Raw genomic sequence first — 61,371 nt, forward strand, 5'->3', positions numbered from 1 at the left:
CCCCTAGATTCTTGGGTGCACGTTTGTATGGTTACTTACGTTAACAGCAGTTGGGCCGTATCCGCTGAATGGGACAGCAGACTTGTGCATGTGTGGAATTGGCCTTAGTGATGAAATTGATAAAGTGATGAACTGATGAACTGACTGAAGATGTAATTTTCGTTTTTAAAATCGGCTCATGTTTAGGTAAATCAAATTCATAATTCACTTTGCATTGTCATTTTATGGTGAAATGAAGTAAAGGGGACATGGCGTGAGGTGGGCAAGCCCACTTATAGTTAGTTCAAGGTTTTTGCTGTTGGGTGCAATAAAAACACCCGTAAATGACTAAATGCAAGATACAGTAGATAGAAGAAAAAGTTAATTTAACAGACACTGACTTTTCACCTTCTTAATTGCTCTTTGCCACGCATTTGGATGTGCTGTTCCCGGTGACTAACAGGATCAAGTTTGATGTCCTGGGACTTGTCATAGTTTGTTATGGCCGTAATGCTTAATCCTGGGCGAGTGAAAATCACACCAGATGGAAGGACCTGCTCCCATCACAGTGTTGAACTCCTCACCTCATCACACTGACAGGAAGAGGGAAACCGCCACAACATACAGTAACTTTAAACAGTCAAGCTCCAGGACATAATTTTAATTCTTTGATATTAAGTGCTTGTATTTTTTTCAAAGCTGCTCCAATATCTGTTTGCTAATGTGTCAATGATAATCTTATATTCCAGATGCATAGATGTTGATTAGCCTAACAATCATTTCTATTGCACATTGAAACTTTCAAAATAAATTATCAACCAAATAAAGGTTGAAATATTGTGACTGAAGGCTTTTTTCTTTTCTTTTTTTTACATTTGAAAGTGTTTTTATCTTTTTGGCTGTACAGTCCAGATAATGATCATGATTATTTTCTATAGTAAACTAGTCACAATTAATCAATTAATACTTAATCAAATGCATTTATTGAAACAAAAGTGAAAAGTTCATTTGTGAGTGGACTTTATAATAGATTTTAAAATGTTGAAAACCAAAAATGTATCAGTTATTGTGAACAACAAGACAATAATTATATATCGTCTGAACCCATTTATGCTGATCTCAAACAAAGCAGATTTTTCCACAGGAAAAACAATAAACCCGTACTGATTTTATTATTGAAGCAATGTATAATTTTGTTCATTCTTCGGAGCATTGTTCTCATGTTCTTGATTAGGTGAGGTTTTCTCTGCTCTTCTGCTCAGACCCATTGTTCATTAAATCATAGGCAAGGCAAGTTTATTTGCATCACACAACAGGAAAAAAATGCATTCAAATAACAAAGACGTGACAGAAATCACTTCATTTCAAGAAGAACATTAGTCTACCTCATTGATCTCACACAACATTAAAGGTTGATTCTATAGTACTGGTCTATGGGACTTTCCTGTTTAAATAATGCTAAAATGAAAAATAAAAAGCAGTCAATATGGGGCAGGGGATTGTACAACTGTTCCCCTTTCAAATTTAATATGACCGCAAACACTAGTGCAAACATGAATGAATGAGGCTCTGTATCTTTATTGTGTTTTACTGCCAAACAAACAGGTTTATTAGCTGCTGTTTCATCTCCTACGATATTTACCACTTGTTGCTATGAACCGCTTGTCAAAATTAAATTATTTTGTCAGGGTTATTGACCTGTCATGGCAGAGGATTTTAATAAAGCTCCAGCAATAGATAAACATTATACCAAGTGTCAGTAAGCACATGATAACGCTGTCGTATTCATTCCGTCCTTAATTAGGTCTAAGAGATTGAGTCACAGCCTTCTGCCTTTCAGAAATTTAATTCCAGATTATCAGTTGGTATTCCAAGCTGACATGTCTGTTTCCCATCAAAGCGACAGTTAGTGGCCCTCCTGTAGCTGTAGGCAAAGGTCACCGGGGCCCCCTTAGAGACTTTGTTGGTTACATCAACAAAATCACTGTAGCCCTGATTGTTGTCCTTGTGTCAGCGCATGCTGAGATTTGCCTTGAAAATCCAGAATGATATCTGAATGAATTGATAAGATAAGATAAGATATTCCTTTATTGTCCCACATGGGGAAATTTCATTGGTGCAACGCAGGAAGATACAGAGGTAGATCCACAAGAACAGATCACTTATAGGAAGTCTGAAAAACACTTTCAGTAGAAGATCTCCTATAAATAAATAAAAACTACCATAGACAAATAAATAAATACCATTGCATGTGATCCCGACAGTAATTGCACATGAATATGTGTCACGACAGCACATAGATTGCACATGAATTTCACAGTAATTGCACATATGACAGAATTGCACATCAGTCTTAGGTTAGGTCAGTATTGCGCCGGGATAACGTGACGATCTCCGGGTAAGACGACTGTTCTCCGCAGTTTCATGAGTTCCTCCTTTGTGGAAACGCGGTACGGCGCCGGCCGGGGGGCGGGGCCGGAGCCGGGGGGCGGGGCCGGAGCCAAGACACATCGCAACGACACGACGAAAACACTCAATCCAGCCGAATAAAGTCAAAACAAGTTAATTTAAAGCGATTCCAGTGCGTGTCCCGATCGTTCGTGAAGTTCCTCTTTCATATAAACGTGTATATAAACGTGTACCGACGACACGCCGTACTTTAGCGCGGCCGGAGGGCGCGGGCTGGTGGGCTCGCTCGGAGCTAGCTCACGTCACAACAACACGACGAAAAACGCTCAAATCCAGCCGGAAAAAAGTCAAAAACAGTTGAATTAAAAAAACTATTCCAGCGCGTGTCCCTATCGTACAGTAAAATAGAAAAATATACTAACTATATTTACAAAATATAGGAGATAAAGCACAATAAGTGTGAGAAAAAAGAGAGAGCGTTTACACCGGGCTGCCAGCTGTACCAGCGCCTTATGACGTAATGAGGGTTGAAGTAATGAAGGAGTGTAAAACTAGATCCCAGGCAGTGCTTGGATGTCCAAGGATCACTTTCAGGGCCATAAAAAGCTAAAGAGATTGGGTTAATTAACTTGTATTGTTTCAAGGAAGGACACTATTTGTTTTATCTGCTAAGCTGTAAAAGAAAATGTATAAGTAAAACTGATTAGAGTAGTAATAACAATCCAAAGTGCTCCTTCATATTACCAGGGCAGATAGAGATCATTTTTAAAACTTCATTCAGAAACGACTCCAGTTTATTTACAACAATGTGTGCATAAAAATATCACATACAGTAAATCACCAGTAGATTGTTATGACTTTGCAGAGTTCATTTCCATACTTCACACTTCTTAGACTGTGAGCAGATGGTAGCCCTGCAGGGACATGCCGATGTCTTGTATCCAACAGACTTTCAAAAATCAAACTTTACTCATATGCTAGTCAAGCCTTTGTCCTAACTAGATATGTCAACCGTACAGCTGTAGCTATATTTGAATGAACAAGCAGCTGTGTATTTGTTAAACACTTAAATACAAATGTTCATCCACAGCAATCTACCTCATTATAGATAACAGAATGTAAATAGAGTTCACACTGAAAAGAGTCTACGCAACTTACTAGTGCTATCATCCTTAGTGTTCTAAAATGTTGGGGTATTGTCAGTCTCCACTCTTACAACTTCAGGACAGCCCGCCTTTCCTTACCATCCTTCTGCTTGGACACGCCTCTGTGCTGCCCTTGTCTCTCACACTTGGCCTTGTGCCTGCAGTCAGAACTCTCAGTAAATGGCTGTTTTGTGCTCGTGCCCAGGAGAACGCCCGCTGATGCGACGATGTGTCATCTCCATCCCAGCCCAGTGACTCACCCAGGCCCGGGCGCCCCAGCCTGTCACCCTCTCCTGCCCGGGACGCTCAGTTTGGCAGCTCACAGCCTCCTCCTCCTCTGAGCACCAGTCATACCTTATCTCCACAAGGAACAACTTTATAGACAAGTCCAGCAAACTCATTTTGTTCGCTGTTCTTCCATTCAGTGTTACACAACTGAAGGCATGACGTGTCACTATGTTTACTACAGTGATGTGGTGTGGCAGCTGCTTGGAGGCACTGACCTGCTCTAGTGTAGAGAACAGATAAACTTACATATATGGGTTAAGAATAAGATGCAAGTGGAGTGATGTGTCTCTGATAGTGTTTGCCTTGAGGTCTTATGCATTATTCAGATTCTATTCATATAATAATCTTTAGAATCCAGTCCAAATACCTTCTACGTGTATGTGATTAATCTTGAGCTATTATATCGTGCTGCCTTTATAGAGCATGCGGTATATTGACGTATTTTGAGTCATGACGTGCGAGTAAGGCTACAAGACATTAACATTCAGAGTTGTTCGCTGGTGTGTGCAGCCTTCATCTGCCTTAAACTTCATCACTCACGGGTCTGATTCTATATATTCAGTCAAAAGTATATCAAGAGAAAGACATATTTGGGTATGCTTGTGTAATTAATTAATATGCGTGACAGTGTTATCCTAATGTTTCCATATTATTATTTTTTTAACCCTAGCTACAAAGGAAAGCACAATAAATGTAAACGTATTAATGTTATTTTCAAACAGACAAAGTGGTTACAATGGTGTTTTCTCATTATTATTATTATTGGCTCGAGCCATTCCATGGAATGTAATGCGACAAGTCTTTGTTCTTGCCAGGTTTTTCTCCTTCTTATTGGCTCGAAACATGGAGTTCCAACAGAACGGAATGCATTTTGCCACAACTCGGGCATTTTTGACCCCCTAACATTGATGAATGTCACACATGGGGACATAGACACGATCGGCTCAGCCCGAACGTGAATAAAATGGAGGTTGCGAGAACGCCTGTCGCAACAGTGCCGACTAGTTCAAAAAAGAAACATGAAACTCTTAATCTTTGGCCTAGGCACATGAAACTTGGGACAGTGATAGAGCTACCTTTGACCTCTGACCTTTGACGAGTAAAACACACCTGGCAGTATCGCTCTATGATAAACAGGAAGTCAGCCATGTTGAATCAAAGTGGCGCCGCCACGTTTGACTTTTCTTTTCTTCAAAATCTTAATTGTCCTAGGTTTTTTGTCCGATCGAGCTCAAAACATCTAAAGACATTGAAATTGAATAAATATTCCAAAAAATGTTGATATTCTTTACGGTCTCCGCGTAGCACACCCTTAAAAAAGGCTTAATTTCCTGTTTTTTCAAGGACCAGTCACGCCTAATTGAATTGATCTACGCAGCTCATATTTCACTCACTAATGTGTTTTTATGATCTGATTGGAAATAAATACCATGTAACAAATTTACTCTATAGCGCCCCCTACCCATTGTGTGAAAAACTCAACATTGTCTGATTTGTTTGAAACTCATGGATTATATTCTCCTCGAGACGCCAAGAGAATTGCAGCTATTGTGTATTTTCACAATTGGCCAGCAGGGGCGCAATGAATGCTTTCACTTCCTCTTTTATTTTGATGGAACATTACCTCTTGTGCCGTGGTCTTAGCATTAGCGTTAGCATCAGCATTAGCGGCGGGTGTCTGTTGCTAGGTGACGGAGGTACAGGGAGGAGGGGATACAGTGTAAAGTTGTTGTTGTTGTTGTTGTTGTTGTTTTATGGCGGTTGGCATCCAAGTGTTGCATTACCGCCAGACTTTATTCCTCAGACTTTGTCGTAGTCCTCAGACTCTGTCGTAGTCCGTAAAAGTACTCCTTCCATTGCTTTGGTGTTACAAAGCCCATGAGGTCATGATATGTCTTTGTGACTAGAATAGTTGTTGTTGTTTCAGAGACCAACCGGCTTGGGGGGCAGAGTGAGGCTGGCGGTATGGTTTTCAGCCAGGTAGGAAATGCGAAGGCGCGGCTTGCGGGGGTTGGTGATCTGCGTGTGAGCCCGTCGGTGGCTTTGTCTGCTATAGCTCCGTGGAAGTTTGTCCCGGCTCCTGTTGATGTTAGCTTGCATGGCAAGCTTAGAGGAGTCGCTGGGAGGGCACCGCAGTTTGCCGTTCAAGCGATCATCGATAAGCACTCAGGTGATGTGTGTGTTTATACCGACGGGTCTAGGGATCCTGAGAGTGGGCGTACTGGCGCCGCTTATTTTGTGCCTGACCTGGGGCTAGCGGTCAAGAAGAGGTTGACAGATCGCCTTTCTGTTTTCACGTCGGAACTTATAGCGATACGGTTGGCGTTGGAATGGGCGGAATCTGCTTTGCAGTGCTGCGGCATTGTGGTGGCCTCTGACAGCCTTTCTGCATTGCAAAGCATTAAATCTGGGAAATCGGATTGCAGACAGGATGTGTTGAATGGCATCTTCTGTCTGATGCTCTCCCTGTCCAGGAAGGATGTGAGGGTTTCCTTCATTTGGGTCCCTGCGCATGTGGGGGTGGATGGTAACGAAATGGCTGATGCACTGGCTAAACGTTCCCTTCGGCGGCCATCAATTGATGTAGCGGTTGAGTTGGGCAAGTCTGAAATCAAGCCCGTTATCAAGAGTCATGTGGTCGGCCTTTGGCAGGAATTTTGGAGCCACTGTGTTACTGGACGGCATCTCTATCACATACAGGGTAGTGTGGGTCCTTGCGGGTCTATGGGCAGGAACGCGTGGGAGGAAAGGGCCTTCGCCCGCATGAGGATTGGCCATACTGGACTCAATTGGTCACTGAGTAGGATAGGCAAACATCCGACCGGTCTGTGTGGTCACTGTCGGGTGCCAGAGACTGTCGAGCATGTGCTGATTTGCTGTGAGGCTTATGATAGGGAAAGGACCGGGTTGGCCTTGTGGTTTCGGAATAATGGGCGGGAGTTCAATCTGCGGAACGTTCTGGCGATCCAGTCACAGGGTTTGTGTCAGGCTGTGGTTGCTTACTTATGTAGCACAGGGCTGGGTAAACGTTTATAGAGGTGGGGGGTGTTGGAGACTGAGCCGAGGATGAGGAGCAAGAGGATGTTCTAACGCGCTTGGACTTCGTGGGCCTAGAAACGCCAAAGTGATGGAAGAAGGACTTCTAACCGAACGTCAAAGAGGGCGAGGAAGGTGAAGAAGAGTCTCCCTGGAATAAAGCCGGTTGGTCTCTGACACAACAACTATTCTAGTCACAAAAACACATCATGACCTCATGGGCTTTGTACGCCAAAGCAATGGGAGGAGTACTTTTACGGACTACGACAGAGTCTGAGGACTACGAAACGTCTGAGGATTAAAGTCTGGCGGTAATGCAACACTCGGATGCCAACCGCCATAAAACAACAACAACAACAACAACAACCGGCTTTATTCCAGGGAGACTCTTCTTCATCTTCCTCTCCTTCTTTGACGTTCGGTGCTTCCACCGTACAGCTTTATTCTTTAGGCTTCATTCTATAGGCTTTAATATTTCCACTGATGTCGCTGCTTGGTAGCCGTGCGTCTACGAGACTGGACGAGGACAGGGGACCACCCCCACCCCCATCTCATCACTCTGATCACTCTGACTCCCCACAAGCAGACCCCCATCACTCCGACTCCCATTTAGCGCCTTTAGCCTGTTTTCTATATCTGCCCAATCAAGCTCCTTTGTTCCAAGGAATCTCCCTGCAGCTTTAGCAATGATCCTGATCCTTTCAGTTCTGCTTTGAGTCTGAGCAGCACAGTTTACAACATCCACCATAAAGAGTACAAAATCCTCTCTATCCACAACCAGGGTATTCTCATTAATTCTGGAACCTGCACACTTGGGACCTCCACTCTTGAAACCTTCACACTTCTTGGGAGCCACGCTGGCCTTTCTCATTTCGCCCTGGCTGGGAGCAGCGCTGGCTCTCCTCTCTGTATTTACTCTAAACTCGTTAGCTAAAGTCTAAAGAATTAAGTCTAAAGAATAAAGTCTAAGAGAAATCAGTGTTGGCGATCAAAACACGGTCGCGCGGGTGGCGAGAGCCATCATCGCCGCTACCGCGGCTTTAATTATTATTATTATTCAGTGTTTTATGGCAGTTGGTATCCAAGTGTTACATTACCACCACCTACTGTAGTTATAGATCTTAGACTTAAGACTGTATTCTTTAGACAATAAAGAACAAAGTCTAAATAAAGTCACAATGGTGTTTTATATTAAGCTTTTGAAATTTGTAATTGTAATTCTTATTGACCAACTAATAACATTACATAAACCAAAAAGACCCACAAACAGCACCAATATACTTAAGAATCAGATCGTTATACAATCCATACTGCAGCATGTTTAAAAATAATGCACTGCTTTTCCATCGAACTGTTACAGAATATGTGAACCCAGATGCAGTTGGAACTACAAAGATATGCATTTATTCATAGAAGCCACAGGTAACATGCCAGAGGTGTCATGTACTTGCCCACATGTTTCTGTGAGGTCACTGGAGAGGAGAGGGAGTTTGTTTAGCGCCGCAGCAGAGGAGGGTGGTCAGGCCGAGACACATCACTGAGGCTGTGATGGATGGTGCGCCCCTGGATGACTGTGCAGCGGCCTTTTACTGGCAGCGATCTAGCACCAGAGCCTCATCAACCCACTCACGCTCTCGCTCTATACGCACATACGCTATGGTTTTCCCGTGATAGAGGCCACACTTCGCAGCTTGTACCTCTCATCTGCATGGCTCAGTTCAACACTGTCATAAAACTTGAGTCACTGATGTTTTAAACAGTGTATTGTTATTCACAGAGTTGTATCAAAGTTATGGTCAAATAATGTGGTAGTTGTGTTGTTATAAAAAGTCAAAGGTTCTTTTAACGATACACTTTCAATAAATACGACTTTAAATTTGTAGTTTTATCAGAAAGAAAGGAATTCAGATTTTTCACAGTGCGACTCAGCGTGTGTTTTCCCTAACTGGCTCTGTGAGGTAAATGATCGCGGCACATTCAAATCACCTATAATCATCCGATGGCACTATTCCACTTTTTCCTGGGACTCCCTTGATTGAAAATGGCTGTGAAATACCACCAAAGATAGAATCCTTTTTTTTTTTTTTTTTTGCAAGTGTCACGGTGAGAGGAAGAATGGCCCGATGTCATTTCCAGTGTCAAGGTGACATCACTGACCTTTTGCGATGCGCTGGATAGATTGGTGTTCGTCAGCTGAAGCTCGACTTCTCTTATTCAACCAAACAATGAATCATGACCGGAGTGGCACGCAGCCCTCCAGGACAGACCCACACGTTCTGCTCTGTACTCTGCAACAGGAAGAGCAACGGCATCAGGAAGATCTAACATGACATGATGTGATGGTTTCAGACGGCACTTAAACCAAATCTTATGTAAAACAAGTTTGCATGTTCAAAGATCTCCACAATGAGGTAAGACGGAAATAATTTAACCCTCCTCTGTTTGCTAAGATTTCAAACTTTAGCTTTATCTTTGAAAAAAACTCAAAAGCTCAAAACTTAAAAGCTCTTATTCTAGCTTGATTTGAGCACAGGCTGTATTTCAGATCTATTTACTTGAACCGGTCGCTAATCTTGTTAGTTGGTGTATATTTACTGAAACACTTGGTGGCGACTCGATCTCTCATTTGGACAGAGAAAGCTGTCATAAGTCTGTTAAATAAAGTGAAGAGTGATTTCCTGCCCGCTGCCCGGCACAGGTCATCCCTTTTGACACCTATGCTGTTAAAACCTCTCAATTTATGTCCTTCAGTGACTATTGTGGAGCAACTCATGTTCAGATCTTCAAATAAGAGGTTTCTTGCTCGCTGACACCCTTTTTATTGACTGGCCGGCACACGCTACGCTGCTGACAGACAGACAGAGCCGAGGTATCCTGTGAATGCATATGTGTGGTAGTCCGACTGTCCATCTGTCATTCAGACACTGTGCTGACAGTGAGTGGGAGCTGGCAAGAATGAGGAAAATTAACTAGATCTGAATTGGAGCCGGGATATTATCCAGAGAGCGAGGACACGCAGCCGGCCTGAAGCCAAACTTCAACCACTCTCCAATGAGCGGGGTAGTGCGACAAGTGAAAGAGTGGCTGGGAGCTCTGTGTCAACACGTCGAGGAGGAGTGACAAATCGAGCAGATGGGAAAAGAGGGTCGGGTATTTGGGAAGAAAACTACTTTTCTTTACTCAACCACATGGTCCACTCAAGACACACATCATCTGACTCAGGACAAAAGCCAATGCCACGTTAAATTTTGTGCACGTTGTGTGATAAGGAAATGAAGGAAATTTGACATTCTCACTGATGTTCAATTACCGTTACACAGACCATCTGCAGGTTTAGTGCTGTGGAGTGGAAATGAGGGAACTCACGTTTTAACTAAGGGTGCGTTCACATTTGCTATATTTAGTTCCAGGTCTTTGTGACCAATAATACAACATGATCAACATAGAATACAAGACATACAAGACAGCCATCTGAAATTGTACAAATGGCAAATAGGTTTGTTCTGCCAGATTTTCACAAAGTAACCCCATAACTGTCTGTGCCTTTAAAGTGTAAAAAATTGAATATTTTGCAAGGTTTAAGAAGAAAAAAAAAGGGAAACTATATTTGGTGCATGATCAAGTAATAAAATTGTAATACACTAACGAATGCATTTACATACCATATGAGCATGAAGCTTTAACTATGTAGGTAGTTACATTCTGTAAAAAACACAACATTATGAAAGTATAAGCCGCCCTCTCTCCTGTTCAACAGACAGATATATATATATACACTTTAATACTGTGGCTACAGCTCATAAATAAGCCATTCAGTGAAACTATTCTTCAAATCTCCAACTTTCTCGATGGAATTATCATTTAAATGTAAATTAAATATGACCATAAGGAATTGCACATTGAATAATAGTGTGCAGTTTGATGAGGACAGAAATAAAACCCATCACGTTTCACTTTCCATTAGATATGCTGGAGCGTAAACATCAGGTTGTTATAATGCATGCCTTGGGAATGAGCAAACCGTTACCATGCATTTTACATTCTCTGTGAAGAAGCAGCCTGAACAAGGCCCTGACAAAACTGCCTCCCTGTAGCACATCCGTCATAGTTTAGCACAAGTTGCTAAGTGTCTTGACATCTAAACAAACGGACAAAAACAGCAACATAAATCCTCTTCTCATCTCAACCTCTGCGTCTCGTGGGAGCTGGTGCCAGCCGTGGCTGTTGCCAATATTGCAGCTGAATCCAAAAGGTTTTGTTTTCCCCACAGCGAGCAAAGATGTAGACAAAGCTTGTGACTGTTTACACCACAACATACGGTAGTCTCCAAGCCCTGAATAAGCAGGCAAATGTGAGAAATGAAGCCTGCGTAAATTCAGCCTGGAAGACCTAACTCCATCCATCTACGTCAAGTCCACCATGGAAGGACCCCTCTCCCAGCGCCATCATCACACTCAAGCGGGCGCCCGCCTGTCCGTCTGTGAGAGTCAGATCCCTCACTTCACCATGGACTCTCCCAGGTTTCTGCGCTTATCCCAAAGAGGTTATGCAGTTTTTCCTGGCCAAAGAAGTAGGGTGAAAGGTCAGGGGGCGTCTGCACCATGGCCCTCGCACCTGCTCCTCATCCCCAATCAACGCTCTCAAGTGACTCCTCCCCTGCTCCCAATCAGCACCAGGCGGTCACATTTAAGCCCTCAGGCAGATGGCTCGACCGCTCAAACCGTACTGCGACTGATATTCTGTCAGAGTTCATATCAGATGACCCTCCGTGTTCCTCTCACGGGGGCTCCGGCTCCTCCCGCGGTCCTCCGGCTTCGGAAGAGCGCACCCACCTGACCCGGAAGAGCTGAGCGGCTCGCCGCGCTCTCTCATTACGAGAACTCCTCACTTTCGCTCGAAACGCCTCCCATCCACCAGCCGCGCGCCCCGCAGCAGGAACCAGGAAATCATCAGCCGCTCCGCGCACGCCGCGGTGTCGCGGCGCCTCTTCTCCGCATTGAGCGTCGGGACGTGTCCTTCACGTGGCTCCTCCCGCGCCACAGCGTCTCTCCACCGGATCACACTGACACCCGGGTCCAGCTTCATCGCGCAGCAGCTCCAGAACACGCTCCTCTCCACGTCAGGCTCCAACACGCGTCAGCGCTCTCCATCCTCGACTCCAGGGGGCCGCTGGCCATACGGGGCCCCTAGGCCGAACGCCCAGCGATGTCCCCAGTCGAAATTAAGCATTTTTACATTGTCTTCATCTCGCGAATATTGCTGAATCACAATCTTTAGGAAGATTTCAAGGTCCTCAACTACGGTGTCTCCAACAATCTAACTTACCTTTCGTTTTTCATTCCTAACGTCCTTGCCCCGCCCTCTCACCTCACGCAGGCTGCTCCTCTGTGGAGCAGATCGAGGCAGCTCCATGCATTGTACATATCGTGCCATTCAGTCCTTTTAGGGCTCTTATTCAGCTCTGTCCAATCTCATTCATTGGAAAAGGTATCTGCTCCTCAGCTTTCCTAAACACTCTGTGGGTTTATTAATAAATAACATAAATAAACAATAAAATTAAATAAAATGTGCAGCACATCTCCCTCATATTCACGAGAAATGGGTCCATGTGCCCAGTCCGCAGGCACACCACAATCCCCCGGTCCAAAAGACAACTGTTACGTTGCATCATGTACTATTATTCACGTTTAAAATATCCCACGTTACACCGTGGGCTCATGACGGCGCGGCCAGCTATGTACAAACTTCCCAAATTTCATGGCAGCTTCCCTTCTGGAGCACCCTTCTATAGCCCGAAAGTACGGTAATTCTAGTCATGCTACACTCACTGTTATATTGCTAAGCGACCAGCGCAAGCGCCGCACAAAAAAGCCACGCCATTCAATTCAAACTGCCTGTCAAGCCGGCTTACTCCCGCATGCGCATATCAGGAGTTGCAGCACCGTTCCAGTCTGTCCAGCCCCACAGACTGTTCCTTAACTGTCCCTCTCCCTGGAATCTGCCCGCTCCGGGCCCCTCTGGTTGTTTTCATGGGCCAAATCTGTTCCTCCAAGGCCATCTTGCTTCAGAGTTCATTCCACACTGCGTGACCTGGCTAGCTTCGCCCCCTCCCCTCTCTACTCATCTGTTTGGCGACTGCGTCGGTCCCACCTCACTTCCGGTTTCGCCTCCTCCACGAGTGGAATGGTATTTAATTTTTCCATGACAAATCATTCTGACTCCCGGCGCTTTTACACGGCCTCATCTGGTTGGGGGGGTATTAAAACTCTTTTATAATCTAAGGCCTGCCGGCACCTGCCGTCTACCGGCACTCTCAGCCCACGTTCTGCCGTCTACCGGCACTCTCAGCCCACGTTCTGCCGTCTACCGGCACTCTCAGCCCACGTTCTGCCGTCTACCGGCACTCTCAGCCCACGTTCTGCCGTCTACCGGCACTCTCAGCCCACGTTCTGCAGTCTACCGGCTCTCTCAGCCCACGTTCTGCCGTCTACCGGCTCTCTCAGCCCACGTTCTGCCGTCTACCGGCTCTCTCAGCCCACGTTCTGCCGTCTACCGGCTCTCTCAGCCCACGTTCTGCCGTCTACCGGCTCTCTCAGCCCACGTTCTGCCGTCTACCGGCTCTCTCAGCCCACGTTCTGCCGTCTACCGGCTCTCTCAGCCCACGTTCTGCCGTCTACCGGCTCTCTCAGCCCACGTTCTGCCGTCTACCGGCTCTCTCAGCCCACGTTCTGCCGTCTACCGGCTCTCTCAGCCCACGTTCTGCCGTCTACCGGCTCTCTCAGCCCACGTTCTGCCGTCTACCGGCTCTCTCAGCCCACGTTCTGCCGTCTACCGGCTCTCTCAGCCCACGTTCTGCCGTCTACCGGCTCTCTCAGCCCACGTTCTGCCGTCTACCGGCTCTCTCAGCCCACGTTCTGCCGTCTACCGGCGTGCATGCTCTGCCGTTCGCCGGCGCTTCCAGGTCTACATTCTGCCGTTCTTGCCAGGTTTCCGTTCTGCCGGCGCTTCCAGGTCTACGTTCTGCTGTCCTGCCGGCGTTTCCAGGTCCACGTTCTGCCGGCGTTTCCAGGTTTACGTTCTGCCGGCGTTTACGTTCTGCCGGCGCTTCCAGGTTTACGTTCTGCCGTCTGCCGGCGCTATCCTGTCCACGCTCCGCCGTCTGCCAACACCTCCACTTCCTGTCGTCTGCCGCCTCCTTTGTTTTTGGGGGGTATTAGAAGTCTATCATGTAACTTTCAAATCCCTAAAGGCAAAACCCCTGCATCTCATAGCCGCACACGTGGCTCATTCTGCCTCTTAGAGCTTCGGCTAAACTCGCGATCGGGTCAAACTACGGCAAACCTCATCCCCGGTGCTCCTGACTCCAGGAGGCCAGCCCATGACTGCAGCACCCTGGTTTCGGAAATATCCGAGGGTAACATCGATCCCATGCAATCTGCCCTCTCGTCTTCACACCGGGCACTGGTTTAGAATAGGAGCCGCTACATCCGCGGCCACTCAGGGCATATCCTCCTCAGCCCGCTAACAACTCGGGCCCTTCTGCTCGTATGTTCGTTCCTACCTGCCTCCGATCTTGGTGGCTCAACGCTCCTCGCATCTCCAGTAAGTCTCGTCTTGCTACAAATACTGGTGGTGGTTCATATCCCTCATTACCTGTTCCTTAGCGGCATCCTCTTGCTCCCCCCGTGTCTACGTCATTTCTCATCTACTCCCAGGTGCTTCATATTCCTGTCCTTCACCACATGTCCGTGAATAGAGGCCTCCATTTCAGACGCTTCGAGTTTTCAGGGCATCGCCCCCTACTCTCCCTGTCACTACGCATCCGCCCCTCTCGGGCCACCACGTGATCAATGGCGGCCTCGTGGCCTGACCAGTCTACTCTATATTAAGTATCTGCTGTTACGTTCTTGCTGAGTATCAGTAATAACCTTGGCACACAGCTGCTCAGACCCCGGGTTTTTTGGGGGGAGACATCTAATACAAATAGATCATGGAGTGCCCATGATTGCAACGTCTTCCGCCGGGGTCTGAGCGCCAAATAACTCTCGAATAAAGCTTGCTCAACAGTCCATTCTCGTGGTTTCTTTGTCTCTCCAGGGTGAAATATGTTTGGCTGTTTATTGTTGGCTGTAACGGAGGGACTGTCATACTATGAGTGTAGTGTTTCTTTCTTTGCAAAAAATGACTTTAAGTGAAGCATTACGGGGCATATCATGTCAAATTGAGGTTGTAAAGATGTTACAAATGTGTTCCCTCATAAACAAAATGTGTTTTCATTCATGTTTGAGAAATCCTGTATTTTCCTGTAACCTTCCCTCTAACATAATTAATTCAAGTATCATTAAAACTATTATTACTTCAGTACATCCAATTATTCCAAACCAAATGCTTATCATTGTCATTTTGTATCCACATTCCAATTTGAGGTTATAAAAGTTATTCTCAGGAGTGTTCATTTCATTTCAACTATTTGTTCTATCTTGACAAATACTGAAATATTTAATAGAAGCTTCTCTTCTAAACAGACCGCAAAAGGCCTAATGAATATGTGCAGTTTACTATGTGAGTGTAATGTGCTTGGTGGAGGAGTCTTACTGAGAGAGCCACGATGGTCAGGTTCTGGTACTTTATCACGTCCTGGACAGATCACTCTCCTCCCCTGGCGCCTGCGGAGAGGCCTTGATGACCGCAGTGACATCATCCTGTGGGGGGCCACAAGCTTTTTAAGGGCCATTGTGTGGACTCATTTGTGATGAGCTAAAAGGCTCGGGAAAGAAAATCGAGAAATTCAAGAAGACCACAAAAATAAGTTTTATTACAGTTTTTGCCAATTCATACTCTACAGAATGTTTATTGAAATGTAAAAAAGTAGGCTACAGAGGACTTAAATGTCAATGATCAAAACTGTACATTCAGATTGTGAAACTCACAAACAATAGGGGCATTTAGATTTGGCCGTTGTCTCTGGTTATAATAAGCCTGTCAGTTTAAATACAGAGCCGAGCCTAAATTGTTTTAAATTAAACATTGGTTTTAAATTGAATCTGGAACAGTTCATGTAGTCTAGTCTCATCTCCACGCAGCACCAACTTTAAAATGTCTTTACAAACAGCTTACCTGCACTTAAAAACACAAGAAAACAAAATTAGGCCATGACTAGAGAGCTTCATTCATAAAACAATAAAAACATTTTTTACCAGAACTCACTTAAAATTCTGCTCCACGTCAGTATTAAAAATAGTGGTACTTTGATCATCTTTAAGACACATATTGTGCCAAGGATTACTCCAAAGGAATAAAGCGAAATGTTGTTTATCTGACTACAGTGGGAAAGTTGGGTTCAAAACACATGCACAATATATGCGCTTTCATCTTCAGCATGTACCTTAGGAATGTATGCCGAGCAGAAACAGAAATCAAAGGGCCCATTCGGAGAAGTGCCCATCAAAAAGAATCCGTGTAGAGACGTGTGCGGTCGTTTCTTATTAAAACAGGTTAAAAGATGCAGGAGAGGCTAATCATCGCGGCTAGTTGGTATCGTCCTCTGCAGGCGTCATGGTGAAATAACTCGCATGCTGAAATTTGAGCACCTCATTTCCCCAGCTGGTCCATCCCGGGAGAAGATTTCGGGCAAAGAGCTCCAAGCACTTAGCGTTGGGTCTGATGTAGGGCTTCAGCGCCTCTGCAGAACAATGCACAAAAGAATGTGATCAAATCTTCTGATTGGCAGACACACACAGACACTTTTACACTGGCTTTGTTTTGCTTCATTGCTCGCCAGTTCTTATTTAAAAACAGCCAACCATGTCATTGTCAAAGCGTTTCACTATTTTCCAGATGAGCTGAAGCTTCCGGGAGTGAAAAAGCAACAATAATGCAACACCTGGTGCAAAACTTAAAACACTGACCAACTTTATCTGAGCTTTCATGGTTTACCAAACTGTAGATGTTCAAATTCATTTCTGACTTTGATCTAAAGCAATTCCGTTAATTGATCTAAAGCAATTCATGCAATAAAAAAAATAATTGAACTGTCACATTCATTTTATCATTCAATAAGGTTGATTTCATGAAGCTGGTTACATACTTAAGAAATGTATTGTTATCAAACTATGTGAAGTAAAGAAAATTAAAGATGTCATTGTTGTTTGGTAAAGAAATAATCTAACCACAAATTCAGCAATTATGTATTTAAACTCAATGATCATACCCCAACTAAATTACTGTTGGACTTCTCTTAATTCAGTTGAAACCATTTATTTTTTTAAAAAAGCCCTTAATGTATTGAACAAAAAACCCAGCAGTTATCAGCGCTGCAGAATCTTTAACACATTTCTGAATTAGGACATGATTGAATGTGCTGATTTAATACTGGAGAACATAATTTCAAATTATCTCATTCCACCTCCTTTAAAAGAATATGTCTAATGAAAACTCAGACAAGAGTAGGTTCTATTGTTTCCTTAGCGAGCGTGTCAGGTCTGGGACATAGTGCCTGCTCATGTAAAAGTGTCAACACTGGCAGCATTTTCCAACGCTCAATAAAATGTTTTTGGTGTGTAGAATATGTCGCCACGGTTAAAACTTTTTAGTATTGAGGGGATGTTGTTGAACTGTTCTTTTATTTGATGTGTGACTGTTGTTTATACTGTAGAAGCTTTTAAATCAACCTCCCAGGGAACTGATGATGGAAATTAGTCATGTTGGCTATAATCTTTACATAACGGTACTTAAATGCATAATGTTCATTAATATGTGTTGTCTCTTCACAAATAAATAAAATACAAATCATGAATAATCTTATATTAATATTGCAAGTTCATTGTACTATATTTAGTAAAACTCTATTGCAGATCAACCATTACACGGGCAATATTTAGTTTCTTTAAAAAAAACGTAATATGGCTCTACATATACATAAACATACTTTTTAAAAAAAATAATTCAATTTTTAATATTTGGCATTTGTTGCATAGAATCATCTGTCTTTTACCAAGCGAGGGAGACAGTATAGTTCATTCTGTACACTGCTTACATTTCGTAGAGCATATAGTGCTGTGACAGGGAGAGAAATGCATGCGTTAGCTCCTTCTCCCCATGACACACACAGACACACAGGCACACAGACACACACAGACACAGACACACAGCTCATCTGTGGACAGACTCGTGACCTTGTAGAGTTGTCGTTCCTCTCTCGTGCCCCTCTGCCGCCCCAATCGTGTCTCACTCTCACTGCAGGGAAGTCACCGAGCTCCAGATCAAATCCACTATTTAAACTAATTAATCAGTTTCAACCAAACATTTGAATTGTTCAACTTATGATAATGCTCACTCAAGGTTGTTGGGAAAATAACACTGATTGTGACATCCGGCAAGACCAACTATAGGGAATTCAAAGCAGGATTATAACTACAATTCCAATTATTAAAGTTTATTCCAGATGTTTTAGTGAATTAATTGTGGCTGAGTATTAACAGCAAGCAGTTAATGGTAGTGTTTTGATGTTTTAATGTAATTTCAGCTAAGTACATTTCTTATTAATATTACCCATTAATGAAAATAGAAATAGAGCCACCAAAAGTGTTAATTGTTCAATTTAGTAATGATTAAGTTGTCTTAGGACTCTGACTTGGGCCACCCCTCCTTCTAATACTTCTAGCTCCAGCGCAATTATCACGTTGCAAGCGTACAGTGGCAGATGTGCACAACACCCGCCGTCCGAGTTTCCTGCCTGCTAAAAATAATAAGAGGTCAAAAAGACAAGCTGGCGTCACATAACCACACAAATAGTGATTTTCAAATTATGCAGCTTAACAAGTCCATAGTGTAAAATAGAGTTGTGCCATGCATAGTCAAACAAAACTAGGAACGAACATGACTCTTTATTAATGCAGCTGGAGAAACAAAGGCATAAACACAAACTGTACGCTAATCTGCTTAATCTCTATGGTACCAAAGCCCTACATCTGGCATCATTATGGATCCAATCAAGGCATTTTGAACAATATCCGTCCACCTCCAAAAGGTGGATACTTCCTGTGCAGCTGAAAGGGCACGGACACTGGCTGTGTTTGGCTCTCTATACTGCACAATAAACTGCATCCCCCGAGAGTGAGAGGAATGACGTCAAAGCCTCGCCTTCATCAAAGTAAGTGCATATTCATGGTCTATGTCTGTATATAATGCCCGATGCTCCTGCGATTGGTTAACACATTTGTAAAATATTAATGGGTCAAGTTTTCTATTATATATATATATATTTTTTTATCATAACAGGATAAAGGAATAGAAATCACCACATCAAAGTGCACAATCACGTGTGCATAAAATTGCTCTTAATAAAGTCAATTCAGACATACAACAATCGTTTAATGTTTAATGTAATTTAAAGTATGAGAAGCGCACTTGTATTGTATAGGGCACTAACTACAAACCTGGTACAGCACTGCCCTCTGGTGGCGTATAATTTAATAAACCATCTCTGAGAAAAGTAGTTAATTATACAAATACTCTACCTGAAAGTGGGGGCTTTTGGGAGTGAAGAGTTGATGGCACACTGACTATTAAACGGTGATCTTCTATTGATACTGATTCACTCCAGCAACTAAAAAAATTAAAATAAATGTTTATTTCCTGTTTACTAAAGCAATACCTGTTCAAACCAAATACTTGATTTACCCTTCTGTTCCATTTACAGTAGAGGAGAATCGTCCAAGAACTAACACTTCATATGGCTTCTTATGCTCCGAATCCAATGGGAAAACAAACTGTCCTGAAGTGGTGACCTGGGAAGCACAAGTCAAAAAGTAACACTATGTAAACATGTTTTCTCTTTAGATTCAAAAGTCCAATTATTCACACCTTGACCCACAACCATTCAGCCACGACCTCTACCCCCCAGTGTGGATAGAGGTCATCACGGACGAATCGCAGATGGCTTGGCCGATTAGTTACCCATGTGACTACTAGACAGTTGGAAGATGCCAGAAGTGGAATAGGCAGCTTTTTCAACTGAGATGACGGCAAAGCACTGTACCTAAGAGAAATCAGCAATACATCAGATTAAACTATTTATTCAATTTATTTTTTCCAATTACCTGCGACTTCTTTTAACAGACTTGTTTTCCCATGGAGGATCAATAACTACTAAATCAAACTTTAGTCCATCTAAAATGAAAAACAGAACAAAATAGAATGTTAAACTACTATTAAAAAGTCATTATTGTCATTAAAGCAACATTGTATATTCTTTGGCAAATGGCAAACATCAATCTATGCTCACAGTTCACGAGTGGTTGAACTCTGGTGAAGTCAGAGAGCAGAAAAGCGGACTTGGCTGGTATCACGTATTCCTCTCCCAACAGAGTCACCACTGCAGCCGAGTCTGACTTGTTCTCTGTTACTCTAGAAAACAAATCCAGATTTAACGTAGGGCTGTCTTCAAGAGCCTGAGCGCCAGTTTCCTGCTCCTCGGCGTCAACAAGAGGGAGCTGTTTAGCCATTTCACAAAGACCACTCAGGCCACATTCAGGGAACATAACAGGATCTTCTGTGGATTCTTCAGTGGAGTTCAGATTTCCACATGCTTTGGCCGACTCCACCAAAGCCAGGGTGCCTTCCAGTATTACTGATTGAACCTGCAAATATAACATGTGTTAAATAGATTATAATGCATTGCGTTTTGCCCACAGTAACTATATCTCACCTTATCGTGAAAAGCTTTGATATCAATTTCCCCCTGGTTAAGATCTGTGTGTTTCCGCTTCCTTTTCTAAAAACAAAATTAATACAATTATTTTTACTATTATCAATGATTTAACCTTTCTTACTTTTTCTTATGGTTGGAAAATGAATCCAGGCACTTCAAATCATTTATGATACGGTTCAGGCTTTTGAATCAAGATGTCTGCATCCAATCTTCTGCCATAATGGTTGGTTTAGAGCAGTTCAGACTTTGAGGAAAGACATTTTTTTAATGTGATAAATAGCAGTGTCTGTTGTTTTTTTTAAATGAGGAAGACAAAATAATATTTTTTTTTTGTCACATCTCCCAGCCCTGCTATTTCTTATTAAATTAAATTAGTAATGAATAAATGAAAAGGCTGTTTTCTAGTCTATTTCTTAATTTTATTCAAATTATGTTATTAGTATGCTACCAACGCTAATAATTTCCATTAATCCAATAACTTTATATTCTGATACTATATACTATGCTGTTGCAACACTGTTATCTTGTTAAGTGGTGTTGTTTAAAAATAAAAATAAAAAAACATCATATGGACATGATAATCAATGCTTCTCTTAATTGTGTACAAGTCCTAGCACCAAAGTACATTGGACATGTTAGTGCCAAAAGAACCATCTCGGACTCTGAGAAACTCCTGCTGGTGCCAGAGTCAGGACTAAACATGGACCGGCCTCCTGCTGGTGCCAGAGTCAGGACTAAACATGGACCAGCCTCCTGCTGGTGCCCAGAGTCAGGACTAAACATGGACCAGCCTCCTGCTGGTGCCCAGAGTCAGGACTAAACATGGACCGGCCTCCTGCTGGTGCCAGAGTCAGGACTAAACATGGACCAGCCTCCTGCTGGTGCCCAGAGTCAGGACTAAACATGGACCGGCCTCCTGCTGGTGCCAGGGTCAGGACTAAACATGGACCGGCCTCCTGCTGGTGCCAGAGTCAGGACTAAACATGGACCGGCCTCCTGCTGGTGCCAGGGTCAGGACTAAACATGGACCGGCCTCCTGCTGGTGCCAGAGTCAGGACTAAACATGGACCGGCCTCCTGCTGGTGCCAGAGTCAGGACTAAACATGGGCCGGCCTCCAGCTGGTGCCAGAGTCAGGACTAAACATGGATCGGCCTCCTGCTGGTGCCAGAGTCAGGACTAAACATGGACCGGCCTCCTGCTGGTGCCAGAGTCAGGACTAAACATGGACCGGCCTCCAGCTGGTGCCAGAGTCAGGACTAAACATGGACCGGCCTCCTGCTGGTGCCAGAGTCTGGACTAAACATGGACCGGCCTCCTGCTGGTGCCAGAGTCAGGACTAAACATGGACCGGCCTCCAGCTGGTGCCAGAGTCAGGACTAAACATGGACCGGCCTCCTGCTGGTGCCAGAGTCTGGACTAAACATGGGGAATCATGGGGAATGCGTTTCAGTTTTATGCAGTTAAAATCTGGAACAGTCTTCTTTAAGATGTGACAGGTTCTACTCTGACAATGTTCAAATCTAAGCAAAAAACAGTTTTGTTTAGCTGTACATGACTGAAATGATTTTATTTGCACTCTTGTCTTCAGCTCTTTTGTGATTTCTGTAATTTCATTGTGATTTGAATGCATTTTTTTCCAGTTGTGTGAAGCACTTTGAATTACCTCGTGTATGAATTGTGCTCTACAAATAAACTTGCCTTGCCATCATTAAATTAAGGCCTCTAATGTAGCTGTAATAGCACCGCGGTGTGTCGGGACTCTTTCCTTACATTCATGCGTGTACCCATGGATGTATTATATTATCGTGTACCTTATTCACTTTAGTAGAGATTGGGGCATTTCCCGCGCTCACAGCCCCACCCTTCTCGCTAATATGTCTGCACACAGTTTGAAGACTTTTAAAGCTACAGTGGACGCGTGTCTTGTCTGTCCGTGTCCAGCGGATGCAGCGGGAGTAGCTCTGGTCCAGGAGCGAGCGTGTGTCTAACACGCAGCCCCGAGCGTCCTGAGCCACCACGGACATCTCTGCAGCACCACCGGTATTTCACCCGCAGATCTGGGACGAGGTCAGCGCATGGGTCAGCCTCCGATCAGCCTGGGAGTCAAACTACTCCACATCAACCATGACATCAACTTACAGGGAAAACACTGGTATTCTTCTATGTCTGGGATTGGGCAGTAGCTGACGTGAGGATGAGCGTTACTGCCACCTTCTGGAGAGGAGTGACTATTGCACACAAGAAACAACTAAAAACCTGTTGAAGCGCTCCAAAATACTGGGAATATGTGAATTCCTTTACAAAATCTCATAATTATAAAAAGCCCATGTAACGCTTTACCTATTCTATTTCAAATTGTTGTTTTTCTTTTTTGACATAAGTTCATATTAACAGCTGGCTGTGATAATAGTGACACTAGAATGAAAATGGTATTTGTATAGACATACATGCTCTATTACAGTTTTTATTTAATGTTTGGGACTCCATGTTTGTCAATGTGATCATACTCTCAAGATTGATAACAAGGCTAGGCCTGCAAATTAGCCTTTGGCTAGTGTTGAGATAATTATATTGTTTGATGTATTTGTATTGCACCACACACACACACACACACACACGCACACACACACGCACACGCACGCGGACACCCCACATTTAGGTCTTGAAACAAATGGTTGTAAAACAGATAGGTCTGACGAGTGTCGGATTACACACACATAGACTGATTGATCCACATAGGGGGAGCCCTGCCCCTTGGGGGACTCGGCCAAGAATAGGATGTGACTTGTAATGTAAAGTGCAGAGGTGAGATTGCGGAGGTGAAGGACAGACGCGATTGCATCTCTCCCTTGATTTCATCTTGTAAACTACCTGGATTATTGAACTTTATTAAATACAGAAAAATATCTAAGTTCAGTCATCCTTTCAGAACAGCCACCACAGGAACCAAAAGAATCGGGAAGAGAGGAGACCAAGAGACTGGGTGATAAAAGGTCAAGCGAGGCCTCCTCTGGAGAACAAAGGAGAATCTCCCAACACTAGATGGAATCAGTTACTATTGTATATGTGACAATGCTCTCTGTTCTTTTAAATAAACAACAACTACTACTACTACTACTACTAACAAACTATGGCAGAAGAGCATTATGTGGTTTTGGGAGATGGTGTATCCAGGTCTTTGAGAGGATTGGTATATCTCATTGGAAGTAGAGGCACCCTGGTGCTCGACAATACACCTGTTTCTCAAATCCACATACAATTCATAATAGAATAAACTGATTTTTTTTTTTTTTATCTTCTATGAAGATAGATTTACAAAAATCATTGAAGTGGACATTGGCATAATAGTGATCGCGCCCCTATTTACATCAGGCCTACTGGAGATTTGGAGGAAATAAAATAAAATGACCATATCCAGGGTGAGAAGAGTCAGCTGTGATCCGACCTGTTTGTCCCAGAGTCCTGGAGACGTACAGATTCTGCAGAGATGGAAGTCTGCAGCTGATCGCCTTCCCCACAATGCACTGTAGTCTCTGTTTGTCCCTGGCTGTGGCTCCAGCGTACCACACGGTGATGGAGGAGGTGAGGATGGACTCAATGATGGCCGTGTAGAACTGCACCATCATCTCCGCTGGCTGCTTGGCTTTCTTTCCTCAGCTACTACAGGAGGTACATCCTCTGCTGGACCTTCTTGATGAGGGAGCTGATGGTGGGCTCCCACTTGAGGTCCTGGGTGATGGTGTGTTACAGTTAAGCTTAAACATCCCAAAAAATAAGAACGACACAGGAGGCAGTATTATACTCGCACAGGAGAAACTGCAGGAGGTCTCACTAACAGGACGTCGCTAACATTCCTGATTTCTCCCTCCACATCTTATCAGTTTTATTGGTTGTGAATTTAGCAGTCCAGGCTCAAAAGTTCACAAGACACTCCACATGTGGTCAATGGCCCCAAGATAAACCCACACAATGTAAGTCCTTATCTAGACATTAACATCGGCTTCTTATCATGGCAAGATTTAAACAGCATATATCTACTTCCCAAACTTGATTTAATGTCTAAACAGATGAATCTGTTCTTACCGCAATGATCAATACAAAAACACTTATATGAGGTTATACTTTCATGGTTATATATCAATACAAATGATCAAACCTATGCTTTCTTCACATTTTATTCCATCATGGTGGTGCAGAGGAAGCAGAAGGAGTCTACAATGATCATGATGATAATAACAATAGTGTGTGTCAATAACATGTTTGTGTGGCAGGGTGGTGTGTCTGGTTGTGTAGGAGATGGCTCACAGTATCTGGGTTGTTGTAGCTGTTTTTGTCATTTTTTAGCGATCAGAGAACTCTGTAGCTCTGACTTTTTATATTTGACTCAGACTCTGAAGTCGCTCTGAGACAAAACAAGGAAACAGTCCTAAAAGAGTTCTTGTCAGTCAGAGGCATTATAGGGCCATGTCAGAGGCATTATAGGGCCATGTACCAGGGGGTGCCGTCCAAGGCCAGTAAACATCAAAAACGTTAAAAACTCCTGCCAAGTGAAAAAAGTTTGGCAAACATTTCCACAAATCTCTTATATCCATAGCTTTATTTATTTATATTTTATGAACGATCCAATGCGGTTTGGTTTGTGGGCTGGGGAAAAGGGGAGGAGCTAAGGAAAGTAAACAGAAATAATAAAGGGGGGGCCCATAGATCACAAGAGCCACGCCCCCAGCCACAAAACAAACATTACCCACAGTTCCTGATAAACGAAACTAAAAACTCAAGCCCAGGACAGTGTTGTTTTTTTTCACGCGGCATTTTTAAGTTTAGTTTAGTTCGGGCGCAAACCTTCCCGCAGAGTTAGCTTGTCGGTCGTTATCTCCGCGCGCGGCTACAGCGAAGTCGTCGTGCTCTCGGCAGACGCAAGTTCAGGAAAAACACTGCTTTTCTTCAGACTATGCGACGACATTGACGCGAAGATGCTGCCCGCCGTATCTCGTCGTTTAGAGGAAAGAAGAAGGAACTTGTGCGTCTATGACCGTCGATTTCCGAACAGCAAGAGAAAAGAAGAATGGCTTGTCACGAGAGGGATGGACTTTCTGAAATTTCTCCGCATCTTGTCCGAGGCATGCTTTGTTTTGGTTGACTTGTGTATTGAATATTCTAGGGTCATTATGTTCTAAAGTGTTTAGCCACCTATTTTATTTTAGCCAAATTTATGACCGGAAGCACTCTGTAGTCTGTGCCTCTGCCCTGATTTGGCACTAGAACTTTTTATTACTTTTAATACCATTTATTTTATTTTTTTCATTGCAAGAAATCAGTTTGGAGATTGGAAATAGATTTGTTTATTGCAGCCAATGTTGCTGCTCTTTGTTATAGTAGTCAGGCCTGTAATTAGTGGTATATAAAAATATATTGTCTAGGCTAATTGATTTCCACTGTCTACAATTGCTGTATGATTGTTTTTTTCTTCTTCTTTGCAAACAGACATTTTCAGTTGCAGACCACGAAACGTTTCTTTTGGTCACAACAGAGAGGACGCCCCTGGATGCAGAGAGATTCAGTGAGTAATGAATGAAACATGCACACTGTCATGATTATTATCAGTGAGGAAAAGCCATCATCTTTATGGGATATTATGTTTTGGACCCTGTGGCGCTGCCTTCATGTGCCCTGGGAAAGTGGTAATTTTGAGTGCGCTCAGTTCAAGTCGTCCTGGTTCTGGCATAATTAAAAAATGTAAAGTAAATTCAAGTAGAGACAATATCCTGACAAAACCCGCAAAGGGGGGAAAAAGCATATATTTCAACATTGTGTAAATTTAAATAGAGTTCAATGTGTGTATGCCGCATAATTATGTAGCATCAAAATGCCTAAAACAGGTGGAAACATTTATAGTATTTTTAAACTGTGATTCTTTTGCTGCAGTTTGCCATAGTGAGAGGTCAAAGGTTACCTCATCTGGGCAACTCAACACAATTTATAACACAATTTATACATTTCGATATGGGGCGTCATATGAAGGTTGACGCCTCTCTGGTCTCCTCCTTTGTACCTCTCCAGTTTCACGCAGAGATGTCCTTGAGCTTGTCTGCCGCTTATCAGAGTGTGATAGAGGAACAATGGAATCTGTGTTCGCGTGTGCGTACTTCTGCTCAAAAGTGCTTAAAGTGCACTTCTCCCTCGGCAGCTCACAGCAGTGCAGCAGAGCCCCGTGGGGGAGGGGCATTGTGGGATGCGTAGTTTTAGCGATAAAAACGGTTACGGATGTAACTACGGTTCTATGAATCGATTAAAAAGAAGAAAAAAAAAATATATTTTTTTTTTAAATATAAATTTGAAATGTTTGGTGGGCCAGATTAAAACCTCTGGCAGGCCAGATTTGGCAGAGTTTGACACCTATGGTGTAAGGAGTAAACCCTTCATAGTTTCAGCGTATATCAAAATATAGTTTAATACAGTCTCGTAAAAGGAATGTAGTTGGTAATACATTCTTAATAAAGTTAATATATTTAGTATTCCCTTCAGAATACATATCTGTACACATGTAATGGAAGGCAGTTTACAATTGGTTAAATATTGGGATGTGAATGAAAATGTAATGAGCTTCCCCTGTTTGAAAGACTAGCAGCCTGTTGTTTTATTATTTTGGTGTATGACTGAATACTGAATGCTATTTTGATAATGATTTCTTCAAATGTATAACTAGAGAACTTCTAGAATTAAGTGCTAACTATGTATTCTTAATCCTGTTCTTCTTCTCAGTGCGACTAGACGATGGTGCCACTCTGTACATGTTGCAGAGAGAAGACCAAGTGCTAGAGGTGCCCGCAGAAGAGTGGATTTTGTTCACTCCTCATCATGATACTGTGGTGGAGAGTGGCACCTTCAAATACTACGACAGCGAGGGCAAGAAATCGCTCCGTAAGTATTCAAATGTTGTCGTCAGAATATGCAAAAGTGATTTGTTTTTGCATAACTTTGTTTTGTTTTTTAGCATATGCCCTGGCGGATCTGGTTGACAACGCACTTTCAGCCACAGTCAATAACACTGGAGTGCGAAAAATAGAAATACGAATGGTAGGCTTAATTCATTTATAAAGGTAAAGTTTAGGATTTATCCACTGGGCTAAAACAAACAGTTTGTTGTTGTTGTTTTTAGCTTTTTGACGAAAGCTACGGAAAACCATCCGTCATCGTGTGGGACAATGGTTGTGGTATGACTTCTAAACAACTCAACAACTGGGCAGTGTACAAACTCTCCAAATTTAAAAGGGAAAATGGCAGGTGTGCACTTTTTGTATTACATGGCATTATTACTATTATTATTATGACATGTTTATTTCCCTTCAATTCTAAAAGTGTACTGACATTTTACAGGGATCAAGGCAGTTATGATCGTCCTGGCCATGTTTCTCGAAGTTTGAACAGCGACATATCCTACTTTGGAGTAGGAGGAAAACAGGCCGCTTTCTACATTGGAAAGACAACCAGGGTAAATGAGACGTATTAAGATTTACATCAAATATTTAATGTGGGACTAAAAAATCTAAACTTCACCAATGGGAGAACTTCTAATGATGGCTGTACGCTGGCGTAGCGTAATGTTGCCCCCTCTGATTAGTATAATCACTTTACTGACACAATCTGTTGTGGTTTTTACCAATTATTTTTAAATGAGCTACTTGCCCACAATGTCCCAGTCTCATTTGTACTATTTTTACTTGATTAATTCTGGTAGATGACAACACAATGTTTAATTAAGGGCCTCCCAAAACAAAACTTGCCCAGGAATCCATGTAGCAATGACACTGTAGCTAATCTGTTTTTATTCAGGGCAGCGGATCAACATTTCCAGTATGTTGTCCGTTCTGTCTCCAGGTAGTCACCAGAAACATGTGCAATAGATAAAATCCTCTAGCTACTGTAGCCTAGCACAAAGATCTGGAGATGGGTCCTCGAGCACTGCTCAGCAGCATTGAAGGATGAATCAAATGCAGAGAACAAATCTCCCTACGGGGATAATAAAGTGCGCCCTAACCTTCGATGGCCAGTAGCTCAGTGTAATACACAGATAAATGATCAGTCATGCATACTTTTCTCAACTTCATTATCATAATATGTGCTCCAGACCCAGCTTTTCCAGAGCTTTGCTCCTTGGATCCATCCATAAAAATGTGGCAATTTGTTTCTCTATTGAGAGAAATGAACTCATTAACTTGTTACTTGTAACGCACTTGTTCTGTCCCAGAATGGGGATCTGGAGAACGTCATGGGATTGTAAAGGGTTAAGGAGGGGGGGGTCTGGACCAACGAGAAACAATGTGAATTGCTGCAGGCATAGACATAAAACCTTTAATGCTGCAAAAAGTCTTGTACATTACTAGTTGTTCCCTCCTCCTTGCTGTTCAAAGTGTCTAGATCAGGGCTCACCAAGCTGGTGTTCAGACCTGTGTGAGTCCTGGTTCAGACCTGTGTGAGTCCTGGTTTGGGTAAGTCCTGGTTCAGTCCTGTGTGAGTCCTGGTTTGGGTTAGTCCTATGTGAGTCCTGGTTTGGGTTGGTCCTGGTTCAGTCCTATGTGAGTCCTGGTTTGGGTTACTCCTGTGTGAGTCCTGGTTTGGGTTAGTCCTGGTTCAGTCCTATGTGAGTCCTGGTTTGGGTTAGTCCTGTGTGAGTCCTGGTTTGGGTTGGTCCTGGTTCAGTCCTGTGTGAGTCCTGGTTTGGGTTGGTCCTGGTTCAGTCCTGTGTGAGTCCTGGTTTGGGTTGGTCCTGGTTCAGTCCTGTGTGAGTCCTGGTTTGGGTTGGTCCTGGTTCAGTCCTGTGTGAGTCCTGGTTTGGGTTGGTCCTGGTTCAGTCCTGTGTGAGTCCTGGTTTGGGTTAGTCCTGGTTTAGTCCTGTGTGAGTCCTGGTTTGGGTTAGTCATGGTTCAGTTCTGTGTGAGTCCTGGTTTGGGTTGGTCCTGGTTCAGTCCTGTGTGAGTCCTGGTTTGGGTTTGTCCTGGTTCAGTCCTGTGTGAGTCCTGGTTTGGGTTTGTCCTGGTTCAGTCCTGTGTGAGTCCTGGTTTGGGTTAGACCTGGTTCAGTCCTGTGTGTAGAGCTGGGTTTCTATTCAAATTTCAAGAATCGATTCGATTCCGATTTTTACATTTCAAAATCGATTTTTTTCTGATTTTCTCAGATTCCATCCGATTTCGATCTGATTTTCGATTCGATTCGATCCGGGGGTTAATGTTATTAAAAATGAAAAATGTATTTGAACCGTTTCCTTCACTTCATGACTGTGTAGAGAAGCAACATATTAAAACTAGTATTATATCAATATTAAACAGCAAATCTTACAAGTATTGGTAGTTACTGATGGCTGGAAGACTGATGAAAAGGTTAAGGGTCAATCTACCTTCAAGAAAGATAATTCAGGACAATAAATGGAGCACATCATTGAGGTGACTACATCTGCAACAGTGGATTCCTACTGGGACACTAACCAGTGCATTATTATTATGCTTGAAAATAATTAAGAATTCACCCAAAAGCGGTTGCTTACCAAAAGCATTTTTATTTTAAAACTGCTCACACACTGCCAGTACTGAAACTGGAAGTATAAAATGTAAACGTTGAGCATTTTTCAAAAAAAAATTAAAACATTTGTAAAAAAAAAAAAAAATCTATCTTTGGACGTACGAATCAATAATCGGTCATTTTATGCAAATCAATTTAAAAATCGGAAAATCGATTTTTTTCAACCCAGCTCAACCTGTGTGAGTCCTGGTTCGGGTCAGACCTGTGTCCAACATGTTTGGATTGGATGGTTGGTCTCTGTTCTGTCACTCCTGACATTCTCAAAGGTATTGCACATATTTGTCTAGTTTTTGCTTGTCTTTAAATGAAAACATTGCTGACACGATCTAAACACAACGCACTTTCCCGCACGTGACAGATCCAGCGGTGTCTGCGCGAACATGTAGAATGCGTGTAGAATGCACGTAGAATCTCTACATGTGCAGGTCTCATAGTAAGCAAGCCTACCTACGCTTTTGGCAAAACGAGATCTACACGGGCGAATGAGGGAGGCCCAAAGGGCGCCCAGGTGCCCATGGGCACAGCGTTGGTGACCCTTGAAGTAAAGTTTTAGATCAATATTATGTTTAATTTACTACTACACAATTTTTATTTACATTTTGTTAAGTATTAATAATCTGAAAAAGCATCATATGTATGCAACATTTTACTTAATATTTAACTTAATTATACATATTTTCAGGTCATCAGCAAATCGTCAGGTTCTCCCGATGTGCACGAGCTTGTTTTGTCCAAAGCCTTATTCGAGAAAAAGGAAAAAAACAAAGAGGACACTTATAGCACGACCATCTACAATCGTAAAGTAAGTTGTGTTGTATGTATAATTCTTGTCTGATTTAAAGGTGCACAAAGTCCACAAAGTAACTTTTTCTGGTGGAGGGTGTTTTGTTTTGTTTTTGCCATAAAACATGCTGGATGCTAGATCAGGGGTGGGCAATTACTTTTCTCTGAGGGCCATATTCAAATCCAGGCAAGTAGCGGAGGGCTGGCCCGCGATCATTGGAGTGAAAAATAAATAAATCTATATCTACATCTATATCTCAAATATTAAATAAAATATCACTTTTCTGTCAAATATAGGCTATTGAATATATTATGAATTAATTTAATGTTATTTTTATACAAGCAGTGTTGGGAAAGTTCACTTTCTACATGAACTAGTTCACTTCATAGTTCACACATTTTAAAATGTACTAGTTTTAAACTAGTTATAGTTCATAATTCATAATAGTTCATAATTCAATTTTTTTTAACTGAGTTCACAGCTCCAAAAAATGAACTAGTTCAGTTCTTTTTTTCAATATTATGCTATAATGTTTCTAAATTATTTCCACAGCCCACATACAACCACAGGCAGCAATTATTTTATTAGTTTAATGCTGAAACTATGTCAGATTTCATCTTCATATCCAATTTTGAATCCTTACCTAACCAGGATTTACATTGAAGGGACAGCCTTCCCCAGAGGCACAATTGCACAGAAATGCAGATGACCTTATCATAAAACTCACGTAACTGGTCGTAGGGCGACTCTTGCTGCTCTGTTGCTGTCGCGTCCATCCTGCTTTTTGTTTTGATGCGCATGCGCAGCGCGGTGTGACACACGAAATCTCTGTCTGCAATAGCGCTATCGGCCTCTGCAACTTTGAAGCTCTCACACTTGCCAGGCATAGGCTCTTTTTGGGTGATTTTTGCCTGGAAGTCTCTAGAAATCTGACACCTTAATGAACGAAATTAAAAAGAACGAATGTGCCGTTCACAGACACCAGAATGAACGCGTTCACAGTTTCGTTCGTCGGCAGTAATACAGTACGTTCAGTTCACGTTCACCAAAATTATGAACGAGAGCCACATCTTGCCCCTGGAGCCAAGGTCAAAAAAGAAATATTACTTGGCATGTTTGGCGGGCCGGATTATAAAGACAAACGAGCCGTATGCGGGCTGTAGTTTTCCCACCCCTGTGCTAGATGGATATGTTTAATTATTTGCTGAAGAAACGGGTGGCGGACCTCCTGCCAGAAGGTTACATAGTGCACATGTACATTTTTGTTTAAAATGTTTATATTTGTATGTTTGGCTGTACGTGTAGCCGGGTGTGTCCACGCACTATAAACCGGAGGACAGTTTTCTGCATGACCTCATCGCAGAGGAATGTAAGAATGAGAGTTTCACTGCTGTTGTTATTACTGATGTCCTGCAAGACCACATACCATTTCTCAAGGAGGACTATGAAGTGTGGACCAGGCAGCTTGCGTGAGTTTTATTGCAGAGAAGTGTTTTGGTTTTGTTTTTTTTAAAGCTCCAAGCTCATTTTTGACATACTCTTGGCGTTGTTGCAGACACATCTATCACTATTATATACACGGGGCCAATGGGAACGTTCAAGGAGCAGTACCAAAATCAAGCATTACAGATTCAGAGCAGATCTCAAAAGTTGACATCCAGGTAAGTTGCTTTCAGTATTCCGTAGTCCTGTTTTTATTTTTGTGTCTTTTACACTTGCCGTTTTTTTAATAGATCACGATCCAAAAAAAAAAGAGTCCTTATGTAGTTAATCTCCGAGACATTGAGACGGACTTGCAGAGTTTGTACGTAAAGGCTGCCGTCTCTACATTTGAGTTCAAAGCCTGTACTAACCCAGAGGCAGGTGTTGTAGAGGGCATAATACGGTACCACCCCTTCCTGTATGACCGGGAGACGTACCCCGAAGACCCTGATGCCCCTAATGGTAAACGCAAAAGAGATTAGAAGCCCAAAATGTGATCAAAGCGGAATCATATGTAATTTTTATGTTCCCAGAATATGTTGAAGATGATGAAGATGACAGTAATCCTGACGGCCAAGCAAAAAAGCTAAGGAGGCCGGTGTTTGAATGCTATTGGAATGGACGTCTTATTCCATATACAGCAGTACAAGAGTAAATATAGTATGATTTACCCTAAAGACATTCCTGAAACTCTGTAAGTAAATGGTTTGTTTTACAGATTCGATTGGTGTAGCCAGCCTCATAAAGGATCGAAGGTGCCGGCTGAATGCTACAATCGCTTTTCCGGTGTGCTCTTCACAGATGACACGTTTAAAGTCACTGAAAACAAACTTACATTCATAGACCTGGAGCAGAAACTGAAAAACAAAGACACAATATTCACGTTTGTTATGAAGGGGCAGGTCAGTGAAGTTTTTTTTTTTTTCCCACTTTGTTGAAACGTACCGTTAACATTATGTTCCAACTCATCGTCCACAGAAACAAAGAATTAATCTCCAGAAGGAGTTTGTTCAGTGGCTACAAAAATGTCATGAAGAGTTCGACAAACAAGTGAAGTTTATGAACTACCAGGGCACAATCACACGGACTGACATACCAACCAAGAGGAACCAACATCCTTGGGCCACATTTTCATCCATGGAATGGGAAGGCAGACTTTACAAGACAGGCGATTATGTGAGCATATATATGTACATGTGTGTGTATTTTACTCTATTCTGTACACTCAGAGTTTAATATCAATTTGTAACAACAGGTGAAGTCTATAAAAACAAGCCCCATTTACAACGGTAAAGTGCATCGCTTCCTGTTGTTCGGAACTCATGATGATGATGGAGACGTGTATGGATGTGGAGGTCAGGTGGAAATTTGTTTGGTGAGTTGAGTTACTCTCATGTCAAAACGAGCCAAGGGTGAGTTAGTAAAGATTGAACTGTAAATACTAAATGTGACTGATTTTGCAGGAACCCAAAGGACTTTATGAAAAGACAAAAATCATACATGTAGCCAAACTTGACGGAAGTGCTACTGTTGAAGAAATCAAGAAGAGCATTAAGAATGACTCTGCAAAGTAAGTGATAGATGGTATAGTTTTATGCTGCAGTTGTCCTTGGAGGTCGGAACTTGGATTTTTTGCATTCCAGCATCAAGTTGGAAAAAAGATAAGCAATAGATCAGTGTATAGACTGTAACAACTAAAATCAAACAATTAAACCAGACTGTGTTATTACATTATCTGTAAGTTATCGATCAACATTTAAATCTGAATTTAGCTTTTGTTATCATTAGCTCTGTGTAGATGTTTGCAACATTAGCACAATAATGCATTTCTAACTGCAGAGGCTCAACAGCAGCACAGGAACAGCTTCACTGTCACTTCTCTTGATTGAGAACTATTAACATTATGTCAGATGAAAAACTGGCTTCAAACGCAGCCATGTTGGATTGGCTATCTCTGATAAACTCTGATATGTGTAAATGTACCAGTGTGAATTTACACGTTGGAACTCAGAAAATCTGAGCTCTGAGGACGACTATATATATATATATATTTATTTATTTATTTATTTATTTATTTATTTATTTATTTATTTATTTATTTATTTATTTATATATAATCTGTTGGTCTCATGTCTACCAGGCTTCCAGACAAACTTCATGTGCATTGGCCACACAAAAACCCATGGTCTGATAACACTTCTTGGCCAGCTGGAACTGTGTTAGGTAAATCCCATTTGGACCAAAAGTCAAACTTTATGCGAGTGTGCTGTTAACATTTGCTCTGAATCCTTCTCCTCAAAGGACCTATACAAGTAAAGATTCTGAATAAGAAGGGGGAGACTAGTGGTATGTCCAGGCTGCCATCTGTAGGACAAGGAGCGGGCAAAAGGATGTCAGTTGTGCTCAGATTAGTGCATCATGGTAAAATATCATTACACCTCTGGTTTTATCATCCTGGTTGATTTCTGAAAATGATCTTGAATCTTCTCAACAGTTCCTGATGGAGATCAAGAAATGTCCTCTCTGGAAGCTCAGCATTCATCCAAGTGGGATTTTTGGTTCAAAGGGATTGGTATACTGTCTTTCTTTCTTTCTTTCTTTCTTTCTTTCTTGTTTCTGTTCAACAAGAAAACATGGCACCTAAAAAGCCTTTTTTTTTTTCAAATAGAAAATATTGTGGCACTTGGAAAATATACATTGCATTTGATCACAATTCAAACTGAGACCAAGGCCATTGAATTTGGAGAAAGACTTCTTCCTCAATTTAAACTTGAATTTACCATCAAAGGCAAGTGAAAATATATTATAATACACTTAAAGGTGCCATAACATGCTTTTTTTCATGTTTCGTAGTCTAAGTCCTAAGTGTTTAATTGATAATAATAAGGGTTGTGCAACACCCTTAACATAATAGTTAAGAAATATCACCCAGACCTTGGACCCCCTCACCAACCCGGAAATGCAGACGGCTTGGTTTGATATTCGCCCCCACCCTTGCGAAGAGCGATCTGGCTCCCCCGCCCAACCCGTGACGTAGTCTCAGAGCGCGTGTGTGCCCCGCCCACCCGTGACGTAGGCCCCACAGCTGTGTGCTGTAAGCTCCGTGGAGCAGCGCGGAGTGAGTGAGAAAGAGTCTACTTTGAGACTGAATAAAAACTTGTTGATTCTACAGCGTGCGCAGAACAGATATATATATATATATATATATATATATGCTCTTATTTCCTGTTTTTTCGGTATCGGATAGAACTTCTCCCCGTTTATTTTCCCGGTTGCTGCCACATAAACCTTCACCATTGTGATAATAGTAAAGAGTGCGATATCATTAATGAAGTTTTGGGCCTCTTTGAGCCGTGTTTCCTCGTAAATCGAAGCAGAAAAACTCCGGAATGGCCTTGAAGGGAGACAGCAGCGCTGAGCTGGGGGGAAGGGGGCGGGAGGGGGGGGGGGGGGGGGGGTGAGGGGGGATGATGACGCGTGCTTGCCCTTATGACACGGTCTTGCCCCACCGCCCGTCAGTTTGGAGATTCGAGGAAAGGAGATAGTCTGTACTATAGCTAAACACTGCGGGAATCAATCAAAAAAACACTCTGGGTACATATATGAAGCACAAATAGCAATGTAAGAAGGTTAAAAGCTCTGAAAAGTCGATTTTGCATGTTATGGGACCTTTAAACTTAAATTTCAGGATATTCATCTTTTACCCCATTGATTGTTCTCTCCCACATTTTGCAGAGGGTGTGGCAGATCAGTTTGATGTGGCCAAAATGGACTCAACAGTTCGTATTGGAGTTCCTTTTGATATTTCGTTGCAGATTAAGGACAAACATGGCCATGCCACTGAACCTCCCCCGGATCTGAAACCCACGCTTAAGTGCAGGTCAGATTTTATATTATTAATTTGTATTTATACATATATTTCTCATTAATTTTGTTGTTATTGTTGTTTTTAAATAGCGGTTTAGATGTTGCATATGAACACGAGACATGTGGTAGCGACATAATTATCAAAAAAGTCAAAGCAACAGGAAAACTCAAGTATCATGTCGAACCAAATGTGAGTGAAAAATATCTGTTCAATTTCTTCATGCTTGTTTCATGCGTTTATTATTGTACTCTTTAATTGTGGTTTTAGCCGTTTGACCTAACGTTGACTCTAAATTTTGGCCTCGGAGACCACTCAAAAACATTGAAGATGAATGTACTTCCTGGTAAATGTTTTTTACCTTCATTTTTCTCTTCGAATGTGTCAGACTTGGAGAGACTTGACTTAGTTGTATATTTTAGGTTGCCCACACTCCATCCATGTAATTCCTGAAGACAAACCAATCGAGGTGGAAAACGGCAACACAGTTAAATTCAATGTTATGATTCAAGATGAGGCTGGAAACATCACTACAACACCAAAGATGACCGTTCGATGCTTGGTATGAATAGTTTTTTTCAAGCCTGTGTTCTGTCAGTCGATAAATACATTTAATTTTTTCTCTTTTGTTCTTTTTAGGTATCAGCATATCCACCAGCAAACATAAACTGCATGGCCGGAGTCGGTGAACATGTGACAAAACCGATCAACCTGTCACTTACCAAGGGCATGAAACAAATCCTTAAAGTTCGATTCAGCGTTCCTGTGAGTAATGAAACATCTTTTTAAGATTGACATTATTAAAGATTTTGAGTTTTAAAATTGTGCCGTCTTTCAGAGTCGAAGTGGAATAGAAGAAGTTGCACGCGAGCTGCTTGTGTTGCCCAGCAAAAGAGTTAATCGCATGACGGTTTATAAAAAGGATGTGGATCTTGAGCTAAAAAACAACGAGAGGATCGAATGGATGGCTGGGTCTGTGTTGGAAAATCTGTGCTTTATGCTCTACGATGAGGGCGATAGAAAGGTTCCCATCACGGCTGAGGTGGCTTCAAAAGTTAAGGTGAATAGGATATGATTAATAGTATAACAAATATAAAATAGTAGTCGGCAAATTAAAAATAACAATTGTTCAAGGTTAACTGGACTGGGAAGATGAATCTGGAAGAGTTGAAGGAAGGCAAGCTCCCTAATGTCACAGTACCAACCAAAGTTCAAGATAATCATTTTTACCAAGTGTCGTATCAGGACCAGAGTGTCTCGGTCTCCTTTACCATTGTGTAAGTTATTCATTCAAGCATCTGTTACCGGGCCCATGCATTCTAAGTTGCCACCCTAGGGCACTAGAACACTAGAACACTAGTACTTTATATGGAGGGTGTGTGCTCATTTCTTCTGCACTTCTTCCAGGCCTATTCCAGATGTGCCTGCAGGATTAAAACCTATTCTACCAAAATTCACACCAAGGCTTGGAGAAATTCTGCCTGAGCACATAGGTAAGCATGACTTGTGTCTTACCTAGGTTGATTAAAAGTGTTTGAGTGAACATTTGATAATCAGTCAGTTTTGCTAATAGTTCTAGCGCTTGTGGACCGATATGAAAATGTCACAAAGACAATGACACCCTCCAGTGTGAATGAAATAACAGTTGAGGCCGAGGGCCTGGACAAACAAGCTTTAACCTTAAATTTTGAGGTGAGTGCACAAATCTGTTCAAAGTTCATGTAAATGTTGCCCTTCATCATAATGGTGAGTGCGTCTTTGCTGTGTCAATCAGGAGAGTAGCGGTTCAGTTCTGGTGACTGGAGTGTGCTTCAGCTCTGGGACGCCTGGGTTCAGGGAGATGACTTTTACCTTTAGAAAGTTTACTGGCCATGTCAGATTTGAAGTGACAGCAGGAGTTCCTGCAAAGCTTGCACTTGTCAATGAGCATACCCAGGTCAGCACCAGCTGTTACTATATAAAAATATTTATTTTAGGCAATATTATGGTGCCCAATAATGTCACTTAATATTTTTTTTTTCCTCCCCTAGCTTATGCATGTCTTGAACGGCCATGGCATTCCCACACCATTTGTAATCCAGCTGTGTGACCTGTGGGGTAATCCCTCTCCAGATAAGAGGGTGGTGGTGAAAATTTCAGCCTCATCAGAATTAAAGGTGCGTTTCTCAGTTATGCAAGGTACACTAATTATCCCATGTGGTCCTTAACCTTTTTTGGGTTTATGATATGGCAGGTGAAAACGGATGTATTGTCCCGGCCAGTGGATGCAGAAGGGCGGGCTTCCTTCACTGTGACTGATGTGAGCGGACCAAAGTAAGAAGAAAAAGACCACAAGGGGGCGCTGGTTCATTAAATAATGGGAGTGTCTGCAGAGCCGCGGCGCGGCCGAAAAAGCCATGTTATTTTTGTGCCAGCCGCGCGCTGCGGCTCCTGAAACTGCGCCGCTATTTGACCGAGTTTTAGCGCCGTTTTAGACCGCGCCAGGTTAAGGTTAAGGTTAAGGTTAGGGTTAGGGTTAAGGTTGAGGTTAGGGTTAGGGTTAAGGTTGAGGTTAGGGTTAGGGTTAGGGTTAGCCATGAGGCTATAACGGGCTACAAGGGAAATGCCGCGGTCCCTGAAACTGCGCGGCCATTTGACCTTAAATAATACTGTTTGCTTCTTCTTCTTTTTTAAATCTATTTGACTAAAATTGGAACAAGCCTTACTACTGTAAGTAATGTGAAGACAAGTGTATAGTTTTAAATTCTTGCCTTTGTTTGAAGGGGATTGTATGAGCTGAACTTTAGAGGAAACTTTTTGAAAAGGCCAATCCCTGGACCATCTGTAAAGCTGACTGTCCTGCCTGATCCCAATAAACCCGTCAGCTTAGATGTCCAGTATGATGCAACTGCCACTTTTGTTGCTGGGGAATCCTTCCCTGGTATGTGACTGCTTACATTTCTACATGTGTTCATTTTGACTGTTAACTACAATTAGCTTCATGTTTGCACAGTATTTTCAGTGACAGTGATGTCAGATGAAGGCAGCCCAATAATAAACCAACAAGTTGTGTCTATGCTGTATTGGAAAGGAGAGCAGTCAGCAGAGGCCCCCACAAATACAGTACGTATCTCATCCATGTCAACAGCTATTAAGAGTCCAGCTGCAGTTGCTACAGTGTGGGTGGAGGTTTACCACCATTGGCTGCTGAGTGGAGCTCCACTCCATCACATCCAGTGCCAAAAGTTAAATACATTTAAACAAAACTGGGATAATTATTGATTTAAGATGATTACCTAATTAAGTGATTGGGTTAGGGGTTGCTGTTAGAACAGTAGACCAAACTGGTGTGGAGCTAGTGGAGCTCCACTCAACATGGCACTGCCCGTCGGCTGCAGATAGACCCTTCTCATAGTTATGGTACCAAGATGTTGTTATTAACCAAACATTATCCCCTTCAGCCATTTGAGTTTCAGTGCTGTGAACCCAAAGAGAATGAAAAAAAGGACACTTTTTATTTCAGGTATAATGGAAAGTTGTGTTGTTTCTAGTTTGTGTTTTACCCAATATGTAAATGTTATTTTCCTATTTGTAGAGAAAAACCCATCCCTGAACGTGTTGGAAAATATACTATCCAGTTCTGCTTACGTGAAACAAAAGACAAAATAGCACTCCGAAGTAATCAAGTATGTTAAATAACCTCCCTGTCTAAGCATGACTGAACTTATTTAAATGTATGACTGTCATGGTACAACATACTAAACAAACACTCTTTTGGTTAGATTGTTATTGATGTGGTTGCAAATAAGCCAATGAAGCTGGCTCCTGAAAATCTGCCGCAAACACAAGTTGTGTCTTACAGCAATGACATTGCCAAAAGAATCTTGGTGGAGAACATGACTCTGGTGATAATGGTGAGCCCTATTCATTAATTGTGCCTTTTAGTTGTACCTGATTTGTAAATGATATGCCTGTGTGTTTTTGCTGCTGTTTTTTACAGGATAAGTTTGGTAACCCAGCCGGTCAAGGACTGAACGGGAATGTTGACATATGTATAAAAAACGTGAACAGCAAGAGCATAGAACAACTGCCTTTGTTTGAAGATGAGACGAACTGTAACATTAAGCTGGAGAATGGAACGGCTCATGTGTCTGTAAGTGTATTTCTCTTTACAAGGAATAACACAAATGTCCTTTAGTGAATATCTGAACATGAATTTGTGACAGACTCTAGCAATAAGGAAGAAAAGTCCTGGGAAACATGGGGTCATGTATATGGTCCTTTTCAAACCCATTCTTTCCTCGAGTTTTCCTGGGAATCTGGATGCTTATGAGTTTCACTTTGGCTTTTCCAATGGTAAATATTACCCTCCCTTTTTTCTATCTTTTATACTGCATTTTTACCAAAATATAATTTCTTATATTTAAGATGAAGAGAATCAGAAAGAATTTATGGCATTGTCCAGACAAAAGAATAGTATCAAAGAAGCTATTACCCGGATAAACGATGAACAGGAAATCCGCAAAGGCATCATCAAAGAGCTCAAAAGTATGACACGCATTTAAATGATTGTTATATTGTTTTGAATCCATTTTTAATATCGTGATTGTTTTTTAATATATACTAGAGCTAGTACAAACATCATGTGAGAAAGAGCTTGCTCTTCGAAATGAACTCAAAAACAAGTGGGATGTGGACATACCCGAGAATGCATCTGTAATATATTTTCTAGTTTAATCATTGACCTCATGTGCATGTAAAAACTCTTTATTCATTTCATCATATATTTTACAGATTGAAACATTGGATGAAATCCTGAACGCGAAACAGCTTGAAGCTGAAGGGATTCTTAATACGCCCAGAAGAACTTGTAATATTCAAAACCATGAGGGCATAAACATTTTAGGAAAGGTAACATTATACTGCTTATTTTAATAAGTTACATTCATGTTCTCAGATTTGATGATTATTATTTATCAGAGATTGGCTCCACAAATGTGTCATGTTAATCCTGTGTCTTAAAAGTCTATCAATTGACAACAATTACATCTTTGAGGTTGAAAAATGGCCCCACTTTCTTAAACTATTGTAAATTTAAAAATATCTGTCCTTTATTGTGTACAAACAGGTGGGTACAGTAATTCTATTCAAGTAATATTATTTTGAGGTACACTTTTAAGTAAAAGCAGAAAGTAGCACTCCAAGAAGATTACTCAAGAGCAACATATTGGAAAAAATACTACTTAAGTAGTGGAGGGACCAAACCTTAAATAATCCTTCAAATCATATACGGTAATGATATTGTCAACATGAAGCTTTTGTCACTTGTAGATCTAGTCACAGTAGGAAGAGGAACTAAAGCGTTTACTCAAATAAGAGACTGTTACTGTACTTAAGAGTAAAATTATGGTACAGTACCTTTTTTTTTTTTTAAAGTCACGAAATAAATGTAGTTCTTCCCACCTCTGACGACAGAAGTGTCAGTTTTTGTTTCGTGTGGATAGACTCAATCAACCAATCTGCAATCTGAGTTAAACAGCAAATTCCACAACACAACTTGGACTTATCCAAATATAAGAATATTGATGTTACGTGAACGCAACTGATTATTGATTTTCAGCGTCGTTGACTGTTTTTGTTTACAACTCAAGTGTCCAAGAACAAAATCACAGGGAAATAATTTTGCGTGCAGGTTTGTCACTTGGCGCAGGTGAGTGATGATGCTGACGCATGGGTGATCTCTTGGCACATCAGAGGTGACATGGACTGTGTCGTCACCACCATAACCACAGCTGCATGTGAAATCTATGACCTCACGCATGGCAGGCAGCAGGTTCTGCCCCTCGAAACAATCAACTCTTCTTGGAGGAGGTATGTTTATGCAACCATGTATGTCAGGCTTACTCAAAGTGAAACTACGAGATATTGTCTGGGCTGCAGAGCCTCGATCCCCACGTATTTTGACTTGATTTGGGAGAGTTCACCCGGTCTCGTGTTAAAACTCTAAACCAACTGCTATTACAGCAAAAACACTCTTTTATTAGAGGGGAGTAGGAAAAGGAGAACGGAGAAAGAGGAAAGGGGAGCGGGTTAGAGAGGACTGGCTCTGGTCCCGTGTGTGTTTTTAAAGCTAATTCATTGAAGTTGACCCCTGACTATCTGGAGTCATTTTAGGTAATGGCAATACCAAAATAAAATTTGCAATGTTTCACAATTTGTTTAGTACAGAAAAGAACTAGCCTAAATAAATGCAAACGATGATGATGCAAACGCCTAAAATGTCTTTAAACCAATGAATGTTTATTAATAATTAAATTAAATAGGGTCCGTGGGAGTGGAATGGTGGGTGGGGGAGAGGTTCCGTTACAATGATGTATGCTACACATCCATGCTATACCGGCTTATGTGTGATTTTCAGACCCTTGCCATCATTACCCCACATACAACATGGTCGCTTACTTTTCAATCCAACGGGAAATCCGGAGTACGCTGCAAATGTTCTAATTCACCCTAAAAACCAAGCGCAGTGTGAGATTCGTGAGTATAGAGGAGATTCATTTTTGTGAAAACAATTTGGGACAATGTCAAAAACTGATCTACATAATTTCCATGCAGTTTTTAGAAACCTTCTCGGGAAAACCATTTTGATTGATGATCTGGACTCTGCAAACCTATACAGACAGTCTGTAAGTCAAATGATTTTGCATTAAGAAAAGAGGACTGTGTTCAGTATTATTTGAATGTTATTCATATGCTTTGATGTGCAGGTGGTGAGAAACAATATTCCGTGTCCCACCATCCTCACCAGAAATGGGGAGAAGGTCAACGCCAATGGAAAATTTGGTGGTGCACAGAACAGAGCCCCACGCCCGAACCAGCTGCATTTGTTCGCGGCCCCACTTCCTGAGTGCTACTACAGCCTTACAAATATTATAGGTGTTAAAGTGGAACATTTGTTTAATCCACTTTTAGTATGTAAGTAATGTAGTATTATAACCTCTTAATCTGTTCCATTTAGATCTACTCACTCAGTATTCAGCTGCTCTGAAAAAAAAGCTAGAATTTAAATTGGACCTCCAGAAGGTGTACACAGAACATGGGCCTATAATCCAGCAGAATCGTCAGTCTTTGGGAGGATATGAACATCAACTGCAAGAGATTGAGATAAAACTCGGTATGACAAATGACAAATGAAAGTAACAGACTTTTATTTTTCTCTAACAATTATATTGACGTTTATTTCTTCAGCGACCCCACTTAAGACCATGAAAAGAGCATCTTACTGCTGTGGAGAAACGTCGGGCGAGACTGGCAAACGAGCAAAATTGACATCAAGATAAAGCCTAGTTTCGTTTCATTTTTTTCTTTTTAGTTTTAACATTATTTTTAATTGTGTTATATTTTTTTGTAAAAAATGGTTTGATGTAACCTTTTATTAAAAAAACAGAACATAACAAAATGGTTTGGCTTGTTTCCTTTTTATAGTTTACTGACGAACTGCCAAATGTTGAGCATGTGGTTCTTGTGTGTCCTGGAGGTGCAGGGCCAGGGGAGGGGAGCGGGTGTGGTGCTTGGAGGGGGCTTAAAACGTCACATCCAAAGAGCTGCAGACGCTCCAGCTGCGCTCACTAAACAGAGAGAACTGCGCACAACTGCAGCGGCGCAATGAAGAGCGCACTCCATTACCTCCTGGTGACTTTACTCCTCATCAGAGCGTCTCCTTTTCAATACAACATTTTCCAGGGAAACGCTTATTCTGGCTCTGAATCACGTCATAGGAATAAGTGAGTACCAATTGCAGTACTTATTGGCTGAAGGTGTAATGGTGGAGCGGGCCTCCATAAGAACTTTTGTGATGTTACTTTTGCAGAAACTGGTGTGCGTTTGTGGTGCAGAAGAACGTGAGCTCTGTGGTCACTGGCGGAACCGAGAGCTTCGTGCAGCCCGAGGTTTTGCCCTGCCCGCCAGAGATCCCGAACTGTGCGCAGCAGGTGATGTAAGTGATCCTTTTTAGAGAAGACCGTTAGATTAAATCGACTCAATGATTGAACATGTTTTAACTGTAGATCTTCTATGTATTACGCGCTTTTATTGCAACTGGCCACTGATGAAAGCTTATGAATCCCCCTTCTCTCAAAACGAATGGGCAAAATGGCACTATTTAGAATTTGCTTGTTGATTGTTTAAGTCTGTGGTTATAAATTGTACATATAAAAAAAACACTTTATATTTTAGTTTAGTTTAGTTCAGCAGACAAAGACAAGTTTCCCTTTTGGCAGATACCGGACACACTTCAGGCCCATGTATAAGATTGGCTACAAGATTGTGTCTGAGCTGGAGTGGAGGTGTTGCCCGGGATACCAGGGTTATGACTGTAACGAAGTCAAAGACCCAAGCCTGCTGTCAACTGGCCACTGGCCCTCTTCAACAGGTCAAATCCCAGTGCCACAAGGTGAAAACAAAACTTTAGAATGGCAACGTAATCAAACAATTTACTATTTTCTTCCTATCTCGTAGATCCACAAAGGAACACAGCACATCCATGGGCAGCTGATGGACGGTTTCCAGCTCATATGGATCACAGGCCTTCATTTGGCCATGCTGGAGCTCCAAATCCTCGACGCTTAGATGAGGAGGTGCAACATCTCTCCCAGATGGTCCTGGACATGCAAGCCCGGATGACCGACATGGCCTCCAGCTTGCGAGTGGACTTTCAAGAGGATGCAAGTAAAATGCTGGTGTCCTTGTTGAATGACCTCAGACAGCCTGCTAGCGCTCGCGGCGCCAACACGCAGACTGTCCAGCTCCAGGAATTCTCCTTTGAGCCAGGGACGCGGCCCATGGACGAGGTCATGAACAGGATCAACCAGGTCAGCGGAGATCTGGAGTCCAACACTAATACTCTGGATGACCTTGTGGATCGGGTCAACCGGCACGATGGACAGATTCGTCTGCTGATGGCGCCCGCAGAGAAGCCTATTGCTACGCCTTGCCCACATAAGCCTGACCTACGACCCTACCTGGACGAAAAGATCAGAGTTTTGAGGGAGGAGCTGATGGAAGGCATTGATATTAAAATGGCAGATATGAAAAACTCTTGTGAGTACAAAATGATGTCTGTCCAGGAGCTGTGTGAGAGTCAGGAGTCCCACTACCTCAGCCTGACTGAACTTATGGATTCAAAGGAGTCTGACCTCCGCAATGAAATTGAACAGCTGAAATCAAAGCTTGAAAGAGATGGACAAGGGCAGTCTGGAAGTTCTTCTATGCCGGACTCACTTGTGGCTCGAGTGGAAGTCATAGAGCGTTGCCTAAACCTCTCTGAGAAGACCGGGCAGTGCGTTTCTAAAGCAGAACACTTAAGTACAGAACAGTCACAGGCATTTCAAGATCTGAAGAAAACTGTGGAGGCAAAGTTGGTTTCGATGCAGGATAGATTGGGCTCCTTTTCGGTAAATGCAAAGACAGAATCTTCACCCGGTTTTCATCCCGCTCATGACATGCCACTGGACAAAGCCAAAGTTAACTTCACGGAAAACACAATTCACAATTTACAGAAAGGCTTAAATAAAACCGAGGCTAAAATAACAGCCATGGAGAAGATTCAACAAGACCGCCAGACAGATTTAGACGCCCTCAAAATGACTATTTATCAAAAACTTGAAGATATGGAAATGTCCGTTATCAACAACAACCTGAGCTTTGAAAATCTTACCAACGATCTAAGATCTGTAAAAAATGACCTTGAAACTGCCAACTGCAAAGAAAAAACAAAAGAAGGCGGGAAGGAGCTGGATCGCCTGGGCAACCGTATGGTGGTTGTTGAAGGTTTATGCAGCAAGCTGGAGCCCATCTCTAACAGTCTCCAACGGATCAAAGATGGCCTGAACAGACACGTCACCAGTTTGTGGAGCTGTGTGGACCAACTCAACGGCACGGTGAGGTCCCAGAGCAGAGACGTGGAGCAGCTGAGAAGAACCTGCCAGAACCCAGTCACCAAAGATCTGCTGTCGTTCCCCACCAGCCCTCCCAAAAACACAGGTATATCACATTCTGTATACATTATTCATTATTTGAATCCTAGTTTTGTTATTACAGTTTGTTATTAGCCTTGTTCACTGTGCAGAAAAAGCTGATTCATTGAAGACACATGGTTCGATTTTCATTTTCCCCCTTGTATCATTGAGCAATGTTTTGGCTTCGAGACATGTTAGTCATTTTGGCATCGTGCGAGCAGGGCCCGTTCATGCACGTGTTTTTGTGGTCATCACATGAGAAGAAGTATTATTTTTACAGCGTTGCATTGTGGATGTAGTGGAAGTATACCCGATGGATGCTGGAGACGCTGCATTCTTGGCATCTCTCGCGCGTTATGATGCCACAGAGACTTTGCTGAGCTGCGAACGTGAACGCTCTCGGTGTTTACAGCCCGGGAGCATCCTGTGGAACTGCCTCTGCTTTGTGTTGTGTGGCTCTTTATGGGGCAGGTGACAGAGCATATGGTCAAATATTTGTACGCTATGTTTGAACAATATTTTGCATTAGATGTCCAGTGCCAGGAAAGGGATGTTTTGATCGTCCCTCCTCGTTTACGCTTATCTGAAGACACTGGAAAATGCAGTCCATTACAGAGACAAGTTGAGACCACTTATCAATGCTGCACTCACTGGGGCTCCCATTTTAGATTCAAGAGCCTTGTTTATATTAGCACTACTGCTCTTAAACTCTTTCGTCCACTGTTCGTAGCCAAGACCTCTCCTTTTGTCCATGTCAGTTAATTCCAAATATAGAGTTTCCTTGGTTCCTTAGTTTGGATTACAAATAAACACCACAAACACGTGAAGCTCAGGGGTAATTTCTCCTTGTGTTTGCTGTGATGTCATACCAGTAGTTAACTCCTCAAAGCAGGAGGTCAAGGAAAAGAATACACAAGTGTTGGATTCCCTGTAGTGACGAAATATTTCCATTACAATGCTCTTTTTTTAGGTTATTTTTTTTTTTTGGGTGGGGGGGTGTTTTCAAGTACACCCGAGACTTGTGGGGTATGTTTTTTACATTTGGACAAATAGATCATCCTTTAGGTACACTGCATACTGTTTGCTCAGAGTTTTCTAATTGGGATATTGGATTAATTGATTGACCAACTTGCCTCTGAAATGTCGTAGAAGTTAGTTCTGACACAGACATGTACCTTGTGGCTGTATGAATGATGCATTTGTTAATTGTGACTAACTATATTACTCATCAGCAAAGGATTAGGGCTGACCTGATCAACTTCCCACAACACAAAAGATTGTCTTTACTGTTTAAGATTCCCCCAGGGCACGTGATGTGAACATACACACACCTGAAAGAAAGTGCAAAATGGACCGGATTCCCCTGTAATATTGATTTACTCCACAGTTGCATACAAATAGACTGAAGCTCATTGTTCATTCACTTCAGTCATCTGTAAACTGCTTGTGTAGCAACAGCTGCCCTGAGGCTGATTGGCAGAGACATGCCTGCTATTCTTTGCTTATAGCCTCTCCAACAATAATTCACTCAACACGGGCAAAGCGGGTGATATGAAGCACACAATTCTTTGTTTGAAATCGTCATTGATTAACTATGTGTTGTATGGCTGTAATTATAATAATGAATCCATTGCCATGTTTCAAGAGGGTGACTCATGGCCCACAGTAAAGGGAAGTCCTCTGTAATGTGGAAAGTGTCCTAAAGCACGGAGTATAAACTACTGACTGTGGTGGGCAGCCGCTGTATCTTACTACTTCAACTGGAACTCACTTCTTTAGGCTTCACACTCTTGTTTTCAGACTTCCATCTTGTGCTTTACCATTTTCTCCCTGATCTGCAGTCAAAAATCAGTTTTGAAGAACCCCATCAAAGCCACTCTGTGGCATGCCGTGTTTTATATGAAGGCTGCTTTAAGCAGAAGCAATGCAGACTTGTAAATCCCATACACGTGTACCTCAGCAGCAGCAGACCTGTCCCCTCTGGACTTTTACAGGCCCCCAGCCCCCTCACTCCACATGCTGAGCTTAATAGACACACACTTTTGGCCAACGTTTGGGCATTTTGCAGGTGGCCAGGCCATGGTGTTCTGGCCTTTTAAGAGCATGTTTAACTCCAGCGTGGGAAGTTGTGCAGACCTCGAGCCAGTGAGAGAGATTTGTTGATAAATTCCATTCTTTAACTCAGCCGTAGTTCCCGGGAATGTAGTGGCACGTGTAATTAAGAGATCATCACTGTTTGATTGGTCTCTGGAGGAACTGTTATTTTCTCCCATGTAATGACGGGCTCCTCAGTCGCCCACTGCTTTGCCACTATGGACTGTTGAAGTATCAGTGAAGCAGCAGCACTACAAACACAGCTGCATGTGCGTCGGAGCTGGTGGTGTACTGTTATAAAAACATACTTAAGCTTTACCATTGTTTTGACTTACCTTTGGATGACTCTGTGGTTGTGTGGTCCGGTTTTTATTTTCTAATTGAATTTGTTTGTGTATTGCGATTTAATGTTTTTGCTCTTTAATATTTACTGGTTTTGTTTTAGGATTAGTAAAATGAAACTGCTTTTTTGTATAATTATTGTTGCCACTCTGCACTTTGTCTCTACAGAGATGTAATTTCTTGCGCTCAGTTGCTGCTCTTTGTACTGCTTAAACAATACCTTGGCCTGGGGGAAATAATGTATGATACATATTTGATTGAAAAGTTACATAGTGCACCTTTTTAAAGAACGAGTTGATGCATGTGAATTACGACTTCAATCTTAACCTGGTCTTTGACTTGTGCTTTTATAAGAGTCAAATTTGCATTGAAACTGGCCTCTGACCTTGTAGCTCATGGCTTATCCCTCCCCCGTCTCCTCCTGTTTAGCGGATGATGTCACAGGACCTCCTCAGGCTGGACCAACAGGTGAGCGCTCTCTGCCTAAAATGACTGTGATGGAGACTGGTGAAGCCGGCCCCCCTGGCAAAATGAGCTTGTCCCAGTTACCCAAAGGTGTAGATGGCAGCATGGAGCCTGTACAGGGCTATGCAGGGGCCCCAGGTAACATCCCCCCCACGCACACACACATTCATCCTTAAAATCTGTAAGCATTATGTATACTTGGTATAATTTATGTTTATTTTATAGCTTCTCCAGACAAATCTAGTGAGACATTAAGGCCAGTCCTCCCAGTGGTTTCAGGTATACTGTATATACTATATGAGTCCAAAGTGTCTGTTTTTATTATGTTTTATACACCTTCTAGGAGTCAAAGTTGCAATAAAAAAAATCTATATCCAAATAAAATGCAGTAGGAGGGCTACAAAATGATTCCCACTAAATGAAAATACATTTGTCTTAAAGCAGTCTGTGTAATCCACATGTATCTATGAGTGGATGAAAAGAAAAACCTTTCCTTAAAGCATGATTTTAAAAAAGATTGCAAAGAAAGAATTTGCAACCCATCAGTAACATTTGTATTTGTTAAAACCTTTGAAATCTGTAAATTAATTCAGATTTGGAACATATCACCTTTTCAAGTTTCTCAAATATTAGTAGTAATTGCTGTACTTTTAGCACCAAAAGATTTTATGTTAAGAGATAGGTATGTATTTTATGTAATTTCACCCAAAATATCACCCATTTGCTTCTCAACCGTCAATGCACGTGTGTTTTTTCAGTTGAGAAGATTGCATTCTCTGTTGGCCTGACTCTCACCCCTTTTCTGGGAGACATCAGTATTATACAGTTCAACAAAGTGCTGGTCAATGATGGAGGAAACTATGACCCTCACACAGGTAATCCCCGACAGTATGTCCACACTTAATATTGAACCCACAGAGTTCAGATTCATATATTCTTTATCTTCTAATCCCACCCTAGGTATCTTCACAGCACCCATCGCCGGGCGTTACCTGGTGAGCGCTGTGCTTGCCCCCCAGCGAGGGGAAAAAGTGGAGGCCGTCCTGTCTGTGTCAAACCACAGCATTCAGAAACTAGACTCCTCGGGGTTCTTCTCTGGAGCCACAGAGACACGTGGAGCCTGTAACTGCAGCAGTGTGGCCTCACTCAGCCTGGTCCTGCCTCTCAAACAGGGAGACCGGGTCGGACTCGTACTAACGGCTGGCAAACTGGCCATTTCAGCCTCATCTGAGATCTTGTCCTCTTTTAGTGCTGTGCTGCTGTACGCCACTCCAGCCAAGCGGTAGTTATTCACTCTGTGCAACATGGAAGGTTTGAATTGTTCATCTGAGTCCCCTGAGTTAAAGTGATGCCCACTCTGACAACAGTTAAGGATGGTCTGTAACTCTACAGACAACATGTGCAGTTAGACAGAAATAACACATTTCAGTTCACATTAGAATTCTTACAGACCAAGGTATAATTATCTCTTGTTGTTTTATATCAGTGTAGTTCTCAATATTTATTTTCACTACATTCAGCCTGTCCAGGGACGACAGGGTGATATTAACACTTAGCTACAGCCTGGTACAATGTATCTCTCCTGTTAAGGGTAATGTATATTGTGCACTGTCCCTGTCTCAATAAAGATATAGAAATGAATAAAATTGGCCAACCCCATATCCAACATGCCGGTGCCATTGGTGAATCTCCCCAAGCCTAGCTTCATAAAGTACTGTACTCTTACTCACAAGTGAAGAAACCGTTTTATTAAACAGTCAACATATTTGTAAGAATTCTACAAAATTCTTACCGTACTTAAAATTTAACATTTTATCAAAAGTATAAGCGAATATCCTTATGACTATTAAAAGGCAGCAGCATTTTCTCAGTTGAAATGATCATGCAAAGCTTGGAAAATACCTCCTTTTTACTGTGAGCTCTTCACATAAAGTTTAACTTTCATGGAAAGAATATATTTTGTACTAATATGAAGTAAATTAGCATTAAGACGAGCAAAGGCTGAAACAACATACATCACATTATTGTTCTTGCACTGGCAGAATCTAATACAAATACAAAACCATTTAAAGACATTTTAAAAACATTTTGTTCCAGTGTACCTACAGTGTAAGTTACTATAGCAGCAGTATCAGTTCTCTTAATCTGTCACATTTATGACATAAGAGCATTTAATTAAGGCCTGAATATACCCAGCTTCTACTTTGTTTGCAACTGCTAAATGGATGTAGTTTGTGTGTGTGCTGATACTAACATGTAACACCAACACCATTTCCTGCTAAAGTGCATACTTCATGCCTAAGTGCGTGCATGTGCTGGGCTGTGTCAAAAATGCCCATCCAGATGTCAAATTCACTTAAACTCAAGGGATTCACATTAGTTCTGCTCTTAGGGTGTATCCAACTCAAACCCTTATAACGTATAATGCTTATTGACACTGTATTTCTGTATTAACAAACACTATGGTGTAATAACCTGAATACAATTCCAGCTGTCTGCCGTGTTCATGTACATACTGCATTGTTTTAATACCCGAGCTCCTCAAAGCACACTTGGGGAATGGGCTGCTTCCAGAAACAGAAGGAGCTGAACTCTGGGCAGCAGAATGTGGCATTGTGTTGTGTGTTTCGTAAAGGGAAAACATGCTCCACCAGCTCACTGAGGCGACTGTATCTGAAGGGGAAAAAGTTGAACAATAAGCCTTTGTCTGAGGAACGGCTGACAGACACGATGCTAAGTGCTTTTATACTTACGACGTTTTATTGCCTTTGGCCAGCTCAAGGATTAACTCTCCTTTTGGGTTCACAGTGAAGATACGGCTGACAGGAACACCCACTTTCTTGTAGGCAAACACATCCTTAAGGCAGACAAGAAAAACTATATAGTTCAAAACAATAATTGGATTGCTGTTTTTTATGTTTTACTTGTAATGAATAAAAATGACAAATACTTACATTGTCTCTGTTCCCAAAAGCTGCATAGAAGGGATGAGTGTTTGAACAGAACAGGTTCTTTATGTCTGTCAGGCATTCGATTTTGAACTTTTCTGGCTTTTTTTCAATGACTTCCCTTTAAAAGAACCAAAAGTGATTATCCCAGTAGAACTCCTTAAAGCATAGTACATCCATGATACAGCTTTACTATGGCCCTCAGGGGACATACCTGTGGAAGGCAGAGAAGAGACTGCTGGGGGAGAGCATGAGGGGCCCCTGAGGCAGGAGAGTTCCTCTATCATTCACCCAATGCAGATATCCTCGTGTCATGTCGGCCATGCCGATGGCCCGCGCTGAGCAGTACAGAAATTTATAACCGTTCCTTTGGAGGAGACACATTCATTAGGTTAACTCCCACTTGACCACATGATTTATGAATTTAAACAACATTCTAAACCACACAAGTCTTACTCATGCACTGAGTTGTAGAGTTTAGCAATGCCCTGATGCGTCCAGTCTTTCCCCAAGTGAGGAAGGATGTGCCCAAACACATCTGATCTGGTGGTCACATACAGTCAGCGTCAGTGACAAAGAATAGCATTAAAGCATCAAATCTGTATTCATACATCGAACGTTAGTTACTTTGTGATTGTGCCATCAATGTCAGATATTATGACCTTGTCGTCCCAGTTCCACAGGTAAATGGTGCCCTCGCACCGACATGTGCCCTGGTACTGAGTGGTTATGCTGAATGTAACATCATTGGGCCCCTCCCTCAGCTTCAGACGACTCTGCAAGAGGCGCATAGTGTCCTTTGTTATGGATGCCATCAATGAGGATAGGGAAATGTTAGAATTTTTTTACTATTTGTTCAGAGGACAGACGGAGGGACTTCTTATAGGAGGGAGCTGAGGACGGTGCCACAGACTCACACTGCACACGCTCAGAAGTCAAAGCAGGAGCCACAGTATTAATCTCCTTAGTTTCCTCATCACTGGACCACTCTGTCATTTTTGTTCTGGAAGAAAAGAAGTGCAAACTGTAAATGGTTGTGATTGTTCAGCACCACACTGCTCCTGTCAATTTGGGTAAATACAGCATAGTAACCACTAGAGGGCACCAGATTATTTTAGAATACTTTAGAATACTCTAAAAGGCAGTTTGCAGTTGAATGTGTAATCCACCCTGCACAGGGCATGTTGTGGCCCACCATTTGACAACACTGTTTAAAATCAGAGGTGGACCAGTAAGAAAAAGTGACTCAGAATCTCTAGTGAAGTGGTCAACTCGTGTATCAGTGTTCACATTTGCACAGAACAGAACCCCCCTGACCTTGCATGTTAACCAATAGTGTGCGTGTAGTTCTGTGTCTGCCCACTCACTGTGTTTCTGGGGCCTGTTGAAGGACCAGGCTCTCACTGGTCAGCGACTCCTGCCTCTCTAATTTGGGTTCTGTTGACAACTAATGATAAAGGTCAGATATTAGACTTATAGAAGCATCAGAGCAAAACTATCAGCAATGATGCAAAACAATTGTCCAGAAACCAGTTCAGGTTTGACTTCATTTGTAATGCAAAGCCCCACCTGCTTTACACTACTCTTTCTCCAAAACCACCAGCGCCCAGATTTTTTAGGCATTTTCTCCTTCACCCACGCCTCCTCTGTAGCCTGCCATTCAAAACAAAGATAATTCACTTTATTTTCAATTATAAATACTTACGGCCTGCTGTAGATAGCGGCAATACCTTTGGCAAGTTCTTCTGGAACGCTGTCATACTGAGTATCAGTGGGGCTGCCAGGGTCCAGTTATAGTATCTGAACAGTGAGTCTTTGTTCAGGTGAATTGTTTCAAAGGACGCAATGTAACATCAAAAGCATGATTTAATCACCTGTTTGCAATTTTAACCACCAAATTTGGATTGTCAATAATTGCTGGATTCTCTACAAACTCATTGTAGGTGATGAGGTGCTCCATGAACTTATCTGCAAATAATGATTGTGTTACATTGACCAATTGCATGGCTTCCAACAGCGTTCATATAAAGTGGAGTGATTACCTTTGCAAATCTCTGAGTTCTCACTAATGCCACCGCAGAGGGACAGGGTGACGTCGGGCAAGTCTCCTGCTGAATCGGACAGACATTCGGTGCCACTGTCTGCGGCAGCACTGCCCACCGACTGAGGGGACTGGGACCCCGAGCACCCGCCACCCTCCACCCAGTGCTTAGGCACCGGCTCCGACTCACTGCAACACAGCACAGGTCAACTCTACAGCACAGGTCAACTCTACAGCCAAGAACTGGCACACACTTCTAAATAGATGCTGTTTGACTCAGTGACTCATTATGGCTACAGACATTGCTGCATTGTTTATACCTTTTAGGAAAATAGAGAGCCAGAACATCAGGATCAAGTTTATTCAAATCATCGAGATAAATGTCTTCTGGTCCCTGATGCTGGCTGCGTTTTCGCACACCTAAGTGAAACACAAGACAGAGGAAGTGGAAGTGTAAAACGTGAAGTCAGTATTTCTCTCACTGTAGAACAGCCTCAGACAAACTCCTCAAACCACATCCTTTCTTTGTTTCTTGCTCTAATTAGACAAGTAGTAGACATAAACCTGACCACAAACTACTCTCTGTACAATGACTATGTTTTACACTACCTTTCTTCTTTATTGGCGAGTCTGTGGGGGAGGATTTTGTGTCAGGGCTTATAGTAGCAGCTGAGTCTCCGATCAGATTCATGCCTGCGCTGTTCCTGCGACTGGGTGGAGAGGAGGTCCAGCGTGTCTTGCGCACAGCTTTGGAGTGGGCATCAGAGTTAGCAGGAGCCTCTTCTGAAGATAAGCTTGTTGGTGTCCCGCAGAAAGGCTCCGACTGTGACGAAGCATGATGCAGCTGGTCTGCTTTCATGGGTCGAGGTTCTGGTTTCACAATATTGCACACGTTGTTTGACTGCGTCTCGTTTCCTCTCGTTTCTTCCTCCTCCATCGCCTCAGAACTCAGAATCACTCGGAAATGGGTGTTTTCTGAGGGAGTTATAGTCAGTGGCATGGGCTCTGTCTTGTCCTTCTTATTCTGCACAGAAAAACAAACATTTTAAACACATTAATAATTTACCTGCCGTTTTAGTGTTGGTTGAAACTTACCCGTGTGGACTCTGGAAACTCCCCCCAGGTCCACTGCATGTGCACGTCCCCTCGGAGCAGGTTTTCTGTGGGCTTTACCATGAGCTCTGAGTCACTCTTTGGGGACATTGGCTCGGACATGTCCCTGCTGTAAACACATTAGTCAGCTGTTGTGGGCGAGTGTCACCTTTTTAAACTTGTAACTCTTATCCTCTAACACAAAAGTCGAGCTGTCACTCATACTCAGCGCAGGGGGTCCAGTCTCCATCAGAGAAGGGGTAACTGTCCCATTCCAGCCCGGTGAGTGGTGTGTGCTGCCTGTGCTCGGCATTATCCTTCATTATGGATAGTGAAGACGTCCTGAGAGAAAGAAGCACACAATAATATAATGCCCCTGTCTCAATTCTCTTTGCTCACATCCTCCCTAAATTCCTCCGCAGGAAATGGACAAAGGAGACACAGCGAGGAGAAATGCAGACATGAGCTGATGGTCAAAGGGACAGCCTTTCCTCACGGGCTGCTCTGACCAAAATGACCCTGTTTTATAGTATTATTCTAATACTTTTACATACAAGTCAGACCAGCATCTTTGTTTTAGGAGTTTGAGTTTTTTTGTGGTTGTCACATTTAACAAAGATGAACAAAGAGTCGTGACAACCTCCCTGATCCATTGCTGTTCTTGTACTTGTGCTGTTGCCACAATACAAACTCTGCACTGCGAGACAAAGTCGTCTTATTTTATCTTTGGTATATTGGTACTGTATTTCTGAGCTTCGGTATACCACATTTATATGGCACATTTAATTGACAGCTGAAGAATTAAGGAATTGAGAAGATGATGTATTTACCGTCCGTGTGGGGTGCGGTCTTCATCTGAGCTCAGCTCTGCCAGCTCCAGCTCTGCTGCAGGGCTGCTCTCCTCTTTCCGGGGCTCCACCTTGTGTTTTCTCCTGCGTCTCTTCTTCTTCTTGACCGCAAAGTTGGAGAAGGACAGGGGGTTTTCGCAGGATGCTTCTCCCAGACTCCCAGTACCCTCTGCCCTCAGGCTTACACATCTGGCCTCCCTGCTCCTCGAAAGATCCTCTTCTGTTGGGATCGGGGAAGTCACCAGGTGGGCCGGGACAACCTCCTTAATTAGTAAGAGTAATTTAAAAAAGCATTAAATGGAATATTTACAATTTTCTTATAATGTTTGTAGCTGAACTTACATTCTGCTGCTCCATCTCTTGAACGAAGAAGGCCTCTCCATTGTCTCCAAGTTTCATGTGAAGCTCCACAGGTTGCCCATTTATTTCTACGTCGATCTGCAACGGAAACAAGATTTTTCTATACGGCAATTGTTTATAGTGTTTATACGTTTTTATAGATTTCCATAGATTATCCTAAATAGAAATGAGAAGCAGATAAAACACATTTATGCTTTTGTTTGAATAATTAGACATGAACAGTTGAAATTCTCTCAATTCACAGACAGAGCAGGGTGTAAACAACCACAGACTACTTCCTGCCTGTTGAGAACTTCCTGTGAGTTCATAGATAAAAGGGATGCTCTCTTCAATCTGCAGCACAGGGAGCAATGAGCCTAATTTAAGCTTTTCATGTCAGCCGTGACTTGAGTCTGTGCTAGATAGATTTAGAGGACAGCCTGCTCTTGAGTGGATGAGCAGAAAATATTAATTAAAGCCCCAGAACGAATCTTTCAAGCCAAACAATGTACTAAAATGAAAACGTGTTTTTGTTGTTGTCGCACAGAAAAACATCTTTACTGTAAGTGGGCATGTGAGCCTGCTTGTTTCCATGGAAATGTTCCTTTGCCTATCATTATCCACAGTATGACATTAAACATATCTATCTCCATGGAAAATGTTCAGAAGAAGATGGTTTTAACTAATCTATTTTCATGGAACTGTAAAGGTTATGTACCGACACCAGAAAGTTATGTAGTGTTGCTTTAAGTAAAACATAACATAGTGGTGGAAGAAGTACTCAATGTTGGTATTTAAGTAAAAGTACTTAAGTAAAAGTATAAGTAGCACATGACAAATCCAAGTATTTCACACATCTTTTGGAAGTTTTCTAGTGAATTGAATTAAATTTTGGTTTGCAATAACCAAAGTCCAGTCAAAAATGTAGTGATGTAGAAAGTACAGATACTACTCTCACATGTGAAGTAAAAGTAAAAAGTATCCATTGTAAAAATGACCTAAGTAAAGAACAGTAAAGTGCAGTCGATTTGAGACTCACCACTTTCTCCCTGGAGCGCAGCACCCCCAGTTTTCCAAAGCGGACGTGGAAGGGGGAGCACTGGAAGGTCCCGTCCGGCTGCCGCACCACCACCACGTCGATGCACCCCGACAGAGTGGCCTGGTTGATGCCCTTGTACAGCTCCTTGACGGTGACCAGCACCTGCCCCGCCAGCTGCCCCACATAGTTCATGGTGTCCACCTGCAAAACAACAACACACATACTTCACTTTGATTCATTAGTACTTTAAAATACTAATACGTAAAGTTCTCTCTCCTTGTCCATAAACACACTTGGTTAAAATTTCTTGGTGAATTGCTCATCACAAGCTTTCTTTTGATTTCATATGTAACTCATGCCCCTGTCACTCATTCTCTAATACTTTTACGAGGTCATTGGTCCCTAAACGCAGCGCTCTTGTTCCATTTTCCTTTTTAAGGTCCAGGGTTGATCAAAGTTTAATCCGTGCAACAAGCAAAATATCTGCTTAAGACCAGAGCCCAGTGGCCAGCCTACATAATAATGAACCAGGACAACATTGCAGCAACAATTTGAGTCAATCAGGAGTTATATTTAACTTTAAATTGAAAAAATGCCTTATTTTTATGTAGTTATATTTGACATATAAATGCAACACAGAGTTTGATAAATCTAAAAAATAAAAACTTAATAATTACCAATCACAGCAAGACAATATTATCTTGTTCAACCACTTTCAGTTCCTTCAGTTTCATAAATAGCTAACTTCTTTCAATGTTGGCTGGCCAATAAAAGCAGTTTTTATAAGAGTCTATGATAGAACTATCCAAGGTCTAAACTAGTGATACATCAGGTACAACATAGAACTACACCACTAGTACAGAAGTTTAGAATAAGGACTAAGCAAAGGTGGACAACATTCCAGAAAAAACGGACTCTAAATGAACCAAATACAAGAATTGCAGAGGAATCTGCATACCACAGTTTGAGAACCACAGCAGTAGACTAAAAGCTGGTACTATTTACAAGTTAATTGTTAATTCTTTGTAGAGTATAGTTAGTGATTTGGTGCAACATAAAACAATGAACAAAGATAAAACAACCTATATAAGTCAAAAAGAAAAACAATTTAAATCTGCTACAGGATCAAAATAAAAAATAGGCTATAAGTAACTTACTATGTTCACAAAATAGTATCTTTACAATTTCTGTATATCATATTTTCAGTTTTTGCCTATAATTAATCTACGCAAAATACTTCTGAGAAAAATGTCACTAATCAATGCGCTGAAAGTCTTATTAGTGGATTTACAGGATTTTACAACCGAGTGCTTAGATGTGCCGTACATTGTTCCAAGGGCACAAATGTTCTTTGTTTTTTTTTAGTTCTTCACCAAATTTAACCACATGTAACACAAAACAAAGAACACGAGACAGAGAGGAAGTAAACAAACTTACGGAACAACAAATCAGTCCCATCTCGTCTCCCAAGGGCACAAATATTCATGTAGTTGATTTGACAATGATAATCACTGCTCATATTGATATATTTTAGCTGTATTCACTGATTAGATTGGACGGGTTTGGATGGGTTTAGTAGCACTCACCAGCCTCCAGGGGGACTTGATGTCATCCCGCTGCATCACCAGAGCTCTGCTAATGGGACAAACTCACCTCATCCACCTTCACTCCATGTGCCATTCAAAGGCAGCGCTCCGTCCCAGCTCCAGCCACAAAGACTGTGCAGGAGGAAAAGTACCCCTGCCCTAAGAGCCTTATGTAACCTGCTTTGTGACCCCCAGCACAGTGGCTCCACACAAAAACAAATCACTGAAAATCACTGAAAAATACTTACTTATCAAATCACAATCAACTCTACATGGAAGTGGCCTGTACTTTTGGTCAAATACATTAATAATAGTGATAAAATAAACTTTCACACTTTGATCTGACATGTATTATTGCTGGTTACTTGTTTGTTTTTTTAAGGTATAAATCTGAGGAAAGCCAAAGCAGCAGCAGTTGTGACTCGTTAATAAACACATTGTCGGGTTTAGCCAGGTGATCTACAAATAATTCGGGTTTGCAGGTCAATTTATGTCATCTTAAAAATAGAAGCAACCCCAACAAAGCTTGTAATTACTGCCGTATACACTCTATGAAGTAGCAGGGCAAAATGCTCACATATATTCAAAATAATCCCCTTAAGTGTTATAATATAATGGCCTTTGTAATAAAACAAACCTTACCTTTTTATAAGTAGAAAAATAAGCATCTGACATTCACACATTGATATCTGGGACATGAATGAAAATAGCTCATGTTACAGCATGTCCTGAGTCACACACTGGATCTGTGTGTGGGACTTTAAGAGGTGATAATCCTGTTTACCAGATTAAGACTAGGCTTTCTCCTGCTCTCCCTTCACCACTGTACACCCAACATCTTCATTTATATTTTACTCATTTTAAATTGCTCTATTGCTAAACTTGCAACAAAGGCCAGTTTACAACAAATGTGATGGTGTAGTAACTGCAAACAAAACACCTTAAATGTAAATGACGTTAATTCTCTGTATGAAAACACGCAGAAGCCTTACACTATGGCTTGATAAGAAGTAATAAACATAATTGTCAGGTCATAAAGATGATAGTGCATTTATGGACACTTCTTATTGGCATATGGCAAATATAAAGGTTGTAGCACAGTAATGTCCAGTAAAGAACATCTAACATTTTGACGAAACGTTATCTATGTGGCATAAAGTATAAGTAAGTAAGTATAAAGTGTACAAATAATTACAACACGTATAACGCTTTGGAAGCTTCAGTGGATGTGGTTATCAGCTGATCACAACACAAAAACAAACTAAACAATAAGATGAAATGATCGGTTTGTACCTGCAGGAGCGGTTTGTCATTGGCAGGTTTCCATGTGTCCGCACGGGTCCACACGTCCGCACGGGTCCGCACGGGTCCACACGGGTCCACACGGGTCCGCACGGGTCCACACGGGTCCGCACGGGTCCACACGTCCACACGGGTCCACACGGGTCCACACGTCCACACGTCCACACGGGTCCACACGGGTCCACACGGGTCCGCACGGGTCCACACGGGTCCGCACGGGTCCACACGTCCACACGGGTCCGCACGGGTCCGCACGGGTCCACACGTCCGCACGGGTCCACACGGGTCCACACGTCCGCACGGGTCCGCACGGGTCCGCACGGGTCCGCACGGGTCCACACGTCCGCACGGGTCCACACGGGTCCACACGTCCGCACGGGTCCGCACGGGTCCACACGGGTCCACACGTCCACACGGGTCCACACGTCCACACGGGTCCACACGTCCGCACGGGTCCGCACGGGTCCACACGGGTCCACACGTCCACACGGGTCCACACGGGTCCACACGTCCACACGGGTCCACACGTCCACACGGGTCCACACGTCCGCACGGGTCCGCACGGGTCCACACGGGTCCACACGTCCACACGGGTCCGCACGGGTCCGCACGGGTCCACACGTCCGCACGGGTCCACACGTCCGCACGGGTCCACACGGGTCCACACGTCCGCACGGGTCCGCACGGGTCCACACGGGTCCACACGTCCACACGGGTCCGCACGGGTCCGCACGGGTCCACACGTCCGCACGGGTCCACACGTCCGCACGGGTCCACACGTCCGCACGGGTCCACACGGGTCCACACGTCCGCACGGGTCCGCACGGGTCCACACGGGTCCACACGTCCACACGGGTCCACACGTCCACACGTCCACACGGGTCCACACGTCCGCACGGGTCCCCACTGGTCCGCACCTGCTGCTGACACCGGAGAGAGACGGAGGCGGCGATGGAGACGAGCACCACGTGACAACAAGACACACGTGATTTACGCGCAAGGGC

At 42.5% G+C, this 61,371-nt stretch overlaps 4 protein-coding genes across 5 annotated transcripts; 2 read left to right on the plus strand and 2 right to left on the minus strand.

Moving 5' to 3' along the window:
* Positions 1-15,842: 15,842 nt before the first annotated feature.
* On the minus strand, positions 15,843-22,663 carry mettl4 (methyltransferase 4, N6-adenosine). Its single transcript, XM_072451002.1, has 8 exons — positions 22,381-22,663; positions 20,566-20,631; positions 20,143-20,497; positions 19,958-20,027; positions 19,722-19,896; positions 19,539-19,645; positions 19,376-19,464; positions 15,843-16,539 (listed from the first exon to the last, which is right to left on the minus strand). Exons 1-8 carry the CDS (start codon positions 22,591-22,593, stop codon positions 16,385-16,387), a joined length of 1,230 nt encoding a protein of 409 aa, XP_072307103.1. The 5' UTR covers positions 22,594-22,663; the 3' UTR covers positions 15,843-16,384.
* A 2,826-nt stretch (positions 22,664-25,489) lies between these two features.
* smchd1 (structural maintenance of chromosomes flexible hinge domain containing 1) lies at positions 25,490-43,628 on the plus strand. The gene is made up of 47 exons (XM_072451003.1): positions 25,490-25,689; positions 26,054-26,129; positions 27,332-27,490; positions 27,564-27,646; positions 27,729-27,853; positions 27,947-28,061; positions 30,828-30,947; positions 32,235-32,398; positions 32,485-32,590; positions 32,663-32,873; positions 32,945-33,062; positions 33,130-33,313; positions 33,390-33,587; positions 33,667-33,786; positions 33,875-33,981; positions 34,552-34,634; positions 34,713-34,832; positions 34,906-34,983; positions 35,080-35,199; positions 36,147-36,291; positions 36,369-36,468; positions 36,547-36,622; positions 36,699-36,838; positions 36,916-37,041; positions 37,115-37,336; positions 37,411-37,553; positions 37,684-37,769; positions 37,850-37,968; positions 38,051-38,212; positions 38,307-38,432; positions 38,510-38,589; positions 39,039-39,196; positions 39,269-39,378; positions 39,717-39,778; positions 39,851-39,941; positions 40,038-40,169; positions 40,256-40,408; positions 40,482-40,611; positions 40,684-40,803; positions 40,883-40,971; positions 41,050-41,166; positions 41,948-42,126; positions 42,674-42,792; positions 42,871-42,941; positions 43,023-43,191; positions 43,274-43,429; positions 43,504-43,628. Exons 1-47 carry the CDS (start codon positions 25,543-25,545, stop codon positions 43,593-43,595), a joined length of 5,907 nt encoding a protein of 1,968 aa, XP_072307104.1. The 5' UTR covers positions 25,490-25,542; the 3' UTR covers positions 43,596-43,628.
* Positions 43,629-43,826: 198 nt separating this feature from the next.
* On the plus strand, positions 43,827-50,900 carry emilin2b (elastin microfibril interfacer 2b). Its single transcript, XM_072451007.1, has 8 exons — positions 43,827-44,039; positions 44,126-44,251; positions 44,535-44,707; positions 44,773-46,296; positions 49,137-49,310; positions 49,398-49,451; positions 49,931-50,047; positions 50,133-50,900. The coding sequence occupies exons 1-8, from the start codon at positions 43,921-43,923 to the stop codon at positions 50,456-50,458; spliced, it is 2,613 nt and encodes an 870-aa protein (XP_072307108.1). The 5' UTR covers positions 43,827-43,920; the 3' UTR covers positions 50,459-50,900.
* A 5-nt stretch (positions 50,901-50,905) lies between these two features.
* LOC140364710 (phosphatidate phosphatase LPIN2-like) lies at positions 50,906-57,709 on the minus strand. Of its 2 annotated transcripts, none has more exons than XM_072451006.1 (19): positions 57,480-57,709; positions 56,444-56,539; positions 56,084-56,364; positions 55,479-55,595; positions 55,257-55,380; positions 54,771-55,185; positions 54,482-54,581; positions 54,163-54,350; positions 53,995-54,088; positions 53,851-53,920; positions 53,690-53,773; positions 53,488-53,567; positions 52,970-53,123; positions 52,748-52,896; positions 52,577-52,663; positions 52,335-52,487; positions 52,127-52,241; positions 51,926-52,029; positions 50,906-51,845 (listed from the first exon to the last, which is right to left on the minus strand). In XM_072451006.1, exons 1-19 carry the CDS (start codon positions 57,699-57,701, stop codon positions 51,698-51,700), a joined length of 2,781 nt encoding a protein of 926 aa, XP_072307107.1. In that variant the 5' UTR covers positions 57,702-57,709; the 3' UTR covers positions 50,906-51,697. The 2 variants fall into 2 exon arrangements, with proteins under 2 accessions (XP_072307107.1, XP_072307105.1); XM_072451004.1 differs by having other exon boundaries at positions 55,257-55,383.
* Between the last annotated feature and the right edge of the window lie 3,662 nt (positions 57,710-61,371).

Source organism: Eucyclogobius newberryi, unplaced genomic scaffold, assembly GCF_026437365.1.
Source record: "Eucyclogobius newberryi isolate DKJ021-1_F unplaced genomic scaffold, fEucNew1.0.hap1 SCAF_18, whole genome shotgun sequence".
In the NCBI taxonomy this organism is placed as follows: domain Eukaryota; kingdom Metazoa; phylum Chordata; class Actinopteri; order Gobiiformes; family Gobiidae; genus Eucyclogobius; species Eucyclogobius newberryi.

Bases quoted from the DNA above. Each gene is read 5' to 3' on its own strand.
- mettl4 (XM_072451002.1), bottom strand. From the start codon at position 22,593: ATGTCCGTGGTGGCTCAGGACGCTCGGGGCTGCGTGTTAGACACACGC. The intron at 20,028-20,142 runs GTGAGCATAGAT...TTTTCATTTTAG, and splicing joins AGTTCAACCACTCGTGAACT to ATGGACTAAAGTTTGATTTA. The intron at 19,465-19,538 runs GTAAATCAAGTA...TAATTTTTTTAG, and splicing joins ACTGTAAATGGAACAGAAGG to TTGCTGGAGTGAATCAGTAT.
- smchd1 (XM_072451003.1), top strand. From the start codon at position 25,543: ATGCTGCCCGCCGTATCTCGTCGTTTAGAGGAAAGAAGAAGGAACTTG. The intron at 37,337-37,410 runs GTGAATAGGATA...CAATTGTTCAAG, and splicing joins AGGTGGCTTCAAAAGTTAAG to GTTAACTGGACTGGGAAGAT. The intron at 37,554-37,683 runs GTAAGTTATTCA...CACTTCTTCCAG, and splicing joins TCGGTCTCCTTTACCATTGT to GCCTATTCCAGATGTGCCTG.
- emilin2b (XM_072451007.1), top strand. From the start codon at position 43,921: ATGAAGAGCGCACTCCATTACCTCCTGGTGACTTTACTCCTCATCAGA. The intron at 44,040-44,125 runs GTGAGTACCAAT...TTACTTTTGCAG, and splicing joins GAATCACGTCATAGGAATAA to AAACTGGTGTGCGTTTGTGG. The intron at 46,297-49,136 runs GTATATCACATT...CCTCCTGTTTAG, and splicing joins CAGCCCTCCCAAAAACACAG to CGGATGATGTCACAGGACCT.
- LOC140364710 (XM_072451004.1), bottom strand. From the start codon at position 57,701: ATGTGTGTTGTTGTTTTGCAGGTGGACACCATGAACTATGTGGGGCAG. The intron at 55,384-55,478 runs GTATGAGTGACA...ATGTGTTTACAG, and splicing joins GACTGGACCCCCTGCGCTGA to CAGGGACATGTCCGAGCCAA. The intron at 51,846-51,925 runs GTAAGTATAAAA...TTTCCCCTTCAG, and splicing joins GCCAAAGGCAATAAAACGTC to ATACAGTCGCCTCAGTGAGC.